This window comes from Triplophysa dalaica, chromosome 16 (assembly GCF_015846415.1).
Source record: "Triplophysa dalaica isolate WHDGS20190420 chromosome 16, ASM1584641v1, whole genome shotgun sequence".
Taxonomy (NCBI): domain Eukaryota; kingdom Metazoa; phylum Chordata; class Actinopteri; order Cypriniformes; family Nemacheilidae; genus Triplophysa; species Triplophysa dalaica.
Window position 1 is genome coordinate 7,569,869 of NC_079557.1, and position 59,964 is coordinate 7,629,832.

Genomic DNA, 59,964 nt, shown 5'->3' on the forward strand with positions numbered 1-59,964 from the left:
ATAGGCCTACTGCATTTCTGTTAATAGATCCTCCAAAATATAACACACCTTTAAGCTCTCCTGGTCATGTTGTGTAGAAGCAATCAGTGTACATTATAAATTATTACCAATACTTATAACCAAAGTTGTAATAAATAAAAAATATACACCTTATGTGATCTCACTTAACCTTCTAAAGAATCTAACTGGACTCTTCAGAGGGTGAACTATACAGTACTATCACATAACATGCCACCAGCTGCACAAATACTCTCTGCTGCTCTCATATACATATATATTAACATTCCAAGACAAGAACAACATGTCTTTGTGAACAAAGGGCGGGTTTATTAGTGGCTGTTGTCACCCACAAACCATGCAACACACCTCAGCTTTTTTAAGAGAACCACTCTTAAACCACTTTCCAAGCTCACTTCATGTCCAAAAGCAGAGCGGAGCTTCCCGCTGTCCACCTATACATCAAGGCCCCTAACCCAAATTGTGCAAACAATATAAAACATTAAGCAAAGGGAGATTTAGACATGTTATAATATTATTCGTCAGCTCCACCTGAACATCATCATGTTGAGCTCTTACACTCTTGGCCTGAGAAGGTGGAAAAGGTTACAACACTGGCTTTATATGTACTCTGCCATTATACAAACACGTCTCAATAAAAACAAGAAAAAACATTTTACTCTGAGCAGTTGGAATATGTTCACCTCCTCCTGCCTCCCACTGAAAACCATGTACCATCACAAACCATGAAGATAAAGGAGAGGCTTTGCTCGGGCCACGCCTCTCACAATAAAATTGTGCTTAGAAAAAGTTCACGTATACATTCCCAGACTGAGTTAAGGTAAAGGAGGTTTTTAGTTTAAGGTGGAGAAGTAAATTTTTTGCAAAAAAAATTTAACAGTGGTTTCACTAACATTTTCATCACATCTTGACCAACAACGCATATAAAATGTTTTTCACATGGCATGACATTCTTACCGATGACCCTGTTGCAAAAAAACAGCATGCTTTCAGATATTTTGCTGTTGTAAAGATTTGAAGGCAAAAACAACACTCACACATATTTAGTAATTGAGTATTTGCACAATAGAGATGAGGTCTTCCTATTACTTCTCTTTTTCCTGTATCCCCTACTGAAAACACCAGTGTATGCTGATTGAAGCATGGTAGTTGGTTTGTGTTGATTAAAGATGGTCAATCTTTTATGGCCCATATTTCTGTAATACAGCATTTCATTACAATTGAAGCAACACTATATGATACGGGAACTGTATGCACATTAGCATGAACTAGAGATATCAGGTCACATTATATAGGGATTCTTGACATAAACCTTCACTTGGCATAAAAGGATACATTAAGAAGCAATGTTTACCTTTTAAAGTGTTTAATATTTTTTGATACATTTTCTGCACTACAGTACATACTATTTGTAATTAATCATGGCCACACAGGCAGTGATTACTCAGTTATCCTATATTCAACAATACTGAGATCATTCAGTTGACTGTACCCGATGTCCTGAGGAGCTTCTTTTCCTTTCATTCTTTTGTTTTTTCCCTCTTTAAAATGCAGAGCAGCATAATGAAAATAAACTGCACTACAGTCCTGTGAAAGAAACGCATAACAGTAAATAACATTATAAAACATATCTCTTCAAGCTGAAGTAAATGCTGTCTGACCGCAAAAGCATTCCATGAATTAAATTAAATTTATGAAGCTCGCCTGACTGGAATGATGTTCTTCATCGGTGTCTTGAACATTTTCTTGTTGAAGATGAGAAAAACATTTAAAAATGTCATTTAATTTCATCGAATCAACCTGATTACATCAGATAACGAGAAATCAATTTATTTGGGTCATACCATGTAAAAATATAACATTATTGTTTAGTTATTGTTTAGTTTTTGAAGACCATGTATACAAATAAAATCATTACCTCTGTTGTAGTATCGTTCTTTTTATGGTATGAGACAGCTTGGGCAATAATCACAACCACACAAACAGCCAACAGTACTCCCAATATAAATATGACACTTGCAGATTCCACTGGCTTTTCTACAAAACAATCCAAGTAAAACACATTGAGTATGTCAGTGTAATGTGGGATATTCATGCATTTTTGGTTTGAAGCATTTGAAATGCTTGTGTGTTAATATGAATAGGCATTAACATATATTCTTGAGCTAATTTTACAATTCCAAATGAATTATTGAAGGTCGAGGTAATTCAGGGGTTTGAAGTATATAAGGTGCACACAAAAAGTATTTGGACATACATACTGTAATTCACATTTACAGTACATTAGGAAGATTTACAAATTTGATAAGATGTTTTTTTGGTGAACACACAACCTTTGCGCTGTTTGCGCCATATCAGCTAAAATAATGAAATTCTCCATAAGAATGTTTATATAGCGTTATACGTCTATTCTGCAGGAGCACCTGTGATATACACAAAGAATGTCTTTCAGGACAGCTCCTCAGTAATGTAAAGTAAATAATATACTTTTTAGTTTAGAAGGTCACTTAATTCGCATATGAACTGCTATGGCCTCGATTCTCTATTATTGCTGTTACATCACACTGTAGAAAATAACTATTTGAATAACTTTTTGTAAAGACAAACAACATTGCATAAATGTTATAGGAAGTTTGTCACTTACCCACATGAATTTTTGTCCCGTTACCAAACATAATTTTTCCACATGTGATCAGAGCACAATAATACATGCCAGCGTCCGTCTGACTGACAATGTCTGTGTACATATTGTTTGTACAGTTTTGTGTAGCAGAATAAATCTCACACTGATCACTCTGATTATAAGTGTAAATGATCTGTGGAACAGATTTTTCTGAATCAGATCTGAACCAGAACATCTGATGTCTGATGATGTACGTTCAGACAGCACAGAGCACATCAGCCTCACTGTGTCTCCTGGGTGGACAGACACTGACGCAGGGCGCTGAAGAACAGACACATTCAATCTATGCTGGGTATTTTGTAACCCTAAAAAATAAATTAAGACATTTTATAAACCAGAGCACATTATTTTGTAATATAAAATATAAAATTGATATTAAAATAATAATGAAATTAAATTGAAGCATTTACCTTTTATATTTAAATATGTGCCTCCACCAAACAAAATCTCATAATTTTTCCCTCCACAGTAATACATTCCTTCATCAGATGCTGTAACTTTTGTAATTTTCAAGTGACACATTTTATCTGCTTTCTCAATAGCAAAACGCTTCTGGGATTTAAACTCATTATAAAATTCAGGATTTTGCACATATTTCACCATCTGCACCAATGCAACAATAGAGGGCTGTTGTCCTGAAGTTTGCTTGTACCAAACAACTGGGTCGTCGTTATTATTCAAAATAAGGCAACGCAAAGAGACATTATCACCAACAGAGACAGACATCACTGGATCTGGTTGACTGACAAGCTCAGACTTGCTTGTGTCTGTAAAATAAAGAAAGAATTGAGTAAGAAAAGAATTATTAAAAAAATAATAATATCTTACTTATGTCTGGGTTATGTCAGGGCTTAATAAAATAACCCATCACTGTAAAATGTTTTGTTTTATAAAAGTATTTTTACATTACATTATTCATAAAAATAAGTAAAGCAATTTCAACTTGTTTTCAAGCTAAAAGTGCAACAGAAAAATTTAAGGCAAAAATGTTTTCTGTCAAAGGTCTGCATATAACATAAGAATAAGTTGTATTTTACATAAATTTTTACATCAATAATTTGGTTGTTTACAAGTATCAATGCGTATAAACTCAAAAACAAATGATTTAAAAGACACTAGCAAAGATTTTTTTTTTATAATTGCTTTAAAATCAACCCAGATGATGTACTCCTCAGTTGACTTCGATAAACTTAAAATGATTGTTTAAAAAAATTGTGAATAAACCTTTAGAAAAGAATAAAAAAATATTTGGTTACAAGCCGTTATATATTAATCATTAAAGCAATTTATATACATATACTTACACATATTTAGTAGGATGACAGAAACACAGATCATGAAAGAAACAGACATCTTCACTTCATAGTCTTCATAGCTGTTTGTCATCTTGAAAAACTACTGCAACATTATACCGTACATCTCACTGATGTCATGAAAAGCTTGACATCACAGACTTCCTGTTAGCCTTTCTTGTAAACATTTTTGTAGACCACAACAACTGTATTAGCAGAATTATAACATTCTTTGTAACACACAGAACATAAGAATTATGTAATTTTATAATGTAGGCTACAGCTGTTATCACAGAACAAACACTGACAGTGTAATTTTGGATGTAAAGTGGTGGGGTCTTGTATCACACTCAGGGGGTTCACACTGTATTTTACGATAATGAGTTTAGACCTTCTAGGAGTGTAACTTGTTTAATTCTGGTTTCAATTCAAAACACAAAGTTAAACAAGATAAAACAGCAATTTGTTTTCATATTTTGCAAACATGATTTCATGTGTTATTAATAACATTGTGTTTAATTAAGATGTAATACTATACTGCACCACTAAAGATGACTCTTGGTACCAGGACGGTGCATTATTAATTTTGAGCGGTTGTTTCAGAATCTACCATTTTTGCTAAATACATAAGTATGTATTCCTACCTAATACATACTGTAAATAACCATTTAAAAAATGTATTGCTTATATCAGCGACCATTTGATGGCAAATTTTGGCAACATATGAAATCATTACAGGGTAAAATAGATCAGCCATTATCGATGACATCACAAACTTGTGGTAGCTCTTCAAGAATTCCAGCATCATTTATTAACACTAGATGATTAATTTCTCATAGGACCATTATGTAATTTTTAGTGGCAACAAACAGTGAGGTTTTGAAATGCAATCAACTTCTCCCTCCACCCCTCCCTTTCGAAGCACTACGGAAGCAGAGAGAGGATTGAGATGTCATCACGTTTTTGCTTCTTTCCCAAATGAGATAAAATATTTGAAAAAAGGCATTCTGTATATCAGTTTGTCTGTTTAGTACGGAAGCCAATATGCAAACAGAAAAACAACAGGAAATTCACAAAGCCTCCTTATTATTTTAGTGACACATGCCTCGCAAATACTCGCAACACAAACAAATAAAGTAATGCGCTGCAAATTGACAACAACCCAACGGAAGTGTTTCCGGGGGACTCAAATAACTGATGCACAATGGCTGGAACGCGCTTCATTTCAGTGTGGCCATATTCGTTGGTGGAGTTATCAACAAAGAACTTATATTGGTGTCCTGTTATCTTTGTTGTCAATCATGCTCAATTAACTTAATAATAAAACTGCGTTTAAACCCACGCGCGGCAAAATCATTAAGCAGAAGGTAGAAGTAGCAAAAGAGATAGAAGTCAGAACTGATCAGTCAGGTGTTGACGGAAGAGATGGGTTTCCAGACGATTCTTAAAGTTAAACTGATCGTTGATCACCACTCCCAGGTTTCTGGCCATTCTGGAAGATATGATGGTTGATGAGCCCAGTTGAATGCAGAAGTTGTGATAAATCTTGGTGTCGGCCAGGATCACCAGCAGTTCTGTTTTTGCAAGGTTCAGCTGCAGTTTATGGTCGTTCATCAAGAGCAAAATGACGGCTAGGCATGCTGAAATACATATAGAAACAGTCGAAGCATCAGGCTGAAAAACCTGACCCTAGGGATGTCATGTATGTAGAAAATAGCAACGGACCAAGCACTGAGCCCTGAGGCACCCCTGTGTCGAGATGTTGGGACTCAAAGACCTCACCTCTCCAGGATACTCTAAATAACCTACCTGTGAGGTAAGACCTGAACCATTGTAGCACAACTCCAGAGAGACCAATAGCCTTGAGGGTAGACATGAGAATATGGTGGTTAACAGTGTCAAAGGCGGCAGATAGATCCAGTAGATCCAGTACATTTAGTAAGCAGACATGAATGAGATGTCTTTGTGAACAAAGAGGTGTTTATTGGGAGTTGTTGTAAGACACAACCCATGTCATGCTTACCTCGGCTTATTAAGAGAACTGCACTTAAACCACTTCCCCTTCTCACTTCATGCTCAAAAATGGGGCGGAGCTTTCCGCTGTCCAACTATACATCAAGCCCCCTGACCCAAATTGTGCAAATCACATTAAACAAAGGGAGTTTTAATATTTTACATTTTTAATCATATTATTGGTCATCTCTACCTCATCATCCTCATGTTGAGCTTTTCCACTCTTGGCCTGAGAAGGTGGAACAGGTTACAACACTGGCTTTTATTTGTACTTCGCCATTATAAAATAAGAAAAAACTTTTCACTCTCAGCTGCAGGACTATGTTCAGCTCGTCCTGCTTCCCACTGAAATCCCTTTGCTGTCTCTTTTTTCATATTGTGGATCGCGACAAACCCTGTAGCATAACCAACCATGAAGCATAAACGAGAGGCTTTTTTTTCAGGTCACTCCTCTGACAAAACAAACTGCTTACAGAAGTTCACATAAATTCCCAGATAGTAAAGGAGGTTTTTAGGTTGAGGTGGAGAATTACAAAAACAGCATGCTGGCTAGATAGGTTTTGAAACATGGTTTCTGGGTAAAGCTGGTTTGGACCATCTTAAACCAATTGAGGACCAGTGTAAACCAGCACAAACCAGCTACCAAGCTTAGAAACCTACCTAAACTGCATATGCTGGTTTTATTAAAAGGGGATACAGGAAATAAGAGAAGTAACAGAAAGTCCTCCTGTCTATTGCGCAAATGTATCTGTTACATTTCATAAAAATATGTGTGAGTGTTGTTCTGGCCTTTATATTTGAACAACTTCAAAATCATCCATATTAAAATGTCTATAATTCAATAAACAGAGTTAATAGACAGAATGTGTTCATCCAATACTCGCCACTAATGTTACAACAATGTAAACAATTGCACTGACACCTTTTTAAACCAAATTCACACCTCAAGCTCCGCCGGTCTTTGTAATGCAGAAGATCAAAGCCTGAGAGAAAAAGCATTATAACAGAAGATCGTCTTCAGCTGAGACACCCCAGAAAAGATGTGTTATGGCCCATATTTTTTAAATATAGCATTCATTACAATTGAAGCAACACTGTTAAGTAAGGTATGATACTGTATGTGCATCAGCATAACCTTTGTGTGTGCTGAAGAAAATTTAATTGTAGAAATATTAGGTCACATTTTATAAGGATTAAGGTGTTTAATGTGTCTTGTTACATTTTCTGCACTACAGTATACACTCATTTCTATCATTGCCACACAGGCAGTTTTTACTCAGTTATCCTATATTCAACAACACTGGGATCATTCAGTTGGCTGTACACGCTGTCCTGAGGAGCTTCTTTTCCTTTCATTCTTCTGGGTTTTCCCTCCTTAAATTTTGGAGCAGCATAATGCAAATGCACTGCATCACAGTCCTATGAAAGTAATGCACAACAGTAAATAACATTATAGAAAATATATATCCTTAAAGTAAGTTCCTTCTTACTACAAAAGCATTCCTTAAATTAAATTCAATTTATGAAGCTCACCTGACATGAAGGATGTTTTTCATCTGTGTCTTGAACATTTTATTGATAAAGATAAGAACATACATACAAATGTTATTTAAAATCCTTGAATCAACCTGATTACATCAGGTAACAACATGAAATCAATTTCTTTGGGTCATACCATCTTAAAATAAAAATATATTTTTCAGTTATTATTTAGTTTTTTGAAGGTCAGTGTATACAAATGATATTAAATGTTTACCTTTGTTGTAATATCGTTCATTTTTATGGTATGAGACAGCTTGGGCAATAATCACAACCACACAAACACCCAACAGTACTCCCAATATAATCACTATACCTGTAGATTCCACTGGCTTTTCTATAAAACAATTCAAGTAAAACACATTGAGTAGGTCAATATAATGTGGGATATTCATGCATTTAGGCTATGAAGCGTCTATAATGCTTTAGTCTCAATATGAATATGTATTAACATCTATTCAAATTTTACAATTGCAAATTAATTATGTAAGTCAAGGTAATTCATAGGAATGGAGAGCACCGTTCATATATAAAGACTCACCTACTCATTTTACTCATATACAGTAAATAACCCCCGGTTGAGGTATATTAGGTGCACAAAAAACGTATTTGGACATACATAATGCAGATTTACAGTACATGAGGTAGATTTATAGATTTGATAGACGTTTTAATCATATTCACTCCTTGCATTCTAAGTATGCATTTTTTGAGGAAACTGAACCCACAACCTTTGCGCTGTTACCTCAATGCTCTATCAGCTAAAATAATAAAATTACCCATCTAAGAATGTTTATATAGCATTATATAACTACGTCTATTCTGTAGGAGAACCTGTGATACATACACTAAAAATGTCTTTGAGGACAGTAAATTATATATATATTTTTTGTCATTTGCAATTAAATGAATGATTCCAGTATCCAAAATTATCCACATACTTATTTATGAACTGCTAGGATAAACAACATTACATAAATGTTACTTGAAGTTTGACACTTACCCACATTTATTTTTGTCCCGTTACCAAACATAATTTTTCCACATGTGATCAGAGCACAATAATACATGCCAGCATCTGTCTGACTGACAATGTCTGTGTACATATTGTTTGTACAGTTTTGCATAGCAGAACCAATCTCACACTGATCACTCTGATTATAAGTGTAAATGATCTGTGGAACAGACTTTTCTGAATCAGATCTGAACCAGAACATTCTGATGTCTGATGATGTAAGTTCAGACAGTACAGTGCACATCAGGCTCACTGTGTCTCCGGGGCGGACAGATACTGACGCAGGACGCTGAAGAACAGACACATTCAATTTGTCCTGATTGTTTTGTAACCCTGAAGAAGAATTGAAGACATTTTATTTACCAAATTAAATTATTCACCTGATTTACCTCATCTTGAAGACATTTACCTTTCAATGTCAAATATGTGCCTTCAGCAAAAACAATCTCATACTTTATCCATCCACAGTAATACATTCCTTCATCAGATGCTGTAACATTTGTAATCCTCAAGTGACACTCTTCTTTGCATTTCTCAACAGAAAAACGTTTCTGGAATTTAAACTCATCATAAAATTCAGCATTATCCATGTATTTCTGCATCATTGTAACAATATAAGGTTGATGTCCTGAAGTCTGCTTGTACCAAACCATTGGTTCATTATAATTTTTCATACTGAAGCAACGCAAAGTGACATTATCACCAACAGAGACAATCATCAGTGGATCTGGTTGATTGACAATCTTAAACGCACTTGTGTCTGTAAAATAAAAGATTAAGAAAATAATGTAATAACTTCATTTGAGTTTTATTATAACTGCTTGTTATGTTATTTCAAAGGTCAACATGTTTACATAAATGTTCTACCCATTTACAACTAATTAATAATATGAACTCACAAACAAATGTGGTTAAAACCGTGTTCATTTTGAGATACAACAGGAAAAAATGAAATGCAAAAAAACATAAATACTATTAAAATAAATTCTTTAAACGAAACGTTCTCCTCTATGTTACATTAAGATCAACTACAAAATAATGTTTAAAATAAAAAGGCGACACAGCTCTACCCTCATATCTTTAAAAAAATTGTGAAGACTTACACAGATGGAGAAAGATGACAGAAACACAAATTATGATAGAATCCGACATCTTCACTTGTCTTTGACTGTATGTCCACTTGAAAAACTACTGCAACATTATATTGTACATCTGACTGATGTCACAAAAAGCCTGACATCACAGGCTTCCTGTTAGCTTTTCTTGCAAATGTTTTTAGACCACTACAGTTTGAGTTTGGCACAACTGTAACAGTAATAAACCACAAAAAGGAAAAGAAAGTGCTATTATTATTCTTTGATGTGACTTCAGAAAATGTAAATGTACTTTTAAGTCAGTTACTGCTTGACATTAAAGGTTATTACTGATTACATTATTTGTAACATCATATTCTTAATATGCATCAGGTAAACATGAAATCACATTTAGTCATTTAGAAGAAATCACAATCGACCAGATTTAATTTTAAAACTATGAATTGAGGGATTAATTATCAATGACTGATTCAGGCTTTCCCTTAATATTTGTGTGTGTGTGTCAATTAAAAGTCAACTCACCCATTTAACCTTTAGCCACCACTAATTCAGTCTTATATTCGATTTAGTTTAGTTCACACATTATTGACATCATGCACATCACCATTGTGCATCACCATAATTTTCGATTTAGTTGGGTGGAAATATGTGGATTCAAATTGCACATTTTCAGATAGGTTTCAAACAAGAATGGAAAAAAAACTTGCCAATGATTCCACATCACCCACTACAGTCACACAGACCAGGTAAAAAAAATTAACTTCCCTTTCACTTGACACAGATTGGCATGACCTAAAAAAAACATCCTCTCTATTCTTCTTATTTTGTGCTCCACTCCACCTCTATGAACCTTATTAAATTCTTTCATTCATGTCCTGAGAAGGTAATGGTGTTACAGGTGTTTATGATGCAGGGATGAGGTACAGTATTAGTGTTAGTGTTTTATGCTGTAGAACAAAACAGGAAAAGAGGTTGTGCTTGTACTACGCACAGTCCCTATTTCAGACGTTTAAGCAAAAAGGTATTTACTTTATGATGGAACCATTGTGAAATGCCCGCTTTTAGGTTTTGCCTAATAAATAAATCATCCCTACAATCAACATCACTTATCCATCAAAAATACATTGTGGTGTAATCTATCGCTTTCCAGGTCAACTGGGAAAGTTCTTAGAAGAGCTTGACATGGTGCTGTCCTCTATCCCTGAAGAGGGCACAACACTGGTGATGCTAGGCGACTTCAACATCCACCTAGACAAACCACAAGCAGCTGACTACTTAGCTCTCCTCTCCTCGTTTGACCTTTGTAGGGCCAACAATCGTCACACCCACAGAGGAGGACAACAGCTATATCTTGTTCTGACTCGTAACTGCACCGCTAATAATATTCTAGTTACTCCCCTGCATGTCTCTGACAATTTCTTTATAAAGTTCACGGTAACACTCCCTGTAATCTCACCTCCCACCCCTAACCCTGTTTCTTACAGTCGCAACCTTCGGTCCCTCTCTCCAAAAGAGGGGTTTCTACCCAAAATAAATAAAACTATCTGAAAGTGAACTTTTTTTAAAGCAAAATTCATATTTATTTTAATATAACATGATTTGTGATCAACATAAATAGGAAGTAAATAAATAAAAACTACCAAATATTTGTAATAAAAAAATCAAATTGTGTCCTCATTGTTTGAAAATAATGCTGTAAATAAAATAAAACGTTCTCAATAATACTGTAGTTGAAAAATAGAGCTCATAAAACGAATATTTGATTATTATTATTATTTAGGTAGAGGTCAATGAGAGAGATGCAGAATTGCACATGCACTCTCAGACTTGCAATGTCAGACTTGTACTCTCAGACATCTTCCATTCCTGTGACGTCACATGCAATCGACACAAATAAAACAGACAATTTATCACTCCAGAACTACAACAAGGATTATATCTTTGTATTATTTTATTTTAACATTTAAATAAAGTATGAATAATATATGTTTATATAAAATATTTAAAATAAATGTTATATTATAATATTATGGCAAAGTCTATCATGTATAACGGCAAAGTCAATCATGTATAACGGCAAAGTCTATCATGTATAACGGCAAAGGCTATCATGTATAACAGCAAGGTCTATCATGTATAACGGCAAAGTCTATCATGTATAACGGCAAAGTCTATCATGTATAACGACAAAGTCTATCATGTATAACGACAAAGTCTATCATGTATAACGGCAAAGGCTATCATGTATAACAGCAAGGTCTATCATGTATAACGGCAAAGTCTATCATGTATAACGGCAAAGTCTATCATGTATAACGGCAAAGTCTATCATGTATAACGGCAAAGTCTATCATGTATAACGGCAAAGGCTATCATGTATAACAGCAAGGTCTATCATGTATAACGGCAAAGTCTATCATGTATAACGGCAAAGTCTATCATGTATAACGGCAAAGTCTATCATGTATAACGACAAAGTCTATCATGTATAACGGCAAAGTCTATCATGTATAACGGCAAAGTCTATCATGTATAACGGCAAAGTCTATCATGTCTATCATATATATCCAGAGTGAGGAAAATGACTCAGAAAATCACCCTTGACTCTTCCAAGCCATCATCTCTTCAAAATGCTGCCGTCTGCTAGGCACTACAGAGCACTGACCACCTATACAACCAGACATAAAAACAGTGTCATCTCTAAGGCCATCTACCTCTTGAACAGTTAAATGTTTTTTACCCACCGTGCAGTTTAATAACTCTGTGCAGTAATAATAAAGTGCAATATTAATTATATCCTCCAGAAAATACACCATCTATTTTTTAAACAACTTTTACTGTAAATTATATTTCATTCTGCTGTATATAGCATATATCTTCTATATACAATAGTCTATTCTTATTTTATACTTGTACATATGTATTTGGAAAACAACAGCTATTTTTAAATGGCCTTCCCAGTGTAGCTTTAATTTCCTAAGTGAACGATGAGATGAATAGATACATACATTTTTTTTTTTAACGTTAGTTAATAAAAACATAGCCGTATATTGTGCATATTCACTTAACAAATACAACTTTTAAATGTTATTAAGTTTTATCAAATGTAAACGACAATAAAAAATAAAAAATGCTGTAGAAGTACAGTTACAGTTTTTGTTAACTAGCGAGTCTTACTGAAACCGTTTGAATGTAACTTACGTCAGTAAGTTTATATCAAATCAACACCATCAATCACTTCCACAAACTTATTTTCACCACAAATAATTAAACAGGGATGGTACACTATCCAGTGGTTTCAGCCTATACATGCAATATATTTAGCTAGTTTAGTTTATGTTTTAAAACGAGTGACGGACAGACAGAGTGATATAATGGTTGGCTAGTTCACCTTTACAAACTCTTTGGATAAACAAGAAGACAGCATACGTAGACCGACAACATTTTGTATACTGGATTTTATATACGATCACATATGGACAAAACACTTAAACTTACGGGAATGACCGCGAAATGTTCAACACAACACCTGCTTGTGCTACGGATGCAAAATGCAAGGCACGCGAAGAGTGCAGGTGTCGACTGCAAGTGACGTCACAGGAAGTGAAGGTGTCTGAGGGTGCAAGTCTGAGAGCGCAAGTTGATAGGCTGCAGTCAGACCCTTCTCACAAAAGCTGTAGGGACACAAATAAAAGCTTATTGTATTGTTCAGGATTTTCTTAAATAAAGTGCATGGCCTAGTCACTTTGCCAATAAACACTTTTTGCAGTTCACTTAGCTGAAAGCAGTCAAAGACAGCACACTCTGTCAAGCTGCTCCGAGTGCGATTCGAACTTAAAAGAGGCAATGAGTTTAGAATGGGAAGAAGGTGCTTTATGCTACAGTCTTACATAGCTTAGGTGGGCAAAGTTAAGATTATCAATCATAGTTAATCATAATCGCGTCATGATGCAAGAAAATGTTCACATGTAGCGTTTTTGCGCTCTCGTCTGGCGCCCCTCTGGTCATTTTGCGCTGTATAGGCCTATGTCGCCTATGCCACGAGCTGGCCCTGCTCCCACCTGCTTTCGTCCATGGTGTCTTTCTTCCTACCCACCACAAACCTTTACCTATGTCTCATTGAGGAAGCTACTGATAGTCTCTACAACCTTAACATCCTGTGTTGAAAGTGTCTGCCCTCTTACCTCTAGGCCTGCACGTGTTACATCCTCTTCCCTCTGGGTTTCTGAGACTTTTCATGACCATCGGACCAAGCTAAGGTCCATGAGGTGAGAAATATCAGACTTTCCACCAGTTGTTTGGAACGCAGCATTATACTCTTCCTACATAACTATTTCGTCAGAGGTTTATAAAGACCTTACATAAGGAAGCGTTATGTTTTTGTTAACTTAGAATGCGCAATTTCTATCTACATACACTGCAGGTGTAAATTTCACCTTTTTATTCATATTCATGTTCAAAACCTGTATGACTCATTTTTCTGTGGAACACAAAAGGATATATTTTGAAAAAGTGTTTTGGTGTTGGTTGGTTTGCAACTGGTAACAGTTTGCAACAAGCTTGTTCAGGTGTTTTATATCAGAGTTGGGGCTAAATTGGGCAGGAAAAGGGCTCTCGCGGGCCAGAGTTGAGAACCACTGATTTAATGAATGAATACATTGCTAAACATTTGCTTTATATTCACAAATACCGATTCTAGAGGTTTTGTCAATACTTCCGAGACTGTAAAAATCCAAAACACATAATATTTGTGCGTGAAATTAGAGGCTTTTAAAAGTATATGCTTATTTCATTGCACCCATATGGGATTGACGGTGTGCATTTTATGATAATATGTGTTCTGTGGTATCAAACCCATGACATTGGTATTGATATACCACCACGCCTTCCAGCTGACCTACAGAAAATACCATGCTTTTGAAACCTATTAGTTAACCCTATAAGGCTGCCTACTCTTGCATGCATGCTACCATCGTAGGCAGATGTCACAAACACACGACATATTTCCCTATACAACACCAATACTCTTGTAACATTATTGTAAACCACAACAACAATTGTAAGAATGCAACTGACATAAGCTATAGGCAATTCAGTGTGCTAATAAAGTGCACTCTTGCTCATGTGATATTGCTTTATATGTAACATTTATGTCACTGCAACTCTGAAAGCAAAAAAAAGTGTTGCATCATTCTGATATCTCACATAATCTACAAAGCAAGAAGTTATGTTGTCCTGTCTATTCTTATTAATCCATCTAGACTAAACAGATATTTATTTCAAAAGGTATCCTGTGAGAATCAGAGGGGTTTTATATCATGGCTTTGACCAATGGCATTTGGTTGGGTTAACAGTGAGGTGATTCAAGGAAGTAACTTTCTCCTGCTGTGTAATGAACCATTGGCAGTTTGATTGAGGACACAGATGTCAGACAGTTGTGATTAGTTTTACAATGATTACTTTGGTGTTTATTATTGTTCCTAGTATTGTGCGTAAGTCATGTTTTATTTAAAATGTGTTTGTCATCAGATTTTAAGTATTTTTAAATATTTTTAATCAGTTATTTATGAAGAGTGATTTTTATGCGTTAACCTGTGGACCTTTATCAGTTTTCTCAGGTTCTGTACATCCTGGTGATTATCAGGCAAATCAAGTCCGAACCGTGGAACTTGGTGACACTGTCTCACTGGAGTGTTCTGTAAAACATAACACAATTCTTTGGTTTAAGCAAATCGCTAGACACCAACCACGAATCATATCAGTATTTCAACAAAAGGGTGAAACCAATTTTTACTATGAATTCAAAGATGGTCGATTCCAGAGGAGCCACTTCAATCTGACAATTTCACACATAAATCAATCAGATGCAGCAGTCTACCACTGTGGATCGAAGGCACATTATGTTGCATTTGGAAGAGGAGCACAACTGATAATTAAAGGTACAACTTCATCTTCAACTCATGAAAATGTTTAAAATGGCAATCAGTGCTTATTCAGAAACTTGTATTTATTGCTGTCTAAATTGTGACATTGTCAGAATTCATTTAATTTTATGCAAGTTGGTTTTGTAAATAAAAAATTACAATACAACTCAAAACTCTCTTTTTTTCTGTGCATATAAACCAAAAAAAAACTTTTTGTGATTATAGGTCAAAAAGATTCAAGTACAATCTCAAAATCTCACTATCTGAATGACTCCATGGAACGTCAACAGGAGTGCTATGAAAACAATACAAAACAAGTAAATACTGGTAAAGTGAAGAATGGTTTTATTTTGTTTACCCTTGGTGCCATCAATTTCATTGTGTACTGTATATAGTGAAGTCTTTTGAAATTTCAGAGGAACATCATGGTCCAGTCGTGTTGGGCTTGGCAGTGGCTTTGGGACTCTGTGGAATTCTAATTTTCATCATATTGTGTTTGATATTTAAAAGAGGAATGTGTCTACAGTGTCTGAGTAGGTGCCCAAAGTTTTTAAATAAAAAGATTAAGTAATTTTATTAAAATAAAATGAAACTTGTTAAACTCATCAAATAATAATATATTTATTTCAAATATATTTCTTGCATCATCTTTTTAAATGTTTATTGTTGTTTTATATAGCAGGGGTTGCTGTACAAGACGAAAGAGTTAGAGGGCTGGCAGGTACTCGGGTAAGAAAATGATTTTGCTATGTATGAGGAACCGAACTAGAGCAGGACATCTCTGAAAAGGTAGTCCTTGCTCCTTAGCAGATATGTTTTGTGTGTTGTTTTGTTAAGCTCCAATAACAAGACTAGGTTGTAACAGTTTCTAAGAGATTTTTTGAGTTGCAATTTATTCACATATAAGGTCAATAATTTCATGATTAAACATTTCCTTTAGGACGCTGATGATGACATTTTGACATATGCCGCTCTGCGATTCAGTCGAAAAAAAAAAAATCTGGAGAAAAGAGAGAACAATCCGAGCAAAGTGTAAACTTCAATATCATACAATATGATCCACAAAAATTAAGAGTGAATAAATAAGATGAATAAATTGAACGATTCAATTGTGACAAACCAGATGTATACTGTCATTATTTTTATTTCTTATGTTACTGCATATTTTGTGTTTTAAGAGCATATCGTTTTTATGATTTTCTTTATTATTATTTTTATCTTTTTCAATATTATCTTTATAATGTGCACAGTAACTGAGCTAATTGAACATCCTCAAATTAGTTACTGAATATAATATAAATTATTAAAAACTGCAGTTTTGTCATAAATAGGTGTAAATGCCCCGCCTTTACAGGTTATTTTGCTTTACAAGAGTTGAAAAAAAAATATGTTCCAGTGTTCAAACTCAAAACACATTTAACAGGCTCTTTTTGAAGTAAGCATAATATGCTTTTCAAAGACAAATTTGTTTCTAAACAGTACTAATGAGTGATTTATCCACTCTTGAAGCTTGTAGACCGTCACCCTACATCATTCTTATATTTCCAATAAATTATATTGCTGTCCTTACTTTAAATGTTTATTTATAATATTGAGCATCTTATGCAACACTGCTTTGTGGTCAGAGCATGTGGCGCTAACAATGTCAAGGTCATGGGTTCAGCCTAGGGATTGCAGATACTAAGAAATAAATGTATAGTACAATGCAATGTAAGTTGCTTCGCATAAAAGCATCTACTAAAATGCATAAAATACAGATGCATACAAAATGTAAATGCAGCAAAACACATAGATTTTAATGCACTGTACAAGCAACATGAAGGTGTTGATGTGCTGCAATTGTGTGAATTCTGCTCAGTAGTGTGGGTGCTAGTGTCAGTGCCATACTCTGTTGTAGATAGGTGATCTAGGTTATGCAATGCAGGTTTTTTTTTTAAATATATTGTATGACTGTTTGTAAAAGCAGTCTTGTCTATTGTCTAAATGTTAATATTATTAGAGTCGGCAGAAGTCGCTCTGAGACACTGGCAAAAAATGACACTTATTTTTATGGAAGAATTTTATAACTTTTAAATTTATATACATTATTTATCAGGAAGAAAATATCTGCTTATCAGTGTTGGGTGTAACTAGATAGGTAATTAGTTACTGTAATTTAATACATTTTCCCCTGAAAAATTAAAGTAAGGGATTACTCCATTTTCTTCTGTTATTTACAGTTCTTTCCAACTGCTTTCACACAAAATCTTTTCATGTCACATGCTTTTTGAAACCTCTCACTCAAAGTGCAAAACTACACACCAAATCTCCAAAACCATAAGCTATTTCTCAGCCTTTGACTCAGTGTTCATTGCATAATACACTTTTTTCAAAACACTACACACAATTCTCTACCTAAAACACAAAAATCTAACAGGAAGTGACTTGCTTGCCTTTTCCAAACACAACCAATCAAAATTCTACACGTATTCACCAGGTCACACACACACTCCTCACATGTGGAAACACTAATTGCTTAACTGATCACTATCCAATCACTGCTTGATGGTAGTATTGGCCTATAAATAGATCGAAGGTCAGATTACCTGTTATGAACAATGGATGCCAACAATGGACAGAGAGCAAGAGGAGTAGGAGGAGTAGGAGGAGTTGGAGAAGTAGGAGGAGGAGGAGGAGGAGGAGTAGGAGTAGGAGTAGGAGTAGGAGTAGGAGTAGGAGTAGGAGTAGGAGGAGTAGGAGGAGTAGGAGGAAGAGGAAGAGGAAGAGGAGGAAGAGGAAGAGGAGGAAGAGAAGGATGAGGAAGAGGAGGAAAAGAAGGAAGAGGAAGAGGAGGAAGAGGGCGAGGGCAAAGAAGAGAAGGAAGGAGAGCAATCTCTGATGAGATTAGGGCAACACTTGTTGATCATGTGATCAACCACGGTTTGACCATGAGAGAGGCTGGAATGAGAGTCCAGCCCAACTTGAGTCGATTTACAGTGGCGTCAATCATTCGAACCTTCAGAAATGAGAACAGGTGTGGAACTATCTAATGACTATTTTAGCTATAAAGTAATGTACAGTAAAAATACCCATTACTACATAGTATTGCATAAACATTTGTAATTCTAAACCATCCATTTACTCCACTGCATTGAATGAATGAGGTTTGTTATCATGCTGTGCTACAGTTTGTGTTGTAAGTTGTTTGAAGTTCCTATGCTGAACACATACTGTGTTTCAATTCTGTACAGAGTGGAAAGGCAAAGATATCATGGAGGACGAAGACGCTTGTTTACAGATGTTTATGATTTTGTTGAATTCTACTGTATAAAACAGTAATCTTTGGCCTAATAAATATTTTCTGTTGGTACATTGCAATTGTGTTTACAGTGTACTTGTTACCACTCTCAGCGGATTACTTTCACTGTAGAACATTGTATTGAAATATAGATATAAACCCATGAAAGACCAAAGACCTTTAAATTAAGAACAGCAGTGTTTACATGGTATATCGAAACTATTCAGTATTATGAAAGAAGTGTTTGCCATTTGATGCAAATGCTTCATTCTGACATGTGTTTATGGTATTTTGAATGCAGTGTTACATTTTGAAGGAGATGTGAGGCATTTTGCATTTTGTGTGTTCATTTTTGGGAATTGTGTTTTGAGAAAAGGTGACACAGTTTTGAAAACGTGTGTAAGCCATAAGAAAAAACTGTAATTAGTTACTTCTGATGTAATTAAAATAAATACTTTGTGTATTTCAATGTATAACTTTAAAATTTGTGCTTTAATTTTTAAAAAAAAGAGCCATTTTAAGTATAGCATGGAATCACTTAACTAATCAAGGTTGACATAGGATATAGAAAGTAAATAATTAGAAGTAATTAAATACTTTTTGGAGATAGTAATTTGTACTGTAATCTAATTACACTATAGAATATGTAATTAGTAACTAGTAATAACTTTTCAGAGTAGTTTACCCAACACTGGTGCTTATGGATACATTCACATTGCAAGTACTTAAAGTTGAAAATAGTGAATGTAATGAAAAGGATATGCTTTTGATTATGGTTAAGGCACAGAGTGTTTTCTAAAGTGCCCAACCAAACTTTCTGACTACCCTCTCCAACGTAGAGCACCTCCAGTACCGCCCCTGTGATTTAGGCTCCTCCTTTATCACTTTATGTGCCCATTTCTTTCTGTCTCTCTTTTTCAGTGTGCTTTTGGTATGTGGGCTTGAATGATCAAGTTTGTTGGTTATGATTCAGAGAAGACAAAAGCAAAGCTTATTAGAGGACCAGACAAGTTCATACATCAGTTCTAAACTTTAAACACGCTTAAGAGAACAGACCAAAACAAAACTTTAGATCTGAAAGTAAATTTAGGATGGAGTTTACATGTGTGTTTACACAAGTGTGTTTGTGTGTATGATGGGAGAAAGTGTTTTCGCACTGTTAATGCGAGTTAATGTGTGGATTTTTATGTGCATGTGCATGTATTTGTGCAAGCGTGCATGTGTGTTCTTGTCTGTGAGAGATGGTGTGAGTTCTCATCCGTGTGTGTGAGACTGTGTGTAAAGTTTGTTGGCATCGTGCATCTGTGACATCTGTGTTGTTTTAAGCGGTTTCTTGTAACCGCTGTTTTCCATTACCATAGTGAACTTTCATCCCCACCTTGCATGTGTTGCTCATGACCAGTCATCTTTGCAGACCCCTCAAAGCGTCCTCATTTGGCTTCTGAGTAAACAACTCACCGCAACTATAAAGTTTCCACAGGATGTAATGCTATATTTATTCGCTATACTCAATGCACAGTTGAAGTTGAATTCATTTTAAATGCATGCTGTCTTTTCAAGTAAGGGTGTCCGGCTGTAAATAAAAAAGATAAATTAAATGTTGAAGTGCTTGCAGCGCCCATTTTGGATAAAAAAAAATTGAGGGGATAAAATTAGATTCTTGCACACATATTACCGTTTGTCTGTTTCTTTGGCTGCATGTTTGCAAGTTTTTATTTGCGTGAGTCTTTAAAAACATATAACACCGCATGTACAAGGCTATAGCCATACTTGAGATGTCAGTTTTATTTTTGTCCAATAATTGTTATTTGTAAACCATGGTCAGCATGTGTCAGAATATGTGTCAGAAAAAAAAACATTTGTATAGAATACAGAACAAGCACCTTTTTAGTAATGCATGTTATTCTATACATCTTCTGTTATGATCTGATACACATATACAGCCAATTATACAAGTATCTCTACGCCTAATATGTGACCCTGGATCATAAAACCAGTCTTAAGTAGCACGGGAACATTTTTAGCAAAAGACAAAAATACATTGTATGGGCTAAAATTATCGATTTTTCTTTTATGCCAAAAATCTTCATGATAGTAAGTAAAGATCATGTTCCATTGAGATATTTGGTAAATTTCCTACCTTAAATATATGAAAATTTTATTTTTCTGAGTGGATGGCCTGCCACAGTGCCTGTGATTAACAACTTCAAAGGCATTTTTCTCAATATTTTGATTTTTTTGCATTCTCAGATTCTGAGCTTTAATTGACCCATAAGACTGGTTTTGTTGTCCAGGGTCACATATATATATCTAACTGGCCAATTTTTTGAGGCAGTTAATTTGTTTTCTACAAACTTAACCGTTACCCAACTATTGCCGCAGTTTTATATTTCTATCCATTCTCCGAAACTCCTTGTCCTCTGTATGGTCATGGGGGGCTGGAGTCTACCCCAGCATCTTGGGCTACAGGTAGGGTGGGGTACACCCTCGACTGATGGCCGGTTCATCGCAGGGCACTTACATACATACACATTCACACTCTTGGAATCAATTTATTTACTTCTGTTCACCTAATCTGCATATCTACGGACTGTAGGGGAAATCATACTACCTTGAGGAAACCCACATTGATACTGAGAGACCATGCATATTCAGTGCAGGACTCAAACCTGAAACTGTACCACCACTTATTGACTGTTTATTTAATTAAGTTAATAAAAACGAAATAGAAAAGAGATAAGATGTGATTTCACATTAAAACTGTATGAATTAATTGTATGAAACAGAGGTGTGTAACAAACCTTTTTTAAGTCTTGTCAGTATAGCTTTAAAGGCAGAGAAGAAATATCTAAATGCAAATATAGCATTAAACTCACAAGCATTACTGGCGTTACTAATATTATTTATAGGCCTACTGTTGTAAAGATTACTGCATATGTTTAGTGTGTTTCGCTGTCTTAATATCCACATCCACTAAAGTCAAAATGATCGGTCAACATCGTTTACGATATTAATCTCTGGCGGCATCTAGTGGTGCAATGTTTAATGACGCTATCCTGATTTAACCCCAGGGAGTGGACAAATCACATTTTTCTCTGCATTACGACAAGCAGCCACACATTTTCCTCTGGTTTGGATGTATATACTCTACTTTAATAACGTCATACATATACATATATATATGTATATATATACAGATATATATGTATATATATACAGATATATATGTAAATATACACACACATATATATATTTACATAAATACATATATACACATATATACACATATATATACACACATATATATATATATATATACACATACACACACATATATATATATATATACATATATATATATATATATACATACATATATACATATATATTCGCTATGGAGTGCGTATGTATACTGCATAGTGCTCAAAAATCTACACCATCAACTTGATCTGCCTCATTGCCAATCCATGCGCCGTTGAAACAGGCAGATTGAACTTGACTAAACTTGCCATGAGTGTGACGTGCGTTCAAGTTTCCTGTGCAGGTAAACATTAACTCTTTGTTTTACAGTTATTATCCCCACCCCGAAGCGATAAATCAACGGAGGCTTATATAAAAGGACTTGGCCTCACCCTGTGCTGGTGCCTTAGTGTTTTCACTGTGATTATACCAGAAACGTTCACTCTGTTCCTATCAGCTCCAGATAAATATCATCATGATCTCCCAGCACTGGGGTCTCGCGGTGACCGTGTGGATCCTCACCATCATTCAGCAGATTTCTTCTTTTAACTTGGACACGGAGAGCGTCATCAAGAAACGCGGAGACGCAAATACATTATTTGGATTTTCTATGGCCATGCACCATCAGCTCCAGCCGTCTGACGAGCGTTTGTGAGACATTATTCACAGTCTTTTATTTACAATTGCGAAATTGAATGGGTAGACAGTAGTTTTGCTATGTTATGTACTTGTTTTAAATCAGTAACGTGCTTGTGCCTTAAATGGTTCAAAAATAGTTGTATTTTGCAATGTAGTGTTTTGGGGTATTATTCCAATATGACTAATGTGCCAGATAACACCCCACCCTTATAATTCATTACATACCAGTAGACACTTTTATAGTTTCCAAAACCAATACAGTTCAGTTCCCATTGTTAATATTGTGTTTTGGGCAGGGTTTTTTCAGCCGGTATTATAAACAATAAAACCTTGCAGTAAATCAACAATATAACATCCCAGGGAAAGCAATTTAAAAAACCAACAATAGAAATCATCACAGAAATTCATTAGGTCATAATAGAAATTGTATTGGTTTTAATGGAAACTGGAACAGCCTCTGTGGGTCTCTGGTAATGTGTTGGGTTTTATCGGTGGGATGTTATCGAGCGGAAGGGAACCAATCTAACACCATTTAATCCTACTGGAATAAGACTAAGAATAGACATGATACAACAATTTCAGTTTGTATTGTTATTCTAACGCTACTCTCCACTTGATTTAAACTTCATCCTGTGCATCCTCAGCTTGCTTATCGGTGCCCCTCGTGCAAAAGCGTTGCCAAATCAAGAAGCCAATATAACTGGAGGTCTGTATCGATGTAAATTCAACACACAGTCTGATGATTGTGAACGCATCATCTTGGACGTAGATGGTTAGTTGTGGTTAAACTATACTATGTATCATTGTTGAATTTGGTACTAATAAGCACAGTGCTTTGGTTTTATTGATTATTTATTAATGTGAGCAGTATAAGATGCGGTCTTAATATGAACTCCCTTCTCTAAACATGAAGTTCGAAAGAATACGGATGGAAAAGACTACAGAGAAAATCAATGGTTGGGTGCCCGTGTAAAAAGTCAGGGTCCAGGCGGAAACGTAGTGGTAAGTGAAAAGTAATGCTTAAATTCATAATCCAAATGTTTTAAATGCTATGTTTAATGTATATATGTTTCTTTTTCTCCAGACTTGCGCCCACAGGTATCAAGACTGGAGTTTTAGTAATCAGCTGGTATTGGGCAGATGTTTTGTCATGAATCAAGACCTTAAATTGGACGATGTTAGCGAGGACAAAAGGTCATTTTGTTACAGAAGAAAAGTAGACAAGCATATGTTTGGATATTGTCAACAGGGCATCTCAGTAGCGTTTACCAGAGACAACAAATATGTTATTTTTGGAGCTCCAGGAGCATATGAGTGGAAAGGTAATAAATTGACAGATTTGTTGATATAATCTACTCAATAACAACATCGTCAATAAATACTAAACCATATTTATGTTAGAGTATTACTATAATAAAATGAAATAATGATGTATAATGTTTTCATTTGGAAGGCACTGTGCAGATGGAGCCTGTTGATGATTACATATTAGACACCTTTGAAACAGGAGATAAGAATCGAGAAGAACTTATTCCTGTCGGCATCAGCAGCTATTTAGGTGATTGTGCCCCCAAAAATTTGACAAATCCACTTGTTTAGATGTTATTCATAAACTTTGATGTAGATGTCCTTCGACTAATGTTAATACATCAAATTAAGTATTTAATATATATGCTTTTATTTCTAATCACCTGATTCTTGCTCAGCTTAGTCCAACATTTTTGTGCATGTATATGGATATGCAGTATATATTTTTTGCTTTTGGAACAAAAAAACTGACTTGATCATGATCTCTCAGGCTTTGCTCTCGATAGTGGGATAAACATTGTCAAGAAAGGAGAGCTTATTGTAGTGGCTGGGGCTCCACGCTCAGGTCACAGTGGAGAGGTTGTGCTTCTGAGACCGGATAAAAAGTCGGAGTCAAAAACCATGAGAGCAGAACATATTCTTCGTGGTCCAGAATTGGCCTCCTCCTTTGGCTATGACCTCGTTGTGCTTGATCTAAACTCAGATGGGTGAGTCCTCACTAGACACACCAATGCACATGACTAAACAGGATGCTGTTCTGCAATATTATATGAGTAATCGCGGCATTATACATTCACAGCTCAGTTTATTTTGTAATAATGATGACTGTCTTGTGGCAGGTGGGATGACCTTGTTGTGGGTGCACCCCAGTTCTCCGTGCAGGACATGGACAAAGATGTGGGAGGGGCCGTGTTTGTTTACATCAACAAAGATGGAGGACAACAATGGGACCGATTAAAACCAGTGGCTCTCTATGGAAATAGAGACTCCATGTTTGGACTGGCAGTGGCACACACTGGAGACATGAATCAAGATGGATACCAAGGTCTTTTCACCTCTGTTTTGAGCTAACATTTTCACAATGCATTTGAACGACAACTGATTTTTTCCGATGGACAGATTTTGCAGTGAGCTCTCCCTATGAGGATTCTGGAAAAGGTCGAGTGTATGTGTATCATGGCTCACCTGAAGGCTTCCATCAAAAACCACAGCAGGTGTTGCAATCATAGATCAGCTATAATAGGGGTTACTCTGACATTTTTCATTTTCTTTAATGATTCTTTTTTGTTTTTTATAAACTTTCCGTTTTTAGGTTTTGCAAGCTGGGGGCAATGATATCAAATTGTTTGGCTATGCTTTGGCTAGCAATATGGATGTGGACAACAATGGCTACCCGGACCTTGCTGTAGGTTCAGGTTCAGATTCTGTGCTGATTTACAGGTCAGTTTTTCGTTTCATAATGGGCTAGCACATCCCACTGTCATCACATGACTCAATCTAAGCCTGTATGACGTTCTGTTTGTATAACACAAAAGGAGCAATTCATGAATAAGTAAGAGAAAGGCGCTGGCCTCCCTGTGCACTTTCATTGTTTTTACTTTTCAATAAGCATGCTATTTCCACAACACAACATTTATCATATAGATTCTGTAAAATGATTTTTCTTTTTCAAGGTCTAAACCAGTGGTTAACATTGAAAAGAGCTTAACTTTAACACCTGATAAAATTGATTTGAAAAAACAGGACTGCAAGGCCAATCCATGGTGAGACTACACCAACATGTAACACACACATATTTTTGTAGTTTTTTTATTTCTTTTTAACACACGTTAAAAATGACATCTTTCAGCTATATTACAGCACGTTCCTGTTTTACTTACACTGCACAACCAGCGACATACAATCCCAAAATGAGTGAGTCCATTTCCTGTTTTTCGTAGAGCATTCTTAGATACAATCATTAATGAAGCAATATCTCCAAAAGCTTACCGTGAGTCATTCAGACTGGGTGTGGATGGCAAACATCAGCATGTTAAAGCGAATTCTTTCTCGCTTTTCCATAAATGCCAAGTCATGAATAACCTAGCTTAAAGGCATGGTTCGCCCAAAAACAAAAAATTAATAACCTAGCTTAAAGGCATGGTTCGCCCAAAAACAAAAATTCTGTCATCATTTGCTCACCCTCGTGTCATTTCAAACCTGCATGAGTTTCTTTCTTCTGCAGAACACAAAGGAAGATATTTAGAAGGATGTTGGTAAACGAAAACCGTTGGTCCCCATTGACTTGCATTGGTTTTGTGTCCACACAATAGTCAATGGGGACCGGTTTTTGGTTACCAACATTCTTCAAAATAACTTCTTTGTGTTTTGCAAACTGTCAAGAGGGTGAATAAATGATGCTTTTATTTTTGGGTGAACTAATACATCTTTGGGTGTATTACAAGCTAAAGAAGTGTTGTTCATTCCTTATGTTATACCTTTGCATGTACTGTTAATGCATAAGATTTGCTTATAGTAAAGTGTTGAAGAATCATATTTGATAGGAACCATTTTGCAGGGATCGAATACAGCCTAGCTGCCGATGTAGTACGCAGCCAGAGGGGTCTTCCTGCACGAGTGGTCTTTATAGATCCCACACAGGGATCGCATGAACTGCCCGGCAAGGGTCAGAAGCAGTGTGTCGAAACCAAGCTCAAACTGCAGGTACTTTCAGTTATTCTGATATACTGCCTCTGAGAACTCCAAGAATGTATGCTAAAAACATTGTGTTGTGTTTTAGGGAGATATCCAAGACAAGCTGACAAGCATTTTCATCGAACTATCAGTTTCGATGCCATCTGACACCCCTAAACAGACATTTAGAAACCTCCCTGGCTTACAACCTGTTCTCAACACTTTGAAAGGAAACATAGACACAGCAGAAGTAAATGCATCATTCTGTTTGTTTCTAAGCATTTAGAGGATCAAAATAACACCTTAAGACCTACAATATCACTTTTTGCATTACATCCAGGATGTACCGTTGTCTTTCTTTATCACGTCATGTACAACTGTTTTGTCTCTCAGTTTATCTTTATGAATGACGACTGTGGAAGTGACAATATCTGCCAAAGTAACCTACAGGTCCAGTACACATTCTGCACCAAAGATCAACACCAGGATAAGTGCAACCCACTAAGCGGGTAATAACATTTATTTGGCTTGTGCGTGAATCTTTTTGTACCTTCCTTTATGCATTTGGCAGATGGATAAGTCTAAAGGGTTAAAGGGAAAGGAGTGCATTATCATTATTTGGCTACAGTTATGCTGCTGAATTTCCAAAACGTAAAATCCAGAAAACTTGATTTTAATATAGCGAAGTGTAAGGTATGCAACTCCAATTATAAGGGCGTTGAGTAATATTAGGCAATTCGTTTGCTTAAATTATATTAGGGACATTTTGTGCTACTATCTTGTTAAATAGGGGTTGAAACAATTAAGCTTGGAATGCATGATCGAGGGTGTGTCTGTGTCTGTTGAAGGGATCCTCGCATGCCTGTCATCTCTCCCGGTGATGAAAATGTTGCCCTGGAGGTAACTGTAACCAACAAGGGTGGAGAAGATGCACATCACAGTCAACTCTCTGTGATGTTTCCAGAATATCTGCCCTTATCATCAATTGTACCCAAGAGCAACAGTGTGAGTCACCTAGAGTACATGAAACAACACATCAAATTAGACATTTTCATTGGACGCACGGACTTGTCCCAAAGTTAACTTCCGGTCTGTGTTTAGTTATAATATATATATAAATGATATCCAAATTGTGTACAGTAGCTAACAATTATACAAAGGTTTTATTTGTATGGATTTTAGGCATTCCAATTATTTCAAGGTTTAACTTTAAGGTATTTTGGGTTTTTTTCACTGTGCAGAAAACACAAGTGGAGTGTAGCGCCAATGAAAACAGAACACTGGCTAATTGCAATCTTGGAAATCCTTTCAAAAGAGACTCAAATGTAAGTGGAGGTCATAACTAGTTCTCAGTCCATTAAGTGCATTTTCAGTTTATGATCAGAAAATAAGTTTGTGACAGTATCTTATCCATTCTCTTCGCCAATTTCAGACTTCATTCTATCTGATACTAAAAACTGACAGACTGTCAGACAGTGTGACGGGGGCTAACGTGACAATGTCTCTTAAAACGTAAGAAAAGTGAAGCCGCTCTGTTATTCGACTTCTACTGTACAGTAAAACCTAAAGTATTTAACTGGAATTCAGATTAAAGACCAGCTACATCTTTTTGTTTGCACATCATATTGTTTATATGTTGTTTTTGGATTTCCCTATTTTAGAATAAGCAATCAGAACATTCCACAAGTTGTGGCAGAGGCAAAAATCCTCATTGAAATGCATCTGGAAGTCTTTGGGTAAGTTATTTTAAATACTAGAATATTGTTTTTATTTTAGAAAAATAATTTTTCGCAATACTTCTGATTCCTATAATTACACTAGAAGTGCTATTCCCATTGCAAATAAGCAAATGATTCATGTTATAATAATATTGTCTTTTGTCTTTGTAGTCTTGCTAAACCTTCCCAGCTGTTTGTTGGGGGAGACGTGAGAGATGAGAAAACAATTAAAAAAGAAGATGATATTGGTTCATTGGTCCTATATGAATTCAGGGTTGGTATCCAAGTGGAACATAGTCACTCTTAAAAAACAGTACTCAGTTACTACATAATATGATAATACTATATATTATTACTTAATGTTATCTAGATCAAATATTATATTTAAGATGTTAATCTGTTTTTTCCCATCTAATATGATGCCTGGCCCGAAGTTAACTTTGGTTATAAATCTGGCTAGTGGCAAATGTATATATTTTTATTAATGTACAGTAGATTATTATTGTATTGAATATGAATTGGATTCATTTAATTTAACTACTCAACACATACTGATTTTTTGCACAGGTCTACCGGAAGTTACGTCTAGGCCACATAACGTTTTTTATGTTGTTGCAGCTGAAACCGTCTATTGTCTCCATGTCTGAAAATATTATATAAATAATATTATTTATTTGGTTAAAGATTTTATAACTACATATATAGATCATTTTATTAGTACATATTTAAGCATAGAAACTGATGTTATATGTTGTGAATGATTTTGTTGGATTAGATTAGTAACACCGGCCGGCCTCTGAAGTCATTCGATGCTGTGCTAAACATCCAGTGGCCTAAAGAAACCAAAACTGGTAAACGGCTCCTGTACCTCGTGCAGGTCACTGGACGAGGACAAAAGACCATTCAATGTACGCCTTCAGAAGCGATCAATCCACTCAAAAATATCAAGGTAATTATTTGCGATAGGAAGTTACAGTGTTTTTTAAATCTGCTTGCACTCCTTTTACTTGACGGCTGTCTGTACATCCTACTGTAGAATACAAGGGTTCTTGACTGCAGTCTTGGGAACACTGCACATTTTGCATGTTATGTAACACTGGTTGATTAAAATCGTCATAGACAGTGAGGTCCATGAACTGCACTGCATGTGTTGTGTAGGGGAGACAGAAAAGGTGAACCGCGGTTGAGAATCACCCCTATAATACACACCTAAGTGATGAAGTGTGTTCTGTGTTTTTTTACTCTTTAGGCATTACCCAGAGGAAGGCGTGAAGTGGGCCATGAGGCTCTCAGCAATGATGGCGGATTTCTGCCCTTTTTGGGAAATTCAAGAAAGTACAAAATCCTGGTAATTTTTATTGGTTATAATAGTATCTTGTGTCCATAAATGCTAAATCAAAGATTTTCCTGAGTACATATTCTTTTATGTTGCTGATTCAGACTTGTGCCGATGAACTGGAATGTGTGGTGATACAGTGCCCCCTTGAGGCAGTAGACAGTACTGCAGTTATTGTTCTTCACTCTCGCTTATCGAACAGCACTTTTCTGGGGGTATGGGTTTTTTAACATTTGGAATAGGGAAAATGCAAAAAAAAAATTACTTTCAGTTGCTGTGATAAAATCATCACGAATATTGTTTGCTTAACAGGAGTATAGCTCATTAAACTACCTGGATATTGTACTGGATGCGTCACTGAGCCTTAATGGAACTGTTGGGAATATTGGAATCCGGCCATCTGAGACTAAGGTTCATTGGATGAGTACTATATAAAAATATGATTTGCAAAAATATTAGTCAAGAGGAAATTGATAATTTAGTATTAGTAAGATTTTGCAATGTCAGGTGAGGCAGCCTGCAGTAACAGCATATTTCTATGACGCATACAGGTGAGGCTTACCGTTTTTCCTGAGAAGAAACCAGCTTTGCTCAGCCGAGTCCCGTGGTGGGTTATTTTTCTCAGTGTAATGACTGCACTCATGTTAGCAGCCATGCTGGGTTACCTTGTGTGGAAGGTAATGTGTTTCTTACTCAATGATAATAAATATTGTTTTAAAAAACTGTAAACGGAAACACACTTTCATATTTAAGAACAGTGTGAAGCTAGGGAAAAAAAACAAAAATTGTATGCTGCTGTTTTATAATATTCTCACACAGTTGTTTTTTCTCCTCAATTCAAGTTATACAAGAGTGAATTGTGTGGTGGCAAGAAGAATGTGTAAAAAGACATCGACCCAGGAAAACAATGAAGAAAAGTATCTTCTCAAAAAGGGTCAAACACTTCGCTCATTCAACGTTTGTTTCTGCAGAGGTCAATAATAGATCATCATTTCATTTATTTTGCTGTGCACATATCAGTGTTTTTCTACTGTTGTAAATACATTTCTTAAAATGAATAACAAAATTTTCTACAAATAAAACATGTTTTATTAAACACAAGAAACTTTTTTGATTCTTTTCAATTACCTATCTGCTATGTGAATTGAGGGTATTAGCCACTGTATCGTCACTGTCCTTCCAAAACCTCAGATTTCTCCAAAAACATTTTTTTACTCAATGGAAAAAAAACACTGCTTTTTAAGTGATTAAACACTGTGTTGTCAAAGTTGAAAAGCACTTTTTAATACTTTTTATTGGTTGGATATTTGCAAAATACAAACATAAAGGGTGACCAATAATAATGATCTACGGCAAAAATAAAAAACACAAAATATGGAGATTCGAGCTTTCAGAAGGACAGCAGCAATGTATTATATTTTAAACAACTCACTTTGTTATCCTATATGTGACACAATGAAAAAACAATTTTCCTCCACTTTTTGTTCACTGTATTCATTAATTGGTGACCTGTGTTTCTCTGAATGTAATATTGGTAAAAGGACATTAATAGTTTTCTTGCATGATGTGAGGTTGCCTGTGATTAGAGAGTTGGGTGAAATTTGCCAAGTGTCTCATGGGGAAGGAGGAGGAGAAGAGCGAAGGAACATCTTCAATGCAGGTGTGAAGATGAGAATGGTGCCCAGCACAGACACGGTAAGAAATGCCCAGAGAAAGATTCTGTCCAAGACCTGTGCCACAAACTTCCAGTCCTGTACGACCTGGCAAAGCCAAAGAATCATCATCATTATCATTATAGTTGTCATCTTGAGCGGTCATAGTCACGATCATCACTGATGCAGCCATTAGCAAACATCAAAAGTCATCTTTATCATGGCCATCATGAGTATTGCTGATGTCAGAGAGACCTTATTACTACAAATCATCATCAATGTCATGTATACCTAGAGGAATATTTTAGGGTTGCTCTTTCAAAGGTCGAGAGACTTCATCAAGCCAAGCAATTGTATTTATTTCAAATGAATACAATTATTTAAGTTTATCCAAAAACACAAATTCTGTCCTAATTTATTCACCCTAATGTTGTTCAAAACCTGTATGTGACTCTTGTGTGGAACACAAAAAACTTTGAAATAACATGAAGGTGAATAAATGGTTTTGGGGAACTCTACCTTTGACGTTGTGTTTATAACCTGGGGATATCTTACCTCTCTAATGAAATGCTCCTTTCTAATATGCCGTGAGATGTAGTGAACAGAGTTGGTAGCTTGCTCGAGCAAATTGATCAAAGCTTGACCTTCTCCGTCAGGGCCAGGTGGCCCTTTCTTGCTTCGGGGCTTGAGATCAGGGCCTTGGGGCTCCAGCTCGGGGTAGTGATAGCGATCCGTGTTTCCCCTCATGCACAGCAAATGCGGCAGTTTCTGCAGGAACAGGGAACGCACCCATGGAGACATGGGATGATATGTAGCTGAGGAACGATGGTGTACATTTATAACAAACACAGTGACAATGATAGAGAGGGTGACGAAGATCATGATAAAGAGCAAGTACTCTCCAATCAATGGGATGACTTTGGATGAAGATGGAATGATCTCCTCGATGACCAGGAGGAAGACAGTGAGGGACACAAGGACGGAGGTGGAGAGAGAAACTTTCTCTCCTTCATCAGAAGGCAGATAGAAAACCAGCACTGTGAGGAAAGACAAGCCCAAGCAGGGAAAAATGAGAAAGAGGGTGTAGAAGAGAGGAAGACGTTTCAGGATGAAATAATACGTGATGTAAGTGTAGGAAAGATGGACGTCCTGTCGGCTGCCTTTGACACCGGTTGCACTCAGAATCTCCCATTCGCCGTTATCAAAGAAGTCGCTTCTGTCCACCTGCTGGTTGACTAAGACAAGATCAACCATGTTTCCATCATACGTCCAGGAACCAAACTTCATAGAGCAGTTTTGACGATCAAAGGGGAAGAACGTGACATCCATGGTGCAAGCTGACTTGTAGCTGGCGGGTGGTGTCCATGTGATCAGACCATTATACCTCACGATGACTTTGGTCATAAGCGAGCCTTCAAAACGTCCATCAGCACTGAAATAATTTGACAGGATGACATTGTTAATATTTCAATATGATTTGCGGAATGAAATTGTTCTAGTTTCATCACAAATGACAGCAACTTACTTATCATATAAAACAATATCTGGAAGCCAGATGGTCTCCGAGGGTACTCTGATAAAAGTGATGCCACCATAATTCTCAGGGTTCCAACGCAGTTTATAATCGATCCATTCCTACACAGCCAGATTTTAATTTTGAACTTGATTTGTTTAATTTTTTCTGCAAAACCAATGTCAACTAGCATTTTGTAGTTTTGTCATGTTTTGATTTAGTTGCAATGAATGCAAAAACGTCATTATGCACAACTTTAGTAGTGAGAAAAAGCTAATTGTGCTAATAAAAATGCATTTGAGGTTAAATACCTGCCAAAGCCACACATTAGTGGTCATAAGTTGATTTTTCTCATCCTAAATAAAGAAAAACAGAAAAGAGGATTGTAACACCATAAAAAATGTAAACAATACAATTACATTTTTAAAATGTATTTTTTCTAAATATTAGATAACTTAACTCACTAATAATTACAATTAAAAAAAACATTAAAACCATAAATAAATGTCTTTCTGTTGTAATTATGAGATATGTAAGAGAAAGTCATACTGACAGGATTGATTCAGTTCATAACTGTGGGCTTTTTTATATACCTCAATATCATTGTTCAGTTACTTCAATAAATGTCCAACATAACCACTTTTAAAGTGATCTAATACTCTGAATTATCAGAAACACGGGCACTCATGCCTTCAGGCGTTTTTTCTATCAATAACATCAAATAGGCACATCTGAGCCCTTCTCTAGTAAATCAGATTTCATGGTTCTATAACAGTAAATTGACGTCATCATCTTTGCTCATATTTATAGGAAAGATTTCAGATGCACTAACATATACATTACATACAATACTAAAGTCCTAATATTGGCCTACAGATACTTTACAGAATTACCAAAATCATACCCATTTTTACACATTGAATATATTATTTACTCATTCAGACTCAAATATGCCCGAGTGACCTCCGAAGTGGTTGTTGTTTATATGTTATTGATTCCATGTGCTGGGGCAAGCGCATGAGACGAAATTAATACCCACAAAAGAGCATTGTTAATGCTGCTTGAAAAAATAGGCTGAATACCTATCAGTTTTTGGATGAATGAATCAAAGAAGGTGGAGGCACACTGTTCAAAAAGGGATCTTACTGAATCTCGGCAGCTCTGTTAATAATTAATTTTTCCATCATTCAAGTCTTCTGAACAGTAAAACCCTTTTAGAGAAAGGCTGAATAAAACAAGGAGAGATGGAAGCAGAACAACTGAAATATTTCTCTTAATAATAAATACATAACTATATGACTTTCAAAACCATGGACAGCGACATTGGATGTATTTCAGCACCATGGACAGGGATTAACAATGCTCAATTAAGTTTGTGCATCCAAATTAAGTTATAAAATTGAATAAGTGTGCGTTGTCCTACCACATCAACGAGCTGAGATATCTTCAAGCCAAAGCGGACTTTAACAGTGTGGTTTGCATGCAGAACAGGCCTGACCCAGCGCTGGTATCCCTGAAACAAGTCCCTTAGCAGAGCATCTTCTCTCTCCGCCAGAGAGACAAAGTCTTTTGCTGATAAAAATATAAATGATTTATCTTTATATAAGACAATGACTGTTTTTTTTCCATGACCTTATTCATATTATTTCTACACTACCAATATAATCCCACTTTAGCTACATCTCAACTAGGTGTTAAAAAACAATGAAAATACGCTTTTGTCATAGTTTAATAAATGTTAATACTAAAGTAAAGAGTCACCTGAATATAGACAAGTACAGAGAAGGACTGTAAACGGATACAACATAGACAGTCAGCAGAAGGCCATTTACTGACCTTAAATGAGGACATGCGCACTCATCAACTACACAAGGCAGACTGCCTTGGATCTAAAAAAACAATCAAATAAAAAGTATGCGGTGAGATTTATCCGTTTCATGTGCTAAATAAGCCCCGAACTTTACGACTAATCTAATAAGCTTGCGCTTTTGGTCTGAAAGCCGGAACATAAATAATATTGATCTTATATAATAACCGACATAGTAAAACTCTTCGGTGAAATGCTCGGTAATCAACCCATTAAATAAATAATAAATAAATGAAAAAGCAAACATAAAGAAGTCATAAGTCCCTCATTGCAAACTGCACACGAGCATTGAAAGAAGAATAAACAGAGGACAGTAATATTGTACTTACCAGGGGTGCTGGTGATGATGTTGGCAAACAGCGTGAAATAAACAATGACTGCCAACATCATGTTGAAGGAAAAGTATTTGATAATGTTTAACTTAAATCACTGTGAACGCATTCAACTGCGATTTAAAACTTTTTTTTGTGAAAAAAAAACAGTTTTTAGAAAGTTTCAGTAAACAACTACATTTCAATAAAGGCTGAGAGCGCGTTTAATGGAGCTGCTCTTGTACCAGAGAGACAGTCCAGCAGCGCGCTTGTTTCCTACAGCAGGACGGGAGGGAGGAGCGCACGCGAGCTTAAAGAAACAGATCGCTTAAAATCAGAGACTGTCATTGAATTCACAGGTCCTTTATTGTGCAGGTTGTCGTAAGCATGATTTCACGGCGAAGAGGACCTTAAACATTTGAACAGCAGTATATCTGCATAAAGACAGGTTTTACTTGTCTATGTTTTTAGCTTTTTCCATGTTATGAAGTTTTGAGACCCGTGGAGATAAATGAAAGATAGGCTACTAGATATAAGAACTGTATATCATCTTGTTTAATACAAGTGGTGACCTTGTCAGGTTTTTATTCTGTATTAAAGGATTTTAAATGTGTCTGCTGACATCGCCCATGTGACCCTTTTAACTCAAAACTACCATACATGTGTGTTGTGCATGAAATATTTACATGCGGAAAAGATGCAGCCCCCAAAATGAAGTGAATACCTCAATGATTTCATTTTTCATCTAAGGAAGTTCTGTGCATGTTTTCTGATAAGGAGCAATCTACTACAGTATGATTACACAGCTTCACTATTATGAACTCCCATTATTAATAATAACTCCATCACTTCGAATAGAAATAGTTAACACAACAGCTCCTCCTTACCAGCACATGCAAGCAGTAACACACAAACAATTTCTCCCAAGTGCACATGGGTTCAGTCTGAGCTCACATGATTTTCTGCTCCAGTTGGGACCAGCTGTGGCCTCAGCGAGGGTCTCAGTTTTCTTTAAGCCCATGCAATTCTGTCTCATTCTGAATATGGGAATAAACCTTCACTGCGATACATATAAACATTATCAAATGGTAAAAGTCGGCTTAAAAAATTCCTAAAAAAATAATTGCACAGGATTCATAGAATCACATGGAATGATATCAAAGAAGGTATCTACAATGAGGTCATGATATACTTCTAGTGGTGTTATTGCGTTTGTCATTTTGATAACTAAGGATTCTGACTCACATTATGTGACCCTTAGCTTCCTTTATGCACACTGCATGTGTGTCTGCGTATAAACTGCTATCTCTAGAAGAGAAGCAGAGAGACTGGAAAATGACTTAAATATTCATAAAGTCATTCTTTAAATAATTTACATTTAACATTCTTTTTAATCCATTTGCACACTCCCCTGACTTTACCGTCTTCACCTGTCAAGTCAACAGAGCCACAGTCATGATTAATTAAAACTTGCAAAAACAGTTAAATCTTCTCTGAGTATCCTGTGAAATAAATACTGCACTGCAGTCCAAACCACAATGCTTGGTTAAACAGAGACTATGAGAACAGCTGCACATTCTGCATATATTTGCGAACAGCAAAATGTGCATAAATTAAAACACAAATGTCTGATTAATTTTGTATGGATTTAATTGTTTTCTTAATATTTTACCTAATCGTCATAATATTAAAACATTTTAATATGTTAAGCTCATCCGCTATTCCAACAAAACCACATGCCTTAAAGAAACCATAAAACAAAAAATCAACTTCATATTATGAATATTTACTTAAAAGAAATGATAAAGAAAATGCATCAGATCAACAGTTTAATCCTGAAACTAAAAGTGGGAGAAAAAAATTAGTTGTGTGAAAATGGGTTTCAAAAAACATGCAAGTGTGTGTGTAAAGGTGTAAGATCTTTATTCCAGACACAAGGCTACTGACTTTCCTGAATAACTTTCGTTAGTGAGATCGATTTATTATGTTTTGAAATGGATGGTTCACCCAAAAATGAAAATTCTGTCATGAGTACTTAACCCCAAGTTGTTCCAGACCTGTAAAAATGTATTTGTTCTGTTTAACACAAAGAAATATATTGAGAAAAAATGTTAGCAACTGAGATTTCTGGGACATCATTCCCTACTATAGTTGGAAAAATTACAATGGTAGTCAAAGGTGCCCTAAACTATTTGTTTTCCTGAACTCTTCAGAATTTCTTATTTTGTGACCATATTTTTATACTATGGTGCCTCAGAAATCTCAGTTGCTAACATTCTTCAAAATATCTTTCTTTGTGTTCAACCAAACAAAGAAATGTTTACAGGTTTGGAACAACTTAAGGGTAATTCATGACAGAATTGTCTTTTTTTTCATTATGATTTAAGTGCAATGCACAATTGCTTTAAAGTTTTGCAAAAATAAAATTACAAAACACTTCTCTTCCACTTTGTTAACAGACTTTTACAAAATCAAGGCGACTGTTGCCTGGAGGCATTCTTGTTTACGTTTGAGAGTGCTAAGCCCTCCAGGGCTAAATTGTATGGATAAATGACAGTTTTGACATTGGGTCAATGTTAGGGGCATATGAATGTTCAGACTGTGCCCAGTATTGTGCTCTCAGCACAACCAACTGATTGGTGACTCAGCAGCATGGAAGAATTATGCATAGAGGGGATAAAATGCTGCTCGGAGACTATGGTGCTAGTATATAAAATGCTTCAGGTCTGAAGATCTGTGTTGGGTTTTACCATCTGCACATTGCTACAATTGTTGAATAAGTGGGTGTCAGATGAACTCATTAATAAGACTGGGTATTTGGAGATGTGGAGCAAAAATAAATGGATAATTTGTGCTGTTGTTGTGTGTTGGATTGAGCTCTGTATCTGTGTCTCTACAAATCATCAGTGGTGGCTGTGTTATAGCTCTTGAAGAGTGGTTGCATAAAGAGGCCAATGGTTCCAGTAACACACACAAAAACAAAGATCCACAGAAACAGGCGGTCGATGACCATAGCCACATACTTCCAGTCTTCGATTATCTATGAGAAAAAGAGACAAAGACATTACATACTTATCTTTTTGTGATACAACAATTAAATTCTGACCCTGCGAGGGCCACGTCCTGGAAAGTTTTGTTCCACCCCCCACCTGTAATTTTCAAGTATTCCTGAATATTTATATTGTATTCGTTCCAAACCTGTACACATTTCTTTGTTCTGCTAAACACAAAGGAAGATATTTGGAGGAATGTCAGTAACCAAACAGATCTTATCCCCCATTGACTCCCATAGTATTTATTTTCTCTACTATGGCAGTAAATGGGGGGTGAGATCTGGTTTGTTACTGACATTCTTCCAAACATATTCATATGTGTTCAGCAGGACAAAGAGATTTATACAAGTTTGGAACGACCTAGGGTGAGTAAATGATGACAGAATTTTCATTTTTGCGTGTTTAAGGTTGGAACTAAACTTAACATGATTTTACAGGAACAAAACTAAACAGCCTGGATCTAAACCTATATTTAGAGGAAACATTTAATTTCGTTGGAACAAGTTTTCAAATGGTTACTCAAACACTTCCTCGTCTGTCATTGTTTAGCCAAACAGACAGATCTTCGCCAAACATATGCCATCGGTTGAGCCAATGTTGCTACCTGTGTCTGGCTAAGATCGAACAAACAGATCAATGTTTGATGGTGCAACAAGTAAACAACACTTGAACACTGTAGTGTGTACAGATCTAACACTTTGTTGAACTGCACTAATAATCTTCATATAATTTATTTCTTGTCTAATGTAAGATTATAATAAAGCTAAACATGCACCAAGTTCATGAATTCAATTAGCAGACATTTTAGTGAAACCTGAATTGTAAAAGTCCTCACCCCTTCATCATTATCCTCACACTTCAACTTGTCAGCGATATATCTGACGCCCTTCACAGCCTCCTCCATATCTGCAGAGCACTTCACCGCCATTCGCTTACGAAACTCGGTGCTTTCACTTGGTCTCCAACCAATGTGCTTGGTAGAATCTTCATTCACAAAGAAGGTGGAATCAGACTCATCTGACTTTCCTGGTGGATCAGATAAGGAGGCATGCTGGTGCTTCCTGCGAAATTTCTCGCGTTTGTTGGCCTCTCCTGGCCGCCGCATGAATAGGAAGCCAGGCAACTGGGCCAGGAAGTAGTATTTGACCCATTTCGGCATAGTGTGCGTGCTTGGGGACCGATGGTGCACGTTTAGCACGCAAACGCTTGTGACGATTGAGAAAGTCACCAGCACCATGGAGAACATCAAGTACTTTCCAATAAGGGGCACGGCGAGTGATGTCGGGGGTACGATTTTGGAAATCAGCAAGAGGAACACAGTTAAGGCCAAAAGAACGGAGATACACAGAGTCATCTTCTCCCCACAGTCTGATGGTAGGTAGAACACCAAGATGGCCAGTGAAGTGATGAGAACACAGGGGATGATCAGGTTTATGGTGTAGAATAACGGTTTGCGTCTGATGATAAAGTCGTAGGTTATATCCAAATATGTGACGTCATTGGGGTCCTCGTTTTTACGTCCAGGCAAGGAGACGATATCCCACTCGCCACTTGGCTTGAAGTCATCTCGGCTGGCAAAGTCCGACAACAAAATAAGGTCAATTTCTGTGTGGTCATAAGTCCAGGAGCGGAACTTGAGCGTGCAGTTTTGCTGGTCGAAGGGAAAGTCCCGCACTTCAATTTTACAGGCACTCCTATAGATAGCTGGTGGCAGCCAGGCAACCTCACCATTATTTGATATGACCGCATTGGAATAGAAAGACACCTCGTATGTCCCGTCAGCACTAAAAATGACAAACACATTGTTGTATTAGAATTAGTGGTGGGCTTAACGCCGTTAACGCAGTGAGACTCTTATCGCGTGATAAAAAAATGTCGCCGTTAATCTATTCTCAAAGTTGGGTTGGGAGCTGGGTCTATACTACGCAAGCTATGATGACTTTCACCTTGATATTTTAGCGCGGATGTATACCAGCTTAACTGCACTGTATGGGGCGAGAACGAGTTTGTGAAACGATTTTTCAACTCGCGTGATTCGCGTCATTCGCGGAAGCAGAAGCGCCTCATCATCTCATAACCAGGGCTTCATTCGCGCGATTCGCGCAGTATGACATATCGCTTGTTGCTCCCTCACTCTTTGTAAGTCGCTTTGGATAAAAGCGTCTGCTAAATGACTAAATGTAAATGTACTGTAGGAGCTCTTCCAGTCTCAAGTACCACCTAAACGCAAATCATCCCTTAGATAATGCGGAAGTAAACACAAGTTCATCTTATTGAACATAATTTAATTTTCATCACCAATTATCATAGTAGAACAGCTTTCTCAAGCAGTTTGTCATGCATTTTGGAAACAGGAGATGAGCCCCTGGTCTAATGCGCCACCTGGCTTGAGAAACCCGTTCTCAAAGACTTACTTTTAGTCATTATTTGGGTAGCACACATATTCTGAATGCCTTCGGCAGAATTCAAATGAGCCATTTTAATCTAGATTAATCTAGATTAATTTTGGAATTAATCTAGATTAATCTAGATTAAAAAAATTAATCTATGCCCACCACTAATTAGAATTAACAAGAGTAAAGTATCATACTCTGCTTGTGTGCACCAAAAAGAGAATAACAAAGGTGAAAGTCAAAGCAGATAACGCTGAAGCTCATTATGTGAAAAAAAAGAGCTATTTTAATCTCAGTCTCTCCGGGAATTTCTGAGATTAAGACAATAACTCTGTCCTCAGATCAAGGTCAAATCCTGCCAAAACTCGGCAACACTGTATTATCTCTTTCATAAAGCAAATTTGGGTAGTTGACAAAGAGACCGCACGTGTCCTATGTTGTGACAGAACTGAGTAGAAAAAAATAAATAAAATATATTATTAATCATACAGGATAATATATTATTAACAGTTTGTTTTTTAATTTTAGCAAAAATAATGAAGTAAATAATAAAATAAGTAAGTAAGTACATAAAATTGAATTGAATTGAAATAATAAAATAAAATGGTAACACTTCAGTATAGGGGGCAATTCTCACTATTAACTAGTTGTTATTAGCATGCCTATTATTGGCTGTTTATTAGTACTTATAAAGAACATGTTCTGCATGACCATACTCTACATCCCATAATCCTACCCAATACCTTAACCTTACAACTACCATTCTAACTTTTAATAAGCAACAAATAATGAGTTTAGTGGTGGAAAAAGTCGTAATGGTTTGTTAATAGCAAGAATCTCCCCCTATTCTGAAGTGCGACCAATTAAATAATTATAACTCACTTGTTGTAAAGAACAATGTCAGGCAGCCATATATGCTGCGAGGGAAGTCGAACTTTCCTGATTCCTTCATACTCCTCTGGATCCCACATCAACCGGTAATCATGCCATACCTGCATAAATCATGCACACATTACAAAAAGCACTTCGTAGCGCAAATGCAATCCAACCACACAAGTTCCACAAATCATACCTGAGTGAGCCAACAATTTGTGGTCATAATCTGCTCCCTCTCATTCTGAAATGAAAACGTCAAATACGAGTTTAGCAAGATCGAGCACTTTCACTTTGAAATATAAAATGCTCCATGCATCTTTCAGTGTGAAGTACCGACCACGCTGATAAGCTGGGCAAGTGACACTTGGATTGCAATGGTGACCTGCTGGCTCTTGTTGACTGCTGGCCGGATCAGCTTGTTGTATCGATCAGGGGAGAGTAGGTAGTTCACCAACCGCTCCTCCACCTCTGCACACCATACAGCTGGAAAACACACATCATTGTATAGACCATATTTTATTAGAGATGGATTCAAATTTGAATAGAGGTTTATTTGAAAATATGGACTTGATTTATGCCATGTGAACTACAGACCATCAACACATCGAGGTTTTAAATGTGGATGGAAAAAGATGCTGTAAAAAATATGAATAACAAACCAAAAAGTTTTCAATGTTTTTATGAGAACTGACATTTCGAAGAAACTCTGAAAACCCCATAATTTTCATGTTTAGATAAAGAAGGAATTATGTGATATAATACACTGTCATAGTTGTTAAAAAACATTTATGGCCAGTAATTTCAATTCATCCACTACTGGCATGTGCAATAATCATGTATGCTAAACCAGGACGGGAAAACAAGTTTCAGTATAAGAGATGTAGTCAGATAGAGAGCTAAAAACACTACTGGTGTTTCTATGCAACTCTCTCGAAGGGCCAGGAAGTCAGGACAAATGACATCACGGTGTGGGCAAGAAATGGAATGTGGGGACAAGGAGCACAGAGACAACATGATTTAAGTTGACAGGGGAAGGACTGAGGCAGCAGTCAGCATTCAACACACAATCACCCGCCCTGAGAGTCTCTCTGCGCACACTGAGACAGACTGCATCAATAAATTTAGCTGAAACATGAGATTAAAAATGATATACTTACTCCAATTCTTACAGGCAGAGGCAGCACATAATACTTTTTCTTGTTTGATTATTATATAATTGTTGTTTTTTATGTGTTTTGCGCTTTAGCAAATAATTGCTGTACTAGGGGCAATAAAGCCATGCAAAGCAGAAACTATTTTAATAGGAGAACGTTAACACGACTAAAAAAAAATACTGTTGTAAACTTTAGTAATTTTTATGTGTAAAATAGTAAAATTCCTAGTTACTATAACAGAAAACCTACTACAGAATTGATTACAGTTTATCAATTATAGATATTACTACAGTAAAATGTAGTATAATTTTTTTTAGCAATTATTATAATATGTAACAATTTTTTACTGTTTACTATAGTAAATACTGCAGTAAGTAGTAGAATATAGTATGTTGCTGTCACACCTTTAGACACATGGTACAGTTTATTTATCAATTAACTATAATTTTTTATGATTATTTACTTTATTATTAAAAAGTGCAAGTACAAAATTTAATCAATTAAAAATCAATTATAGTTAATGCTTCTGAATAATAAACATTAACCAACGGTAGTAATTATTATATTATGCTACAGTTAACTAAAGTAAATACTGCAATAAGAAGTGTCTATGTATTCAACAGTATTTTGTGAATGCTTTACAAAATTAATCACAAAAACCTACATGAAACAGCAATCTTAATCTATTTCTCTAAAAATGCATGTTGATGTTTTATGTCAACTTTCATTATGCTGCTAAAGGAATTAACACAACCATTATTATGAATCCAGACAGTTATATAAACAGCCCCATTCATCCGTAGAACACGATGCACGAAAGCACCAATCATCATGACCGACAGACAGTGTGCTGAGGGTCACAGGAGCTTTATGCCGCATCTCTCATCAAAACCCTAAGGGTATGATCATTATTTAATGCCAAGGATGAGTCAGCAGTTCAGCCCATCACTGCCCCATCAGCAAACATTCCCTTTATCACAAGCTCTCATTTAACAGCATGTGAAAGCACTTGTCTGAGAGTAATTTCAATAAGGAAAGTTTAGTGAGCAAGTCTATGAATGAACACTATAAACACTGCAATGTAAATGTTGTGGCTCATGTGGATGCATACACCAGAATTCAATCCAGCTGTTACTTGACACAGAAAAATAGGTAATGAAGTGGAGATCTTACCTCATCTTTAAAATATAAAATGAAAAGCACAATTTAAAGTGAAGAATTCTGTCTACAATGATGACAAATTTTAACAGAAACCTCAAAAGTGCCATTAAATACCCCAGCTTACTCAGACAAGCCCCACGGTTCAAGGCCCTTCGCAAATTGTAGAGAAAGAGTACACTTGCAAACACAACCAACACAGGATAGACGCTTAAACCACACATACGCACATTCTCCCAACCCTGGTTTGGCACGAAACACAAACAGACACAAACAGCAGACGTCTCAGACACACACAAACAGTTGCATGCACTAAGCATTTCCACCTCAATGCACTTCAACTCTGTGAATAATTCAGCTGCACTAAAATAAATCCTGCCTCATCAAACAGACAATGCCAACACAAACACACACGTAACTAGTCGAAATCTAACACACACTAACAAGCAAGTGAATATTTCCCACCTAAGTGAGGCCTGAGTTATATCAAAGAAAGCTCTTTAAGCTCTTTACTCTTTACTAAGAGAAGTGCTTAATCACTGTGTATCAGCAAATGAGTGTCATCAGTATGGCATAAATATTTGACAACTAAATTATTAAAAGCTACTCTGCGGCCAAGCTCAACTGCATCAAACAACTTACACATACATATAGGCCTACACACATTCAATAGCTGTGGGGTCAGCTGCCTATAGCGCTGGAGTTTCTTTTCCACATCATCCTAAACTTTCATTTTAAATGAGTGTTTCTTTCTCTTGTTTACAGATGATCTTTTCGCTCAAGGCTTTTCCTTAAATTGCATCTTTTCGTTGCATTTCTTTCCCAATTTAAAACAGTGTTTGAGGGTTTCAATTGCAGTAAGAAAATAGATTTAAATGGACAATTTTATGGTTAAATTCTGTGAAAATGTTGACAGTAATAAACATATCTTCATAGCAATAATTAATTTCAACAACTTAATTCATCATAATTCATTCAAATATCATAATTTATCATGTAGCAACACAGCAAGTCCCAGCGTGATTAAAGGGCTCCTATTTTGCAAATACGTTTTTTAAAACATATAAAGTGTATGATGTTGCCGTCTGGGTATAAAGAGATGTCCTCAAAGTTACAAAACCTAAAGATCCCTGCAAAGGGAGATATTCTCAATAATAGAAATTGCCTTTTAAGGACAACAGCAAACGGCTGAAACGAACTTCAGCTCTCTTTTTTCCGGTAATCCATACGTAAGAGGCCCGAGACAAACGCTTAATGCGCTGTGCCCTTTAGGCTACTTTCACTTTTATCACATTCTCTGTTTACTGCTGTTAGCTCTATTGCTAAAGATTTAGCTACACCTTCTAAAAGATAAATAACAGACACCAATTCCATGCATGAAAAAAACTTCTATGAAAGCTTTTCTGTGTTTTACACTGATATAATGAGTATCTTCTCTGCATCTGTTCCACATTTGTGGAATGATCTGCCCGCTGCTACAAGTTCAGCTGATTCTGTCTTCAAGAATCGTCCGAAAACACATCTCTTCTGTCAACACCTGACAGATACGGACTTCTTTGACACTTCTATGTCCTTTAAAGGGTTTGCAAATGCTCCAGATCCATCTGCTTGCAAATGTCTCCTGGTCCATCTATTGTTTTTAATATTTATTTAACCGGTCTAACGCATGTTTCGTCCCTCGCCATCGTAGATAGAGGCATTGCGTCCTCGTCATAGTATGAAACAAAATCGGGATCTCCAACAAGCATTGACATTAACTCATGCACAGTTTCACACTAAAAGGCATCTGATCGATCCGTGAGTTGAACTGATGAGGTGAAGCCATGTTACTGTTTATTGCTGTTAATGTTTAGCTATATAATATTTCAGAGCACGTGCCATTATGGTAACACACTGGGTTAGCTAGTCAATTAGGTATTTCACTGGGTCAACTATTCCATTACGTATTTCGAAGGGAGGCACGGCGTTGAACAATAAAGGTAAAATATTTGCCAAATATCTTTTTTTATAAAACAAATCATTGATAGATGTGATATTAAACACAAAAAAACACAACCAGTTTCACGAAAAAAGGCAAAATAGGAGCCCTTTAAATTATGTTTTATTACCTGAAGTGATTATTCTATATTTTTGTAATTTAAGAATTCAGATTTTCATTTAATGATAAAAACATTGGCGAAATATGTGACTGTTCATTATGTGTATCATGACTTGATTACTTGTGTGTAACTGACTCAACAGGAGGAATACGAAATAAAATCATTGGTGTGAACAATGATCAATACCGCTAATGACAGAGTTATCAGTCAACAGAATCCAATATGGTTGACTGATTTAAGTTTGACCAATTTACCAAGGTTTTAACAAACAGATTTCACCAAAACATCATTAAATTGACAAAAACTTAAATGTTCTATAAGTTTGTTTGCTAAATTAACAAATTTAAATGTTCTTCATTGGGTTAGAACTTTACCTGCTACAAAAACCTTGCAAGTGAAGTGCATGGAAAAGCTGTCCTTCACATCAACAAGCTGCAATGAAGTTGTCTAACTTTTTCACCTCCTCTGTGTGTATTCATGAACGTGTTTGATAGACCCTCTATGCAGCTCTGCCTCACCGAGCAAAAGATTTAATCAAGGATATGACAGCTTCAATGCCTCAAGAACTATTACATGCACACAAGCGGACATCATGCACTGAATAGACTGAAAAAGTGTAAATCCTAAACATTAACGTATACTACAACATAAGAGCATGAATATGACCATGCCCCCTTGATCAAATCTTCACAAATAATACTTTGATGATGGCGTTGAATTGTATATAATACAGCTTCAAGTAAACTACTTCTTGATATAAAATATGTATTTCTTGCGCTTTTTTTTCAATCTTATGCGCATGTAAACTGCATAATACAATACACAATGAAGATTGGGTGACAGCTCTCGTTTGTAGTGTTAATGAAACAGATCTGTAAATGAAGCTTTGAACGTAGCTAAATGTCCCCCAACAGATTAAATCATTAAAATCAAGAATGCATCAGACCCATTAGATCAGGTTGGTTAATTTTAATACTCATTCTCTGTGGTGGCAGACATTAAACGGTGTCAATTAAGCACAATTTTACTTGGTTTTAAACTAGCGTCTACAACAAATGAGATAGTCAAAAGCATTGCACACTTACCCGTTACGGTGAGAGCTACAAGACAAAGTCCTGAAGTCATCAGAGCTGCCATGTCTCCTTTAAGATGCCCGACGTCAACGCTTACATGAACTGAGAGGTAAAGATCGTGCATTCAGATCCGATGACAGGGCCTCTAGAGATGCATGTTCCCCGTAGACTTTACGACAACGTCTCTGATTCATTAAAACAGAATCAAGCAAATGGCAATGGGAGATCCGGGTTTAGTGGCTCGGTTCATCTGAATATAAGCTTCATCTGAATATAAGCGAGTCTAACGCTTCAAGAGTTGTTCGGATCCCTTTCAATGATAAGCACACAGAAACACGAGAGTAATGATAAAGCACTTTGGGCTTTTCGCTTCTCCACACGAACTGACTCACGACGCGCTCTCGGCAGACGCTTCTCTTGCGCGCGGCACATGAACTGGGAAACTTGACATTCACGAGCTCAATCAAGCCGTCAACTTGTTATAATAGACTTCCAGCAGTTAAAATAATGTATTTTATGTAATATCTGAGGAACTTGATTTGACATTGCCGAACATTGAATATTAAAATAAAATACCAGAGAGCAAATGTCGAGATACTGTGTAATGATGTATATAGATTATTGCTGGCTCTCTTGGTTTAAATAAGTGTTTATAACTGTCTTGCATGGGCAGTGTGGGTCATGAGAGTGTTTATGCGCCATGGAGCATTACAACATTGTATTGAATACAGATTGCAGTTGTGTTTGCTTTTCACCCTCCTAGAATAGAAATAGTAATATGACGATCAAGATAAGGGGTTTGATTTCCATGTAATTTAGAAAGATAGTCGTAATATATAGCTTGAGTTTCACTTGAAGTAACTATGGATAAATGTACCCGTCATGTATATAGGGAAGACCAGACCAAAAAATGTTGGAAATTAGCTTTTTTGTAACCAGGAGTTAAAAATACGTGATCTATAATAAATGCACCCCTACAATTATCAGATTGAGTACATTCATTTTATCATGTCCACACACCTTGATCACCAATTCGTTTTCTTGAAAATGATTGACAATGAAGATGCTCTGAAGTTTGCATAGATTTCTTATGAAAAAAGTTCAGCAGCTGCTAACTTAAAAGATAGAAATGTTGCTAGTAATAGAACTTCTTTTCAATTAACTTTTAATGAACTTAATTAAGCACGAAAAACCCCAATGACACACACAAATTAATCCCTTACACTCCATCACATATAGAAATACAAAAGGGAATTACTTCACATAAAGTAAAGCAAAGCACTGGACCCTTGAGGTGAGGTAAATCAGAAACCTAACCTTGCATTGTTGCCATTAATGTGTGTGAGAGATAAAATGAGCAATGGGAAAGTATGCATGCGAGAGAGAGAGAGAGAGAGAGAGAGAGAGAGAGAGAGAGAGAGAGGTTTAACTCAGAGACATCCACATACTGTATACTGTATGGTATACATTACTATAAATGCATCCTATGCTCATTCACTCAACCTTACCCAAAGGTTACAGCATTAGTGTTGGGTAAATGGCTGTTAATTTAATTTACTTTGAGTGAAAGAGGATCTCACATAATGTTTCCCGATACATCCACTGACGCATTTTAAAGGGATAGTTCTTTACTAAATTCTGTCACCATAAACTAAAAACTAATGTTTACAACGCTAATTTATTTATAATATAAGAAACATGTAACAAACCTTAAATTGGGAGACAGTGACCACACTACACATTTACAATCAAAGTTACATATGTACACACATTCTCTAATTTCTTTGCTGAATACACAACATTTCCAGTCATTATCCAGTTCTCATTCATTTGAGGTGTTGTGCGACTGAAGTTTACAGATTTTAAAGGCGGAATAACATGCTATGTCATGCAGTCTGACCTCTTTTCACTGTTGAACGTGCTGGCTTCTCATGGTTAACATGGTTAATGGCACTTCAAATTCTTCTGATGTCCAAAAGGTGAACTCATTGTCTCCAACTCTACCCATCTGAGAAAACCATTCATACTTACAAATGATGTATACAAAACACATAAGAAAAGAATTTGAATCCATTGAACAAATAGGCCTACTGGAACCTCATCTCTAACCCACATAATAAGATAGCAAATATGACCTTCATTTGAAAGATTACCACAGCAAGACTCACAAAAAAGGTATCTAAAAATAAAAAAATAAAGGGACATTGTGTCGTTTTGTAAAGAAGCCACTTCAAAGGTCTGTCAGGTTCGATGCGATACTTTGTTTTACACCGCCATCTTGTGGCCATCTGACCAAATGCTGTCCAGCAGAATTACATTTCTCAATGAAAAGTTTTGTGCAGAACAGTGGAATTGCTGCGATACATCGATATAGTTTTATAAACCTGCCATTCATTAAATAATGCATAGCTACCATAGTTGTATTAATACACGACTACAAGATTGTTTAAACTTCCTTCTTAAGTTACAATGTTTATACACAAGTTAACGGCATACAAGTACAGTGTTGGTAACATGGTATAGTAAAGTTACAGCAATGCTACTTTCTGAATGATTAGCATTGATGTATATTTACAAGACATTCCAGGATAAAACAGTATTTTTTATAATATCATTCACTCTAATCAACAGGCATTTTTCTGCAGTCATTTTATATATCTACGTTAGGTCCTCGGTTGTCTGTCTTTGAAAGAGGACTTCCTGTCGGGAACAGCACTCAATCTGACTCCACAGCAGCACCATCATCTCCCCTCCGCTCCCAAACAAACTCACAACAACCAACACACGCAACTTTCCTTCTTCAGTCCTCTTCTCTGGAAAATCCCGTCGCCAGGCTGATCCGCTTTAAAAAAACAAGCAGAATGTCCCCTCCATCCGCACGGCTGCAAACCAAACCCGTAATAACTTGTCTGAAGACGTTCCTCGTCTCGTACAGTTTGATTTTTTGGGTGAGTTTTCGTCAGTTTTGTCGTTAGCTTGCGGCGGCTATCCGGACTGCTAACTCGCGCTGAACAATGGGCTCAGTGTACAAACAGCTGTTGATACTTTTCCCTGATTTAACGTTTGACTTTATTTTTCTTCACACAAACAAAAAAGACTTTTCTAAGCTTTGATGCTTAACTTAGATGATGATATGTTAATGCTATTATGTTTCTTTTTTAATCCTCGGCAAACTTAAAAGACTGTAAAAGTCCCACAAATAACCTTTTATTGTTACCGGCGTGGTACGTTTGCGTAAATGTTGCAAATTTGTGACGTTTCAATTTTAAGATGGTTCGTTTCCGGATAAATTATAAAACTTAGCTTTTGTACTTTTGCAAGAAAGTTGTTTTGTCAAAATATTGATTTATACACTTAGGACACTGATATAAAAAGTTTATCAAACGTGGCGTTATTGGGTGCGAAGTACAAAGCAATAGTTTTATCTCGACCATTTATTGCTATTCACTGTGAATTCTTAAGGCAGGAGACATATGGCCAGATGGTCCATACTTGTAACCCCTGCTGGAGGAGGAAAATGTATAAAGAAAAGTGATAGTCAAAGATTCCTTCTCGGTCATTGCATTTCATTCATTTTAAATAGTTCTTAAATTGGACAGTTTTATTTTTAACACCCATTCAACTTTTAATGAAGAATACAATTGTATTTCTTTTATACGTAAACGTTCGAAGCTTTTCATCTGATGTCTACATTGGCAAGGGTATTATTAAGAACTGGGATGAGCATCTTGCATCCTTGTAATTTAAGTTTCAGGCAAACAACCGAAACACCGCACCTACAGAATATGTCTGAGAGATGATGTTTGTAGTTCACAGGAGTGATCCTGTTGGCTGTTGGAGTATGGGGAAAGGTTAATTTGGAATTCGACCTGCTCCTAAATTCAGACAAGGGGACCAATGCACCGTATGTCCTCATCGGGACCGGAGCCATCATCATCATCTTTGGACTGTTTGGTTGCTTCGCTACCTGCCGTGGAAGTCCATGGATGCTGAAACTGGTGAGATCTATAAAGATATGACGAGATAACTATATCTCAGAGCTGAGACCGATAAGTATTGTTGATAAGAAACATGGTGACGAAGGATGTGACCTAGAAATTTCCCAAAGCACTGTAAGTCCATTGTAACTGTAACCGAAGTGGATGTAAACCTACTTAGGTTCACAGTGCTTTTGGGAAACATGGTCTTTGTATGTTTATAAACATTTTGTATGTATTTTGATCATTAGCATTTTCTCATTTGTTTCTTCTTCATTAGTATGCCATGTTCTTGACACTGGTGTTTCTTGCTGAACTCGTGGCAGGCATATCTGGATTTATTTTTAGACATGAGGTACATTTTCTTTAAATCTTTTCGTGAACATATTTGATGACATACGCCATTTTCTGATGGAATGTACTGGTAAACTTTCTCTAGATTAAAGACGTACTTCAGGATGTTTATAAAAGTGCTGAATCAGCCTACAGTGGAAAGGACACAAGAAGTGAAGATCTGGACAGAGTCCAGAGAACAGTAAGCATGACTTCGTAGTAAATAATATCCGAATTACACAACTTATAATAGTTATTTTGCAACAAAGATTTTGTCTGGTTCATCGAGAAATGCAAAAAAACATATGAAACTGTTAATAATCCTACTTTCTTTGTAGCTTCAATGCTGTGGAGAGATGAACTACACCAGCTGGGCAAACACAGAATACTTCAAACAGGAGGGGATACCCAAAAGCTGCTGCAATGTGACTGCTGGTGTTAACTGCACTACTACAGAACTTAAGGACCTCAAGTTGGCTGCATCAGTGGTGTATCAGCAGGTAAGAGCTCTGCTGTTGCCAAACACCATTTATATTCTATAAGTAACATCTAAAGTTGTAAAATAAAATGTATGTTTTTGTTGTAGGGTTGTTTCTCTCTAATGACTATCGCAATGGAGGCCAATCTTGGAATTATTGCTGGAATTTCTTTTGGAATAGCATTCTTCCAGGTACTTTCCATTTTTTTCACGATTTGTTTGGTTTAGTTCCACAATAGACGTTGACGACATTGACCCTGTGTTCCTCTTTAGCTTATTGGGATATTCCTGACATGCTGTCTGTCTCGCTATATCACCAACAACCAATATGAGATGGTGTAGTGTCCCAACACCACAGGTATGGTTTCTGCCTTTTTAAAGATTTTATTTGATATCACAAATACTTTTTGATACAAGAAGCAATGCAATGCAATACAGGAACATTACTTACTGCCACTTCTATCTGCTTACAGGATATCAACTCAAGATACATGAGGAGTAATTCTGACACAAAGGGAAACCCATTCAATTTCAGTATTTTGTATTAGTGCCTTAGATAAACATTTCATTTTATAGAATTTCTGGCTGCTTTTTAAAGATTTTTTTTTGTTGGTAACTAGACTGAATGGAAAGAACCAGTTCCTATGGTAAAAGACATATTCAGTTGTTTTGGGCTTGTGTAAATATAACAAAGTAAAAAAAAAAACAGTAAAGTTTCCTGCATGCAACCTGAAAGAGAACATTTTTGCAACACTTGCCAAAGGGACATTTTGTTTGACTTTAATTCAGGATGCTTTTTTATCACCTTTTGAGTCACCCAAAATGTATAACGTTTGGAGTTCTGTTTCTTAAATCACCAGATCATTTTCAAGAAGTAGTTTTAACACCGAAACATGTATGTCCATTCCCATTTGAATTGCTTATGTGAAAGTAGTTGTCTGGTCTTTTTCGATGTAATAGTGGTAGAATGATTATGACGTAAGTTGTTTAATGTCATGACTGTAATAAGATGAAAAGAACTTAAGTTGTTTCTCGTTAACTTTATATTTCTTCAAAAATGTGAATTCAACACAAGTTGGTCAGGCAACAATATTTAAATTGTACATACAAAGAAAAGGCAGAGATATCAACACTATCAGGCCTGGGGTATAAACGTGTTTAAAGACATCCATCCATCGATATCTTTTAAATCCTCATTTCCTTTATCATCATTACAACATGTTCATACTGTACGTACCATAAGGCAGATAGACTGTCCGCTACAATTTGTCAGCATATGGGATTTCATTATGGGCATGTACACCTTTATATCTTCATAAGATAACAACAATGTCAATTGGCTGTTCTTTGTGAAAACTGTCTTATTCATTTTAAAAATAAAGTTGTGTTTGTATGACAAGACTTTTGACACGGAACCACCAGGTGGCGCCATCGGTTTGTTCTAGAAAATGGTGCTCTACATCTTGCAAATACAGATACCGTAATACGGTATTGTTGATATACAATATTTGACAATAACACTGTGTACAATCATCAAGAGGCCTAACACAATTTCAACAAGATTGCAAACCTGGGTCGGGAAACAAAAAGAAGGTCTAAAAGCAAGTACAGGCAGACAGACAAGAGCGAAATAAAATGGTTACGCCTGATTGGTCCGAACGCCTGTCATTCAGCAGCACCTCCGCACCTCATTGGACGTGCGACTCTACTCGCATGACTTCCACAGTATAAGTGTTGCCGGTATCCACCAGTGTTCGCAGAAGAGGTGAATTTTCTTCTCTGTTGGATCGGTGAGAAGCTTTGACTACGTCATCCTTTGTCATCTGTTAAATCCAGTCCACCGAGTTCATTCAGGTTAGTCATTTGTATATTGTGCTTGTGGACTATTTGTTCGGGCCATTGCAAGTTTAGGCGTTGTGACTGTTAGCCTGTGTTGTGCGGCTTGTAACTCCACCCGAGGCTGTGCAAACTAGTACGCTCCCTTCGAGTGAACGATGCCTTCATTGACGTATTACGTAGTTCAGACTAACGTTAGATGTAATCGTATATGTGTTAATCGTTAATCTTCCTATTCAACTTTGTTTTTAGCTTCGTCATGATGCAGCTCAACGACGCACAATGCAACAAGCACTCGCTGCTCAACGTGATGAACCGCTTCATCGCTGCTGCCAACAACATGAACGAGACCATCATGGTGCCAAGCTTGTTACGAGACGTGCCTCTGGAAGACAACGCGAGTGAAGCTTCTGTTAGTTACAACAACAACATCGAGCCCTCCTACCCCAAACAAAGGGACATGTATGAGCACTACCTGCTCCTAAAGTCCATTAAGAACGACATGGAGTGGGGCCTGCTGAAGAGGGAGATGGGTGGCAGCTTCCTGGAGATGACCGTGAAGCAGGAGGAGCCACAGCAGCAGATGAGTGGAGATGCTAAAGACTGCCCTGACCTTGAGAGCCAGTTCCACTATCATCTCCACGGACTGTTTGGGGTTCTGTCTAAACTCACTGTACAGGCGGACCACCTCACGAATCGTTACAAGAGAGAAATCGGTGGTGGGAGCCTGTTGAGATAGGAGTGGGTTTGGTTTTGAGCGTAATGTGGACAATTTTTGAACTGTTGGACTGGGAAATGGGGCAGCAGCCGACTAAGGGCTTTAGATTTCTCTTTGGCATCGAAAGTGTTTTTTCATTTACGAGCGAGGTGACCTCTCTTGGCAGTCACGCACAAGCTCCGACGCTATTGTGACCGTTCCACTACAAGTTAAAGGGCTTTGGGGGTATTTGGGGTTTTTAACCGATCGTTTCAGTGGAGTGTTGGTCTTCCAGTTAGGCTTTAGTATTTGTTCCTCCGAAAGCCCTTGATGTGATCAAGCTGTGCAAGAATCGGAATGCTGGAAATTCTGTTCTTCATCTAGCCCATGCCTTTTTATTGAGGGGATTTTATGCATTATGCTGCTCCTGTGCACTTGTCCATGTGTAATGGCGTGCCTTCTACTTTCATTTCCCACATGTATGCTTGCCATGCATGGTGTCACTTTAAGATGGCCCATTATGAGTTGTAATGCCACCCGTCTTCATGTTTTGTTTGTCGTAAAAGATTTCAGATTTTATATTGTTCTGTAATATAGTGACTTATTAAATAAAGCGTTAACTTAAACTCGTGGTGCACTGTCTTCCTGGGTTTTCTACTTCCTCATGCAGATGGCAACATTTACTTTTGAGGTGGGGTCAAGTATCCGCTCCTAAATGGAGACTATTTAATTTGACTTTAGGGTGCATCACTTCAGTTTTCATGTGGAATCTGTTTTGCACATGCAGGTTTGAACCTGTTAAACGTATTCTATTGTTGGGAATCTCTTCAATTCTTTTCACTGTAGTCCTTGACCCACCCCGAAGTGCACAAACTAGATTAAATTTAAGTTCTTAAGGTATTCTAGGAGACAACATTATCTTAATATTCGAAGTATCTTGGACTCATTAAAAAGTCTAGTCAAGATTATTGGTTTATGACCTTTAACTCTAATTAGGGAAGTGTATTTGGTGTTGTAGCCTTGGTAACGTGTCACAAGGTAATATTTGTTACCATTGGTAAATGTATTGATGTGAACTAACAATGAGCAATATCGTTCAGCTTAATCCTTTTAAATTCAAAATAGTTATGTTAATGCATGGTGCCTTACAACATTTGTTTTAAATTTCTAAAAATACTGACATTAATGTTAAATGCTTAAAGTATTGTTCATTGTGCATGTTAGCTAGTGTAAAATGTTGCCCAGAGGTGTAAAGGGTACTTGAAAACCTTGAGTAAAAGTACAGATACCTTGCATTGAAAATTCCCAAATGACTTGCTTAAGAGTATCCGACATTAACAGTACTTTAGTATTTTTCTGTCCCCGAATTTAAGCTCAAAGCTGCACTAGTTTTTAACACTTAAAGGGAATGTTCATCCAAAAATGTTGACCTCTTTCAAGGTCGACCATAGCCTACCTCTATTACAAACACCCAAGTTTCAGTTAAGCTCATATGGAAACCAATATCCTTCAAAAAGGTATATTCAGTAAAAACGATAAATATAATAATGTTGAGTGAAACATTACAAAAGTCAAAGCCTTTTTGCACTGTCCGACCTGGTTTTTGCCTTATCACAGGCTGCAACTACCATACCTAAACTCTCATTGTGGTTACAGAAGCAGTCATTCTTTAAACTTGTGTATTTTGGTTAAAAACCCTCACTACCAACAACATGTAGCCTATCAGAGCCCACATGTACCTCGTAACAAAAATCGCTCCTTGAATAAGGAGGGACATTATGGTATATCGGACAAAATGCGTTCAAACCATCTGTGCATTCAAGTAAAATAGGTCAGTTTGAAGCACGCAAATTAGGCCAGGCAGCCAAAGGAACAAATCTGCATGATGCATGAACAAGCAACTAAATGCCATGCTTGTAAATCTCAGTTTAAAGCGCAAATCAACATTTCAATTCTAAAACATGCATGACAGACTTTACATAAGGTTTAAAACTAAGATTCATAAATCAGTTTCACAGTCTGGCTAGATCAGGTTTTCATAATGTCACACGCATTGACTATGTGACCAGGCAACCGAGGTTTGCTAGACAAATCCAGTCTGCACGTAGGCTGATATCTGTCTTTTACGTGCCCTCCTAATCCATCTTGGCACCTGCCAGGGCAAGTTGCTCAATAAATACCTGTGAAAGCCATACATGTGCGTAAAGTGGCCGTGGGCGTTGACTGTATATATTCTTATTAATCAGTCTTTAGGAAAAGAGTGATAGTAATTGTTTGATAACTGTGCAGTGATTTGATACCCAAGAACAATTAGAAAACTCATAAATATTGTTTTATTTCCATACCATGGAAGTCAATTCAGGAACCGATGTTGTTCAGTTACCAACAGTATTTGAAATATCTTCTTTTGTCTTCTGCAAACCAAAGACAGTCATTCATGTTTGGAATGAAATAAAGGTGCGTAAAAGATGAAATAATATTGGTTTTTTTGTGTAAACTGTCCGTTTACAGATTGTTTTTCTTTCTTTTTAAATAAAGCGACAGTCTTAAAAATTCAAGCTGACAACAAGCATAAATACTGTACAAGGACTACAATGGTTGTATTATTCATCAATCCTATAATGCACGTGTGTTTTGTTGTAGAACAAAACAGGAAATGGTCTGTAAGTAACGTTAATAAAGTATTATATTACTCACATCGAAAAGCACTATAAGGAGACGAGTGGTGAACATCTTCTCAGGATGTTAATATTTTTTTCTGTGCAAGACATTATTAATAAAAAATAAAAGAACATTGTATCCTTATAATGCACAATTCTTGGAAATCCATTGAAAGGTGATGGCCGATGTCACTCTTTTGTTATGTCAGGTGGCTGACGGCTGCCAGTGAGACTTTGGTGAGGTGATCAGCTGGTTTGGCTAAGGAGATGCTCACCCCACTCTTCCACACAATACAAAGCCTTGTGTGGATTAATGAAAGCCTGTCCATTACATTACAACATTACCATTACCAGTCTCCCTCTGTACGAGGCTTAGCTAAACAAAGAAGATACGTTTTCCCACATTTACTGGGCATGAAAATCAACCGCTGATTTGTTGGTTCATCCTTTTTCTTAAAACAGGACTGTGTCTGGTTGAAAGTGACTTATGTGGCAATTTCCCTCGAGTCTGCAATATCCGTGAAAGCAATATAGAGACACGATTGCAATAAAGCAATAGGTTGTTTTTATTGCGTCCCTCTTTCTAAGTAGGTGAATGCAAGATCTGAGTTTTAAGTTAATGAATCATTTCTTTAATTATCGCATTCAAACATTTGTTTGCTGTTATCCAAAGTAAATTCCATTGCATTGTGAATACATATATCAAATGCATTTGGAATACATATTTACAAAAATTAATCTCTATTCGAAATAAATTGTTTCATGAGTTTCCCCGTCCCCAATCCATGATGAACAACACAGAGATGTTTTTAATATATAGAGTAACGGAGTTAGATTTTCAGACAATAGCACCAAATGTTAGAAATATCAACAGCATTATAATTCCCTCAAACTAATCCACATGTCATGCGTAAAGGGATACTCCAGCCAAATCGAAAGTCTGTCATTATTTACTCACCCTCAAGTTGTTCCAAACCTGTACGAAAGTCTTTGTTCGGATGAACACGAAAAAGGTATTTGGAAAAATGTTAGCAACGGACATTTGGGACATCATATAGGAAAAATATATTTTTTTGTTCTGTTGAATACAAAATGAGATAATTTGCAGAATTTAGGAAAGCAAACAGTTCTGGGGCACTTTTGATTACCTTTTAAATTTGAACTACTATGGTTGTCAATGATGTCCAAGAAATGTCAATTGCTAACATTCTTCCAAATATCTTTCTTTGTGTTCGTCAGCACAAAGATGAACACAAAGTAATTTATACAAGTTTGGAACAGCTTGGGTGGGATTCATGACAGAATTTTTATTTTGGGGGTGGTGGAGTATCCTTTTGATCAACATTCAGACTGCTGGTGTGAAGTCAGTGTTAAGATTCTCTAACATTTTTTATTTTCAGCTCTTTGTGTGCAGTGCAAGGCAGTGCAACCTATTCAACCATCTAACACAGGAAACAAAACCTGCAGAAACTCTAGAGGTCTGTGTCAACAAAGAGTCGGCATAGAAAAAGTTTCCCTGAAATAACCTGGTGTTGACATTGCGTAGAATTTCAAGGTAGCTATCTTATCGTGAAATGTTTGATTTGTTTAGCAGGAAAACTGCAGTGTAGAGTGTGAATATGAAAAAACGTGGATATCAAACACAATCTTAAGGGCAGGGAGGTAATCCTGGCTAGGCACCAGCTATTTCGTGCATGAGCGGTCCATGCAGACTACATATGATATGACAGTATGCTCCATGCGGAGCGAGTGGCTGAAAGAACGTTCGGGGTAAATGAGGTTACATAATAGAGAAGGCGTAGTGCTCAGCTAGAGCCGTTTAAGACCCGACACACAGTGTTTCCTTGATTGCCACCGCCCAGAATATAACTCATGTAGTGCTCGTGCAGATCTAGATATACTTAATTATAATACCCTTATCTGTTTAGTTCAACGTGACTTAGATCGGTGTGCTTACCCATGCACTGGGAAACCGATTACTTTTTATACAAAAAAACTTTAAAATGCTGCATTATGCATACAAATTTTAACCGAAGTATCCGTCTTTAATATTTGAACTAAAGCATGTTAAGTATATCAACAAGGTTGAACATGATTGAACAAGGTTCAATGTGTAATTTTTGGGAGGATCTGTTGACAGAAATGCTAAATAATATACACAACACGTTTTTTTTACGGTTTAAGGTTGAATTACCTTAGAATGAGCTATTTCTATATACATAGTATCCCATTGCATGAAATTCACCATGTTCTTTCTATAGTAGCCGCAAAGATAGACAAACTTCTCTACGGAATACGTTTAGTAAAAATGTAACGACATCTTAGTGCTGTGTCAGCTACCGTGGTGCTTTGAAACGTTGGTTGCAACCTCACCGCTAGATGCCACTAAATTTCATAGACTGGACCTTTAAAGTATTTCATCTTGTTGACGGGTATTCCATATAACTAACCCTTAAAACACACCTCATGAATTGGCAACAATAAAGTCTGCCTTTGCAACAATAAAGTCTGCCTTTGCAACAATAAAGTCTGCCGTTGCACATTCTAATATTCAGCAATATTCAGGTGCGTGATCCATGCGTGATCCATGCGTGATCCATGCGTGATCCATGCGTGATCAGCGATCCCGTCTGCCAAGGGCCAGTTATATGTGGCACTGGATAAATACCAGTCCTTCTATATTTAACATTTAAGAGTATTTTTCTCTGGCAGAGATGACCACTGTTCAAAATAGCAGGAGATTATCTATCCGTAAAAGCCTTGCTAAAAATATTTGGAAAGCACTTACTTATAGGAACACCGATCAGTTCTTAGTCATTGCTTGGCATGTTTCGGTAGTAACATTAGTGGAAGGTCAGAACACCAAACAGTCATGCAATGAAAAGAAAACCTGTATGGGAAGAACAAATCTTGGGAGAATAGATCTCTGCATTGTTTTAAAACACTGTTTAATAAAACGGACTAAAGAATCTAGGTTAAGGCTGAATATTAGTCACGAACATGTAAAAGTGCCCGCTCAGGTTTTCTACCCGTCTCTGTGCTTTATAAAAGAGGTGTTCAAATGA

At 36.5% G+C, this 59,964-nt stretch overlaps 7 protein-coding genes, 1 long non-coding RNA gene and 1 pseudogene across 10 annotated transcripts; 4 read left to right on the forward strand and 5 right to left on the reverse strand.

Annotated features, from left to right (window-relative positions):
* Positions 1 to 1,458: 1,458 nt before the first annotated feature.
* On the reverse strand, positions 1,459 to 4,068 carry LOC130438478 (uncharacterized; annotated as a pseudogene).
* A 3,089-nt stretch (positions 4,069 to 7,157) lies between these two features.
* LOC130438134 (uncharacterized) lies at positions 7,158 to 7,871 on the reverse strand. Its single transcript, XR_008909269.1, has 3 exons — positions 7,763 to 7,871; positions 7,540 to 7,568; positions 7,158 to 7,425 (listed from the first exon to the last, which is right to left on the reverse strand). It is a non-coding gene; the product is annotated as an uncharacterized LOC130438134 (long non-coding RNA).
* Positions 7,872 to 8,362: 491 nt separating this feature from the next.
* On the reverse strand, positions 8,363 to 9,712 carry LOC130438479 (uncharacterized). The gene is made up of 4 exons (XM_056770410.1): positions 9,664 to 9,712; positions 8,970 to 9,320; positions 8,549 to 8,893; positions 8,363 to 8,379 (listed from the first exon to the last, which is right to left on the reverse strand). The coding sequence occupies exons 1-4, from the start codon at positions 9,710 to 9,712 to the stop codon at positions 8,363 to 8,365; spliced, it is 762 nt and encodes a 253-aa protein (XP_056626388.1).
* Positions 9,713 to 15,079: 5,367 nt separating this feature from the next.
* Positions 15,080 to 16,614, forward strand: nitr14b (novel immune-type receptor 14b). Its single transcript, XM_056770411.1, has 6 exons — positions 15,080 to 15,146; positions 15,264 to 15,593; positions 15,804 to 15,905; positions 15,995 to 16,111; positions 16,258 to 16,307; positions 16,519 to 16,614. Exons 1-6 carry the CDS (start codon positions 15,107 to 15,109, stop codon positions 16,612 to 16,614), a joined length of 735 nt encoding a protein of 244 aa, XP_056626389.1. The 5' UTR covers positions 15,080 to 15,106.
* Positions 16,615 to 22,485: 5,871 nt separating this feature from the next.
* Positions 22,486 to 30,802, forward strand: itga6l (integrin, alpha 6, like). Its single transcript, XM_056769922.1, has 25 exons — positions 22,486 to 22,746; positions 23,379 to 23,506; positions 23,648 to 23,736; positions 23,819 to 24,056; positions 24,188 to 24,292; positions 24,533 to 24,749; positions 24,882 to 25,087; positions 25,162 to 25,256; positions 25,355 to 25,482; positions 25,716 to 25,805; positions 25,892 to 25,956; positions 26,600 to 26,745; positions 26,822 to 26,965; positions 27,109 to 27,224; positions 27,564 to 27,720; positions 27,957 to 28,040; positions 28,148 to 28,227; positions 28,377 to 28,451; positions 28,605 to 28,707; positions 29,209 to 29,382; positions 29,683 to 29,781; positions 29,874 to 29,984; positions 30,082 to 30,180; positions 30,321 to 30,446; positions 30,612 to 30,802. Exons 1-25 carry the CDS (start codon positions 22,571 to 22,573, stop codon positions 30,651 to 30,653), a joined length of 3,093 nt encoding a protein of 1,030 aa, XP_056625900.1. The 5' UTR covers positions 22,486 to 22,570; the 3' UTR covers positions 30,654 to 30,802.
* A 175-nt stretch (positions 30,803 to 30,977) lies between these two features.
* On the reverse strand, positions 30,978 to 35,293 carry chrnb3b (cholinergic receptor nicotinic beta 3 subunit b). Of its 3 annotated transcripts, XM_056769924.1 has the most exons (7): positions 35,131 to 35,203; positions 34,771 to 34,823; positions 34,358 to 34,506; positions 33,246 to 33,290; positions 32,947 to 33,056; positions 31,977 to 32,853; positions 30,978 to 31,529 (listed from the first exon to the last, which is right to left on the reverse strand). In XM_056769924.1, exons 4-7 carry the CDS (start codon positions 33,270 to 33,272, stop codon positions 31,383 to 31,385), a joined length of 1,161 nt encoding a protein of 386 aa, XP_056625902.1. In that variant the 5' UTR covers positions 33,273 to 33,290; positions 34,358 to 34,506; positions 34,771 to 34,823; positions 35,131 to 35,203; the 3' UTR covers positions 30,978 to 31,382. The 3 variants fall into 3 exon arrangements, with proteins under 3 accessions (XP_056625902.1, XP_056625901.1, XP_056625903.1); XM_056769923.1 differs by lacking the exon at positions 34,771 to 34,823 and having other exon boundaries at positions 35,131 to 35,293; XM_056769925.1 differs by lacking the exons at positions 34,358 to 34,506; positions 34,771 to 34,823; positions 35,131 to 35,203 and adding an exon at positions 34,081 to 34,156.
* A 1,672-nt stretch (positions 35,294 to 36,965) lies between these two features.
* chrnb5b (cholinergic receptor, nicotinic, beta 5b) lies at positions 36,966 to 47,068 on the reverse strand. The gene is made up of 6 exons (XM_056769938.1): positions 46,931 to 47,068; positions 41,772 to 41,917; positions 41,631 to 41,675; positions 41,441 to 41,550; positions 39,001 to 39,949; positions 36,966 to 38,152 (listed from the first exon to the last, which is right to left on the reverse strand). The coding sequence occupies exons 1-6, from the start codon at positions 47,040 to 47,042 to the stop codon at positions 38,006 to 38,008; spliced, it is 1,509 nt and encodes a 502-aa protein (XP_056625916.1). The 5' UTR covers positions 47,043 to 47,068; the 3' UTR covers positions 36,966 to 38,005.
* Positions 47,069 to 48,757: 1,689 nt separating this feature from the next.
* tspan7 (tetraspanin 7) lies at positions 48,758 to 53,105 on the forward strand. The gene is made up of 8 exons (XM_056769939.1): positions 48,758 to 49,866; positions 50,728 to 50,916; positions 51,176 to 51,250; positions 51,335 to 51,430; positions 51,567 to 51,728; positions 51,815 to 51,898; positions 51,980 to 52,064; positions 52,180 to 53,105. The coding sequence occupies exons 1-7, from the start codon at positions 49,780 to 49,782 to the stop codon at positions 52,046 to 52,048; spliced, it is 762 nt and encodes a 253-aa protein (XP_056625917.1). The 5' UTR covers positions 48,758 to 49,779; the 3' UTR covers positions 52,049 to 52,064; positions 52,180 to 53,105.
* Positions 53,106 to 53,441: 336 nt separating this feature from the next.
* On the forward strand, positions 53,442 to 54,865 carry mid1ip1l (MID1 interacting protein 1, like). Its single transcript, XM_056769850.1, has 2 exons — positions 53,442 to 53,560; positions 53,795 to 54,865. The coding sequence occupies exon 2, from the start codon at positions 53,802 to 53,804 to the stop codon at positions 54,279 to 54,281; it is 480 nt and encodes a 159-aa protein (XP_056625828.1). The 5' UTR covers positions 53,442 to 53,560; positions 53,795 to 53,801; the 3' UTR covers positions 54,282 to 54,865.
* The last annotated feature ends 5,099 nt before the right edge of the window (positions 54,866 to 59,964 follow it).

What these genes read in the sequence shown, in the direction of transcription:
- LOC130438479 (XM_056770410.1), bottom strand. Translation starts at nt 9,712, where the DNA reads ATGTCGGATTCTATCATAATTTGTGTTTCTGTCATCTTTCTCCATCTG. An exon ending in TGTCATCTTTCTCCATCTGT is followed by an intron (nt 9,321 to 9,663) that starts GTAAGTCTTCAC and finishes TTTATTTTACAG; the next exon opens with ACACAAGTGCGTTTAAGATT. An exon ending in CACATATTTGACATTGAAAG is followed by an intron (nt 8,894 to 8,969) that starts GTAAATGTCTTC and finishes ATTCTTCTTCAG; the next exon opens with GGTTACAAAACAATCAGGAC.
- nitr14b (XM_056770411.1), top strand. Translation starts at nt 15,107, where the DNA reads ATGATTACTTTGGTGTTTATTATTGTTCCTAGTATTGTGC. An exon ending in AGCACAACTGATAATTAAAG is followed by an intron (nt 15,594 to 15,803) that starts GTACAACTTCAT and finishes TTGTGATTATAG; the next exon opens with GTCAAAAAGATTCAAGTACA. An exon ending in GAGGGCTGGCAGGTACTCGG is followed by an intron (nt 16,308 to 16,518) that starts GTAAGAAAATGA and finishes CATTTCCTTTAG; the next exon opens with GACGCTGATGATGACATTTT.
- itga6l (XM_056769922.1), top strand. Translation starts at nt 22,571, where the DNA reads ATGATCTCCCAGCACTGGGGTCTCGCGGTGACCGTGTGGATCCTCACC. An exon ending in GTCCAGGCGGAAACGTAGTG is followed by an intron (nt 23,737 to 23,818) that starts GTAAGTGAAAAG and finishes CTTTTTCTCCAG; the next exon opens with ACTTGCGCCCACAGGTATCA. An exon ending in CTTGATCTAAACTCAGATGG is followed by an intron (nt 24,750 to 24,881) that starts GTGAGTCCTCAC and finishes GTCTTGTGGCAG; the next exon opens with GTGGGATGACCTTGTTGTGG.
- chrnb3b (XM_056769923.1), bottom strand. Translation starts at nt 35,191, where the DNA reads ATGATGTTGGCAGTCATTGTTTATTTCACGCTGTTTGCCAACATCATC. An exon ending in TATCTCAGCTCGTTGATGTG is followed by an intron (nt 33,291 to 34,357) that starts GTAGGACAACGC and finishes TTCTTTATTTAG; the next exon opens with GATGAGAAAAATCAACTTAT. An exon ending in AGGAGCATTTCATTAGAGAG is followed by an intron (nt 31,530 to 31,976) that starts GTAAGATATCCC and finishes TGGCTTTGCCAG; the next exon opens with GTCGTACAGGACTGGAAGTT.
- chrnb5b (XM_056769938.1), bottom strand. Translation starts at nt 47,042, where the DNA reads ATGCACGATCTTTACCTCTCAGTTCATGTAAGCGTTGACGTCGGGCAT. An exon ending in CAAATTGTTGGCTCACTCAG is followed by an intron (nt 41,551 to 41,630) that starts GTATGATTTGTG and finishes TGATTTATGCAG; the next exon opens with GTATGGCATGATTACCGGTT. An exon ending in GTGAGGATAATGATGAAGGG is followed by an intron (nt 38,153 to 39,000) that starts GTGAGGACTTTT and finishes TTTTTCTCATAG; the next exon opens with ATAATCGAAGACTGGAAGTA.
- tspan7 (XM_056769939.1), top strand. Translation starts at nt 49,780, where the DNA reads ATGTCCCCTCCATCCGCACGGCTGCAAACCAAACCCGTAATAACTTGT. An exon ending in CGTACAGTTTGATTTTTTGG is followed by an intron (nt 49,867 to 50,727) that starts GTGAGTTTTCGT and finishes TGATGTTTGTAG; the next exon opens with TTCACAGGAGTGATCCTGTT. An exon ending in GATTTATTTTTAGACATGAG is followed by an intron (nt 51,251 to 51,334) that starts GTACATTTTCTT and finishes AACTTTCTCTAG; the next exon opens with ATTAAAGACGTACTTCAGGA.
- mid1ip1l (XM_056769850.1), top strand. Translation starts at nt 53,802, where the DNA reads ATGATGCAGCTCAACGACGCACAATGCAACAAGCACTCGCTGCTCAAC.